The following is a 72,089-nucleotide window of genomic DNA, read 5'->3' as shown; positions in this document are numbered from 1 at the left end:
TAAATGAAGTGTAAAACTAGTGGCAATAAGTTGGTGTTAGTTGAGTACATAGTCGTGGTAGTGGGAAAAAAGTGTCAAAAGCGTAAAATAATAAAATAATGCCCCAAAAAAGTAAGAAATGTCCCAAAAAAAACCCTGTCAAAATGTTTAACACACCCGAATACCTAAACAAAAGAATAGGGCAATTGCAAATTACTCCAAAAATAGTCTATATCCACGACATTTCACTTTCGGGATTGTTCCGGTGCCGCCGGAAATTTCGCCGGATGTCCCTGTTTTTGGCCAGATGTCCGTCACCTTCCTCTTTCTTTGTGTTGGCGTTCTAACCTCCGGTGGATTTCTGAGGACTAGGGTTAACTGCTCCTCAGATCTCTGTAGGGTAAATCCAGACAGCTAGCTAGACTATCTGTCCAATCTGAGTTTTCTGTTGCAAGACTAAAACTACTTTTGAATGCACACGTTCCACCAAAACCTCCCGAGGCTATTTTGCAGCGGCACTGTGGCTCTGTCCGGCGCTTTGCACCGCCCAAGACGATTGGGATTGGTTTAAAGAAATGTCAATAAACCAGAGCACGTTTTTCTCCCATCCCGGAATGCTCTGTGGACTAGCCAGACCCTCCTCCGCAGCACTGTGGAGGAAGGTCTGGCAAAGCGAGGCTATACGGTGGCTGGCAGGGGCAAACGCCCTGCAACTTAAAGGAACACGCCGACTTATTGGGAATTTATCTTATTCACCGTAACCCCCAGAGTTAGATAAGTCGATACATACCCTTCTCATCTCCGTGCATGCTGACGGCTCCAGTGGCATCAGGCCATCACAGAACAGGCAGGTGAATGGTTCCAGCAATCCTACTGCTCCGAATAAGTGACAAAATAACGCCAAAATGTTCCTATTTACAGGTTGTGATTTGTAGAGTGACAGCGTGTACAAAAAACAACATAACATGAGACAAAGCTGTCTTCTATCCCTAAACAAACCAGGAACTATATTCTCAGGCGGAATAATATAGTACTTTGGCGGAGTGATATGCTCGCAGCAAGCCTGTCTGAGAATATAGTTCCCGGTTTGTTTACTGTTAGAAGATGGCTGTCTCATGTTAAGTTGTTTTTTGTACACGCTGTGACTCTACAAGTCACAACATGTAAATAGGAACATGTTGGCGTTATTTAGTCACTTTTGTCACAATTCGGAGCAGTAGGCTAGTTGGAACCAGTTACCTGCAGGATCTATGCTGGGCTAAGCTAATGCTGGAGCCGTCAGACAGCGTTACAGCACGCACGGAGATGAGAAGGGTATGTATCGACTTGTCTTACTCTGGGGGTTACGGTGAATGAGCTAAAGTCCCAATAAGTCGGCGTGTTCCTTTAAGAAAACACATGCAAAAAGACAAAACACAAGCAAATTAAGAAAACAACTTCATTAATTTGACAACACATGCGCAGCATTCAGCAAATGCATTTGTTTTCGGGGTTTGTCTGCTTTTCTTTTTGCATTGTTTCTATATTTGCAGCGTGTTTATGTATTTGGTTGTGTTGTGTGTATTTGCAGCATGTTTGCTGAATGCTGCGCATGTGTTTTCAAATGAATGAAGTTGTTTTCTTAATTTGCTTGTGTTTTGTCTATTTGCATGTGTTTTCTTAAGTTGCAGGGCGTTTGCCCCTGTTGGGTTAGGGTTAGGGTTAATAAGTTCTATTTAACGTTGTCAAAACGGAACTAATAAGTTTAGCCAACAAAACTACGTGGTTATGTTTAGTGAACCAAAAAAACTTGGTTATGGTAGGAAAAGATCCTGTATGGCTTAGAATGAGTCACGGACATGACTAGGTCACAGACTTACGTTTGTCACAAAGTCAGTCAATTTAAAAAGGTCATCTTTAACTTTTGGTTTCACACCAAAGCTCCTGTTTCTTTAGAGTTCAAGTACATATTGTATATTATTGGATTATGGTGATAATTTGAAATATAGTGTATATTATTGTATTATGAAGAATACGGATGCATTAAGAAGTGAAAGGCATTTTAAAGTTATAGCTGGTCAAGGTGAAACTACAGTCATTTCAATGACACTGTACAGGTAGTACAAGGCAATACAAGGCTAATGTATTTACACCAAAGTGATTCAAAATGCTTTAAATAAGACATAAAGTCATTGAGATAACATATAAAAGAAATACACACTAATGTAAAAAGACAAGAACAAAACACACAAATATGATTTGACAACTTAAAAAGATGATTGAAACGAGGTCAAACAGAACAACCCACATTAAACTGTTGTATGCAAATTAAGGTGCAGCTACAGTGCGGTGCAAGTTTAATGAATAGTTCCAAATTTAACTTGCATTGGGAAACAAAACAGTCTACACAATAAATGGTATCATTGAAGGGAGTGTACAGAAGGGTTGCCAGTTTCACAACATTTTATATGATTAAAAACAAGAAGCACATGCAAAGTCGGTGATGGGATAATAAAGTGTGAGTTAGGACATTCCTTTACTCTGTGTGTCAGACTTGTCCCTCCCTGTCAGAACAATCACAATGACACCGTCGCCCCCAATTTCCACCAAATGCGGAACGGCTGCGGATCCGCTCCGGAACGGCTCCGGAACGGCGGCGGGGTCATTAGGTTTCCAACAAAGTCAGTGTGTGTATTTCCACTGACTGCAGAACGGCTGCGTTCCGACTGCGTCCCAGCTCCAGCGGTCCGCAGCCCTCCGGAGCTGATACGCAGAGCTTCTATTTTTGCCGGACGCCGGAGACCTCCGCAGCAATTCGGCACACGGCATATAGTGCGGGACAGGAAGTCGAGTGCCGAAGCAAAATAAAACATCCGGTTAATTTTCAAAATAAAATACACTGTGCTCATGGCGGATCATATTTCCCTGCTACTACACCTTTAAAACACAGCACAGAGCTGTTTCCCCTCAACAAACTGTTGTTGGTTTTGTGGTTCTATTCTATGTGAATTCGCGAGAATTTGTGGGTCCTTGTGACTACAGCTGTCAGTCATGGCCGCAGCCGTGCCGCAACAAATCCGGACCTGGTGGGTGTTGACGGACGGCGGAGCACGCAGCCGACACGCAGCGGAGCCGGTCCGCAGCCGTTACGCATCCAGTGGAAATCCAGAGTCATTCGTTTATGCATCAAGAAAATTCTTGTGTTTCCTTTTTGGGCTCACTGATGCATGACTCAAAATAACAAACCTGTCTGACACACTGCTTTAGTAAAGGAGAACTAGAGATGTAGAAAACAATCAAAACAAATAGTTTTCAGAAAGCATTCCCCATTGGAAACAATACATTCTAAATTAAGGATGAAGTATGTACTCTTTATTATTGAAGTAAACATTGCCAACATTGAAAAAGGGTGTGGGAACATGTGTTTACATGATGTTTTTTTCAAATGACAAAAATTTGTGTCTGAATGGTCTTGTATGAAAATATGGTAGGATCAGTAAAATCAGTCAACACAATCTAAAGAAATTGGTAAAGCTACATCGCGAAGCTTCTGAGCTGTCGTTGAATGGCGTGGGCCTGTTGTTTGTTTAAAGTGCTCATTTTATGCTTTTTGGCTTTTTCAGTAACAATTACACTCGCTGCCACAGAGACAAATACAACCACTGCGACAGCAACAACTACAACAGCCACGACTCCAAAACCTTCCAGTGGAGCCTCCTGTATCCAACTGGGTATGATCCGTCTGCTGCTCGGACTCCTTATGTTTACCCTCTGTTAAAATACAGAAACAGCTGAGACTACCCACCTATGAAGCTGACCAGAAGCACCCGTTGAAGCCTGGACTTAAGTTTACTGCTCACTGCAATCTTTAGTTGGCTTTTACAGGGGAAGGGAAAATCCAAATGAACATAAAAACAATAACATGTTGCAGTAGTTTAATGTAAAGTGATGACATCTACTGTACTGTCTAATAAAGCTTTCTGATGAGACAACATGAGTTTGTGGCCAAGAACGATGAACCAATCAGTGGAGCACTACCCACCTATGAAGCCGCCAGAACCACCCGTTAAATTTACTGCTCACTGCAATCTTTAGTTGGCTTTTACAGGGGAAGGGAAAATCCAAATGTAGAAAAAAGGGGGGATGTAGTCTGTGTGAAGCTGAGGTGGGACGAGTAGGCAGCAATGTAATAGACACACATACATGTAAACATGGGAACATTACTTTTGCCAACTATAATCTGGAATACAATGTGAATAACATGTCACAATGCACATCACACAAGGAATAATCCAAAATGAGACATCTGGTAATTAAACAATGAGGATGCTTTGTCAGAGCTGTGCAGTTACCTGAAAATTAAGCACACTTTTGCAATAGATCATACATATATAAATGTTACTTGATGATGTAACTATCTAATTTAACAATTTATCTTATCACAAATTGCTCATTTACATTTATTTAAATAATTACAATCATTATTTTTCTTTGCAATCTTTTCTTTGTTTTATCACATAAAAACAATAGCATGTTGCAGTAGTTTAAAGTAAAGTGGTGACATCTACTGTACTGTCCAATAAAGCTTTCTGATGAGACAACATGAGTTTGTGGCTTATCTGTGGTGTTTTTATCCAAAAGGCCAAGAACGATGAACCAATCAGTGGAGCACAAAGAGACGTCTGGGCCCCGCCCATATTTGGCTTCAGTTCAAATAATGTTTAACCTTCCTGTTGGCCTCTGTCAAATTTGACCCATTTTCAAAACATTTCTATGTCAGAAATTTGGATTTCTTTCAACCAAATAGTAAAAGAAAGTAACGTGGATGGTTCCATACAACATTCTTCACAAGTAGATTAAATAAAAAAAGTCTAGAATAAAAATGTCAAACGTTGAGAAAAGTTTCACCCAGAAAAAGTTGCATGCTCGACGGTGCAGCTGCCAGTCCTGGAATTTTAATGGGGTTGATGGGTACTCTCTAGGTTTTGCAAAGTTGGGTTGTGAGGGTATGCTGGGCATTCATGGCCTCCGCCATCGAAGGAGCAGACATGGAGAAAGCGACACTGGGACTCTGGCTCGTTTGTGGCTGACTGAAGATGTTTGCAGTCGTAAGAGATGGATGGTTTCGCTTAAAGTCCTGAGTGGAATCCTTCTTTAATCCCCTTGATGAGGAACTGTACGAAAGCTAGATCAGGATGATTTTTTAAGTGCAGCTGCCAGTGCTGGAATGTTAATGGTATGGCAAGGTTTGGCAAAGTTCCACAGAAGAAGCAGAAATGGAGAAAGTGGCACTGGGACATGGTGCAACCAATATCATTAATGGTATTGCATATGCTACGAGTTCCTTGGGACAAGATGGGTCTTCCTCTTTTTTTTGATACCTTTTGGCAGTAGAAAGCATATTCAGGATGCTGTAACATGTTCAATCCAGATGAGAAATAAGCAGCTCTGGCCTCAGTGTGGCCGCTGCATTTGGAGTTTACATGTTCCCTCATGTTCACATAGAGTTTCCTCCCCCATTCCAAACACGTGCAGGTCAGGTGAATGTGTTTGTGTGCCACGCTAGGAGCTAGGCATTATAACGTTTGTTACAAAGTGACCCACGTTCGTCTCTGAAGTAAAGGCTGGACTACAATAGAGCTGTTTGCAGCAGTTTGTGAACTGTGTTTTCTGTTGGAGGTAAGTCCCTTTGGGGGGGGACTTTGGGCTTTTTCACTTTGTAAACCTACAGTATAACGTGCACAAAAAGATATATAAAACAATAAAGGAAAGGGAAAAGCCAAAAAGCATAATATGAACACTTTAAGACACTTTTATTCTCTGGCTTTTAATTTTAATTGTGATGAACTTATTTTCTTTCCTTTTATTTGATGTATCTATGTGTATGTGTGTATACTTGTATACAGTACATGTGTGTGTGTGTGTGTGTCTGTGTGTGTGTGTGTGTGTGTGTGTCTGTGTGTGTGTGTGTGTGTGTGTGTATATGCATGTATGTATGTACAGTATGTATAATATCCTGTTTATGTGATTTCAATGGTTTCAATTTGTGTCTCAAAACTTGTTTCTACTTGAATCGTGTTGTATTTCCACTATATCTATGTATATATGTGTGTTTTATGCCTTTATACATATGTTTTTGTCTTTGTGAAGCACTCTGGTGCAAACTTGTTTGCTTTTAAAGTGCTATAAAAATGAAGGAAACTTGGACTACTCTGCATGATAATATCAACTGGTTTTTAAATATCAATCTATGAAGACTTCTTACCTCACAATTTTTCAAAGCCGTTTGTGTCTCTCACTCAGATTAAATGTATAAATGCAGTTAGATATTGGATTATATAGGTATGGTGTGTCTGACTACTGACACCAGCATTTAGGAAAATGCAGTGACTGGCCTGAAGGGGCACTAAACTGTAGATTATGAATCATTTTAAACATGTTTTTTTCTCCGTTGTTAGATATGCAATGCTTATATTTCCTGTTTCTATGTAACATTTTATATAGTTGCTCCTGATTGGCCAACAGAGAGTGCTGCATCCCTTGTTGTCAACAGAATGTTCCAGGATCTGTTTCAATATTTACTTGTGCGCAAGTCTCACAAGCTTGCACTCATAGTTTATTAACTGGTTTCAATTTTAGGTGGTTGGATAAAGGAATGAAATATCTTGGAATTGAATTGAACCCAAATATTGATGATATTATGGCTGACAATATGGGGAAAATGCTCAACAAAATTAAGACTAACTTGGATAAATGGAGTAAGTTAAATTTAACATTATGGGGGAAAGTAAACACAGTGAAAATGGTCATAGCCCCTCTTATCAATTATTATACTAGAATGTTACCTATGTGCATACCACGGCCAATACTAATAAGTTACAATAACATGATAAAACGCTTGCTATGGAATGGTGGTAAACCTCGCATTAACATTAATCGGCTCTGCCAGCCAAAAAAAGAAGGGGGGTTGGCCCTGCCCAATGTAGAACATTACAGTATTTCTTTTGAAATGTCTAGTCTGGTCAAGCATTGGGCGGGGGGAAATCAACCTAGACTGGATTTTAATAGAACCCGAGCTTGCCTCTCCGTTTACACCAGTAGATATTTTATCACAAAAGTCAAATAAAGGGAATAAAATACAAATTTTCTAAAATGGTATGGTTGGAGGTACATAAAAAATACAAACTTGTTACATATGTGCAAAAATACGCCCCCTTGTGGCATGACCCAAAAATTTAAATTAATAAACAGACTATTTACTGGGCACAATGGCTAAGGAAAGGTATTAGAACTATAGGTGATCTATTGGAGGGAGACATATTTATGTCATATGATGATATCAAAAGGAAATTTAACTTGGAGGGTCGTGACCACTTTTGGAAGTACTTACAAATCAGAGATTGTTTGAAAGGAAGTGTTAAGTTGTTAAATGGGAAAAATCCTATAGAGACCTTTCTGCTACTACCTCCACTACTATGCAAAGCCTCAAAATGGTATAATATTTGCCCTTGGGTTAAAAACAATACAAGTAAAAGTCTGAAAGTAATATGGGAAAGAGATTTAGGATGTACAATGGATGATGATACATGGGATTCAATTCTGTCAAACAGTGGGTTGCACATTAGAGAAGCTAGGGGTAAGTTTATTCAATACAAAATTCTTAATCGATATTATTATACCCCTTCCAGGCTTTATAAAATGGGTATTGGCAGAAACGATCTTTGTTGGAAATGTCAAATAGCTAAAGGTACTTTGATGCATGCCCTTTGGGAATGTCCGGTGATCTCTGTTTTTTGGAGCAGTGTTTTAAGTTACATGCAGGGTTGGTTATCCTGTAATCTGCCCAAATCACCTAGACTGTGTTTACTTGGAGACAAAGTGCCAATGTTAAATAAACATACTTTTAGAGTGTTAAATACTGCTTTGGTAACATGTTCCCGACTCATTTTGAAATTTTGGAAGGACTCTCGTGCCCCAACACTTACAATGTGGAAAGAAAGAAAGACTGAGAATGCTGAGTGTGAAAAGATGCTGGGACGACTACATTGTACGAATGAAACCATGAAGGAACAATGGGACAATTTCTGCACCTACATGTCTACAATGTAATTTGAACATCAACTGTTTACAGAGATTTACATTTACTTTTTTGTTGTTGTTGTTGTTGTTTCTTTGTTATAAAATAAAAAACTCAAATATTTGAATTATAAAAAAAAATATATTTACTTGCGCAACTGATCGTTAAATGTTATCTTTCTATCTGGAAGCAATTTCATATTTTAGTCCATTACATTGAATTACGATTCTGTCAAATATTGTTGTTATTTTCTTTTCATTGAAAATGTCATCACGCTTTAATCAAGTGAGGAGGAACAACCTCATTCAGGATGCTGCAACATGTTTAATCCAGATGAGAAATAAGCAGATCTGGCCTCAGTGTGTTCGCTGCATTTGGAGTTGAAATGTTCCCTCATGTTCCCATGGGTTTCCTCCCACAGTCCAAACCTGTGCAGGTCTGGTGGATGTGTTTGTGTGTCGACCGTGTTAGTGTACTGTGTGTTGAATCTTTTTCAGCCTTTCGTGCAGTGCATGCTGGGTAAACTCCTGTAAACAGACATAAGCAGGTACAGGGGAGGAATGATGGATGTTTGTTCTCAGTGATGAACATAATGTAATAACTTCTGTGTGAACAATTATTGATTTGTCAATTCCTCATTATTTCTTAAGATGCATAAACAGGCGTGAATTCCTAAAACTACCTAAAAAGCAGGACGATGTACCGGTTCAGATTGTCAGGAAAAGATGAAATAAGGCTCATCTATTTATTTTGAACATTTTTCATATAATTATTTCCCACCCTAATTTATAATGCTGCTGTACCTTATGCAGGGCCGGACTGGGACTAATTTTTAGCCCTGGACTTTTCATGCCTTAGACCGGCCCTCTTTACTTAACAACTGACTATATTACAATAAAGGTTAGTTTATAAGTTTGCCATAGTGCACTGTTCTCCAAAGCCTTGTAATTCAGCACAGTTTTGTAAACAATCACTATTTCCAATTCAGTACAAACACAGTAAGTGTTGTAAACAGTTACCATCTTTAAAACAACACAATGATGTTCAACAAAACAACATCCAAATTTATTTTCTGTGCAAATAAGATATCCAAATCTTCAAATGAAACAAAAGAATAAATATAAAATAAAGACATAAAGGTTAAATAAAATGTATTGCACTTTCTAATGACACCATCATCTATGTTCATAATATAATGTCATTTGCACATGTTTATAGTCTCATCTACTGTTCTGTTACTTTTCGTAATCCTTAGATACATCCTACCTCACTCGCAGAGTTTTTCAGTAATTCTGAATCTGTAAATAATGTTGATGTTAATAATATTGTTTTGTTTTTTGTTGGAAGCCACTAACTTACATGTCGTTACATATGTTGTTTGCACATTGTGTCAATGACAATAAAATTGAATTCAATTGTTCTCTGTAAATTAAAAAAATAATTTTTCAGACATAATTTTTTAGACATTATAAACCCAGAGCTCAAACCAGGAAACACATTTTTTAATTTAAGTTTTTAAAACATTTAAGTAAAGAAACAACATCTGAGAAATTTACATCAATAATGACATTTATAAGCTGTTAGCAAAACGACGTATATAATTTGCACCAATTTTGAGTTTCCTGTACCTATAAAGCTTTACAAAAAATAATTATGAGGAGTGGAGCCTGTTTACCTGATCAATGCAAAGTATGTGATGCTGTACCTCCCTATACTTTGAAAGTCAAAGTACTGTATGTGCAGTTAGCAGTTCCTATTTGCATACAGTATTTCTTCGTTTAACCCTTGTGTTGTCGTCCCGTGTCAAAACTGAAAATGAACACTTTGACGTTTTTGTCACTTATTCTATTGCTTTTTTTGGCCCTTTTTTCAACCTCTTTTTCAACTTTTTATCACATTTTTCGACGTTTTCAGCGCTGTTATTCACTACCACCAGTATACACCACTAACAACAACCCACAGTTATTTTGTTTAAAAGTTAAGGTCAGATTTGTTGATGGATAATTGCAGATTGTCAAAGTTCAGTCAGAATAATGCTGATGAAATTGAAAAATAAACACTCGTAAAAGTACTGAACTGATCCTTCATTTTATAGAACCCTCTGTTTTATTTTGGGCAATTTGGTTGAAAGAAACCCAAATGTTCTGATATATAAACTTTGAAAACGGGTCAAATTTGACCCGAGGACAACAGGAGGATTAAGAAAGTGTAAGAGTTCCTCTATTTTTAGACATCTGCATTGGGGATAACTTTTACTACATGATACATAAACAACCTTCAATAGAGTCAATTATAAGTCTTGTTTGGAGCTGAACTTACTACTCCTGTTTAGAACTAAAATAAAATGTGGCTGTGGAAAATATCTTGTCAAAAGACACTTCATATCAAATGGTTTATGTTTAGGAAGTTTCATTTCATGTGACTGCAGTATGGAAATCAACAGGATCAATGGGAGGCCTGATAACCACACTGCCTCATTTTTGCAGTACACACTGGCTCTATTATGTCAACGTCTAAAGTATGAATTAATGCAAAACTATGAGGAACTTGGAATGACCCAATGTGGTGACCAGGAACTCACTTGATATTAAGAGCTCACACGAGTGTTTTGTCAAGAGATTTTTCATAAATTTAATACAACTTCTTGACAGCACATTCAATTGCTTCACCAAAATGTTACAATCACGGAGATGATAAATGTCTGGATGCTTTAAATATATAAATGTAGCCACTGAAACACTCCTAATTAGTTTCATAGCATCATCCTTTCAGTTTTATAGTCTGTTGTCACTGGTTTTGCCTTTTGGAAGATATTTTGTTCAGTGTTGGTACAATGTAATACAGACATTTCCTTATTTTTCTAAATATTAATCCAAAGTTGCCATTTGGCCAAAAGCTCTCACTCCCCAGCAAGAGGATTTTGACTTTGACACTAGAACATGAAAAGAAAAATATCCTTTTTTTCCACTGTACCAATCTGGGTTCGACCAAACTCTAACCGAACCGTGACTCCTAAACCAGGGAATTAATCAATCTGTGACTTTTGTGTACCATTGTTTTGAAGAGAGGTTGTGTGGGGAGGTCCGCCGTTATTTATATAATTCACCTTTAAAGAAATACAAACACAGCCAAATGACGCTAAACATTACCAAGTCTCCAGCTGTCTGCAGACACAGAACGTGGAAAGTAGCCTATGTCTGAGCCTTTAGGCCAAACTGTTTTAACTCTAAGGACGAAAGATGCATTTATTTACAATTTTAATCATATATAACCTAAGACTTTGGTAAACTCAGTTCAAGCACCAAAACAATTGGTACAACACATCATACATTAAAGTTTTAGTTCGTAACTGTTTTATATTCAAGCCATCGCCAAATGAGTTGCTACAAAGCTAATTAAGACTATCAGCTCCACACAACTCTCTCTGTATTTCTCAGTATGACTATATATGTTCACAAGACTTTGGCATCCAGTGACTTTGGGCGTGACTATACAGAAAGTTGAGTTTGTCCTGAACATTTTGATGTAAAACACATGGGCATAAGGTTATATGCAAATACCCTAAAAAGGTAAATTTAAGAAGATTTGTGAAAATGCCCTTAGACATTATCAACCCGGAGCCCAAACCAGGAAAACCAATTTTAAATTTCCTGTACGTATAAAGGTTTAGAAAAAATATGTTCTCCAAAGCCTTGTAATTCAGCACAGTTTTGTAAAAAGAAAATCACCATTTCCAATTCAGTACAAACACAGTAAGTGTTGTAAACATATAACATCTTTCAAACACATCCAAATCTATTTTCTGTGCAAATAAGATACCCAAATCTTCAAATGAAACAAAAGAATAAATATATAATAAAGACATAAAGGATAAAATAAAATGTATTGCACTTTCTAATGACACCATCATCTATGTTCATAATATAATGTCATTTGCACGTTTATAGTCTCATCTACTGTTCTGTTACTTTTCCTAATCCTTAGATACATCCTCCCTCACTCGCAGAGTTTATCAGTAATTCTGAATCTGTAAATAATGTTGATGTTAATAATATTGTTTTATTTTTTGTTGGAAGCCACTAACTTACATGTTGTTACTTATGTTCTTTGCACATTGTGTCAATGACAATACAATTTAATTCAATTGTTAAAAATAAAATTTCTTTGACTTTTGGTTTCAAACAGGTCACAAACTCCAGTCTCCTGGGTGAGAGTCTTGTTTAGTTTGAGCCATCCACCACACCGACCTTCCATCCTAATGCAAAGTTTTGTACTCTTATACTTACTGTACTTCCTTGTTTGCTCCTGGGATGATTACTGATGAAAGTAAGTAGGGTCGTTATAAGCTTCTCGCACAATCAATCTATATGGCCGTTTTCTGTGAGTGATGACGGTCTGAAATGTTCACTGTTTATGATATAAATAAATCAGAAAACAGCCAACGGTGTTTCTTGCATGACTTATTACCACTCAAAGCTCCTATGACTTTAGAGTACAAGTACATATTTTATATTATTGGATTATGGTGATAATTTGAAATATAGTGTATATTATTGTATTATTATGAATACGGACGTGAAAGGCATTTTAAAGTTATAGCTGGTCAAGGTGAAACTACAGTCATTTCAATGACTTTGTACACTGTACAGGTAGTACAAGGCAAGACAAGGCTAATGTTTTAATTTACACCAAGGTGATTCAAAATGCTTTAAATAAGACATAACGTCATTAAGACAACATATAAAAGAAATACACACTAATATGAAAAGACAAAAAAGACACAAATATGATTTGACAAATTAAAAAGATGATTGAAATTAGATCTTTAGAAAAGCTTTAGAAAAAATAATTATGAGTAGAGCATGTATGATTAATGCAAATTACGTGATGCTGTACCTCCCTATACTTTGAAAGTCAAAGTACTGTATGTGCAGTTAGCAGTTCCTGTTTGCATACAGTATTTCTTCTCCTTTTTAAACACAGGTCCACATATACAAGGTGTGGTTCCACAGTAAAACCAGTAATCTGCACATTTACTCCTCATGATGAAGCTGATTCTGTCTTTCACTCTCATCTGGATTCTCTCCAGCACAGGTAACTCTACTCACTCTTAAATCAGGGTTTATGCAGGTGTTGGGGTCTAATATAAAATGTTTAAGATATGAAATGCTACCTGGAATTTGATTAGAGGTGATTAGCCTCACTTTACTGCTCAAAGAAATGTCTCTAATCCAGATAACATGTAATTTCACAAAGGGACTAAAGATGTTAAAGTGTGAAGAGTAAACATTTTCCAGTTAACCATAGTCCTCTGCAGGGTAAATCCAGACAGCTAGCTCGACTATCTGTCCAATCTGAGTTTTGTGTTGCACGACTAAAACTTTTGAATGCACACGTTCAACCAAAACAAGTTCTTTACCAAGGCTATTTTGCAGCGGCACCGTGGCTCTGTCCGGCGCTTAGCACCGCCCAAGACGATTGTGATTAGTTTAAAGAAATGCCAATAAACCAGAGCACGTTTTTCTCCCATCCCGGAATGCTGTGTGGACTAGCCCTCCACAGCGCTGTGGAGGAAAGCGAGACTACTCCAAAACCAACAGATAAGTTCTATTTAAAGAGGTGATAGAATGATTATATAGGGTATTTCACACTGTTCTTTAAGGTCTCCTAATGGGGTATGTAACATTGGTTGGGCTGAAAATGTCCTAGGTGCTATTTTCTTTTGCCCTTATGTATCCCTGTAATGGCTCTATTTGGAACGACAGCTTTTCTTCCAAATATGGTATGTTCATGAATATTTCAATGAGCTGCGCGCTGACTGGTTGAGGAACCACTCACACATTCATTGGAGACGAGACAGCAGGTCTCATATTACACACACACACACACACACACACACACACACACAACACACACACACACACACACACACACACACACACACACACACACACACACACACACACACACACACACACACACACACACACACACACACACACACACACACACACACACACACACACACACACACACACACACACACACACACACACACACACACACACACACACACACACACACACACAAAAAAAAAAAAAAAAAAAAAAAAAAACGCGCTGAGGCAAAATGCAATGTTTCAACACTTTCATTACAACTAGTGTTGTTGTAACGTTACCCTTGGGACATAAAAAACCTCCACCAAAGAATCACAACTAACCTTGTAGCTAGTAAGCGCGGGGAGCGGAGAGTGAACCGCTGCAAGCCTGTCCTCTACAAGTGCCTCTGCGGCACTGCGTTAGATCCACAACTCCCTCTCCATTGTCCGATATACTCGTTCTAAACACTTTTCTCTGGGCCAGTAGGCTATTCCGTTGTACAGTCTGGGACACTGCATTTACGACCGTGGTTCATTTTCAATATCCCTGAAAAACTTCCAAACTTTCTTCTTTCTAAAGTAGCTACACAGCGCAGCTCGTGTGTGAGATCCTGACAGAGCTCCAGCTCAGCGGGTCTGTGAAGGGGGAGAGGCCGACAGGGAAGGCAGCAAACCCGGACAGCGGCCGCCACCTGTCTCGGCAGATTGTGGAGCTTGTGAAGTCCGACACTGTCTTACCACATTTGCAATTAGCCATCAACTCTCATAAAACGGCCCATATTTGAGCTTTACATAGTTGATTTCTCGCATAAAAAAGTCTCAGAAGTGAATTTTGTAATTGAATAGCAGAGATCTGCGCGACCTAGATTCAGAAGACTACCTGATCTCAGGTCAGTTGTGTAGCCTATGTAAATGTTGGGGCGTGACAAAGAGATTAGAGCCAAATGAAGAGGAGCAACCGAGTTGACATCAACTCGGTGGCTCGTTGGGATGTGCCCTTTTTTAGAGGCAGTTTCAAATAGTGAGATTTGCAGAGGAAAGAGGTGTCACTGGGATTTTGAGGTTCTATGTATGTCCTAGTTACCCACCCAAACTGTCATTTTTCAACTATGACAAGGTAAAATCGGTTTTGCATTCTATCACCCCTTTAATGTTGTCAAAACAGAACTAATAATGAGTCACAGATGCAACTAGGTCACAGACTTAGGTCTGTTACAAAGTCAGTAAATTTAAAAAGGTCATCTTTAACTTTTGGTTTCACACAGGGCTGCATATTCCAGTCTCCTGGGTGAGACTCCTGTTTAGTTTGAGCCATCCACCACACCTACCTTCCATCCTAATGCAAAGTTTTATACTCTTCTACTTACTGTACTTCCTTGTTTGCTCCTGGGATGATTACTTATGAAAGTAAATATGGATTGTTTTAAGCTTCTTGCACAATCAATATATATTGCCGTTTTCTGTGAGTGAGGACGGTCTGAAATGTTCACTGTTGTTTATAACATGAATAAATCGGATAACAGCCAACTGTGTTTCTCGTATGGCTTATTACCACTCAAAGCTCCTATTACTTTACAGTACAAGTACATATTTCATATTATTGGATTATGGTGATAATTTGAAATATATTATATTATGGTATTATTATGAATACAGATGCATTAAGACGTGAAAAGCATTTTAAAGTTATAGCTGGTCAATGTGAAACTACAGTCATTTCTTCTTTTTTTATATTTTATTTATAGCTTTTCTGTTTAACATACAAGAAAAAGCACAGCAGAACATAACAAAGGAACCCACCCATAGACAAGCAAAAAACAGACAATAACAATAGACTAACAATTAGGTAGCTAAATGAAAAAGAAAATATTATCTTATTATTATCATACATGTACAAACACAGGATCAAATAAAAGAAATAAAGTAAAAGAAAGAAATTATGCTCTTCTGAGAAACAGTAAAACCAGTTAACACAGTCACCAAGTGAAAATCAAGCATTTTAAGACATTCTTGATAGATAAGATAAAAACGGATGCCAGGTTTCGTCAAAGGTTACCGAGTTGAGGGAGACATTATATCGTACTTTCTCCATATGTAGCAAGTTGGACATCTCTGCAAACCAGGTCTTAAAAGAGGGGACATCCTCGCTTTTCCACAATGTCAAAATATTCCGTTTGACAATAATCATGCCATATTGAATAGTCTTGCAATGTAGGTGGTGCTACATTTTTAGATGACTGGTCCTGCCGAAAACCGCAGTGCACGGGTCTAGTACAATGTCACAGTTAGAAACAATGGAGAGGCAGGCAGAGATATCTGACCAATATCTGTTAAGCTTAGGGCAAGACCAAAAGAGGTGACCCAGGGTGCCCTCAGCAGACTTACATTTTGGACAGTATGAGGAGACAGAAGGATAGAAAGAATGAAGTTTAGTACAGGAGTAGTGAAGTCTATGGAGCACTTTAAATTGAATTAGCTGGTGTCTAGAATTTATAGAGCATTTATGGACACCAGTTTTCATCAGCAATTGTCACACCCAGGTCCCTTTCCCATGCTTCCTTCAAATTCTATGTGAGAGTCGGGTTAAATGCTGTAAACAGGTCAACACATCGAGAGACACATTTTTTGGAGTCAGGAGGCTGATTCATTAAAGTATAAAGTTCAATGGGGGCTGGCATTAATTCAAAATGTGGTAAATTTCTCCGGATGTAATTTCTAATCTGGAGGTAGCGAAAAAAGTGTGTAGGTTGGAGAGTGAACTTCTGCTGTAGCTGGATGAAGGTGGCAAAAGTGTTATTGACGTATAAGTTGATGAGAAGAGAAGAGCAGGTAGAGAGCTTTTAGAAAAATCCTGCTCAATGGCAAGCCATGGTAGGGTAGAAGCAGTAATGTTACCTGGGTATGCGTCTTGCCAGTACATTAGTGCTCTAGCATTTGCAGCCCAGTAGTGGTTCCTTAGAACAGGTAAGCTGAGGCCCCCGGCAGATTTGAGCTTAGTTATATGCTTTTTAGAAATACGGTGAGCTTTAAATCCCCAGACAAATGGTAAAATAATTGAATCTAGTTGCTTGAAGAATACTTTAGGTAAAAATATAGGCAGGTTTTGGAAGAGGTAAAGGAACCTGGGGAGTGCAACCATTTTAAGTGCATTAACGCGACCCATCATTGACAGAGTAGTCTCCAGGTCTCAATGTTGCTCTTAAGTTTTTCTAACAAGTTCAAATAATTCAATTCATAAAGAAGATTATGATTTTTGGGAATGACAACCCCTAGATATTTAATCTTGAATTCAGTGATATGAAAGGGCAGGCTGTTAAGAAAATCAGGGTCCATGTCTCCAACAAGAGGCATGAGTTCACTTTTCTCCCAGTTTATGGTGTAGCCAGAAAATCCACCAAATGTTTTAATAAGTTCTAGCAGCGGGGGTAGGGATTTTTCGGGATGGGACAGGAACAAAACCATGTCGTCCGCGTATAGTGAGATACGGTGATCTACTTTACCTAAGATTAATAGGGTGATAGAGAGATGACTTCTTATACTGATGGCAAGGGGTTCCATCGCAATTGCAAACAATAATGGGCTCAGAGGGCAGCCTTGATGACAGGAACGTTGTAGTGGGAAGATGGGGGACCTGTTATAGTTAGTGATGACAGAGGCCAGTGGAGCAGCATATAACATTTCAACGCAGGAAGCAAAGCCATCACCAAACTCCTTTATTACTGCTAGGATGTATCGCCATTCTATCTGGTCAAAGGCTTTCTGGGCATCAAGCGCTAAAATAGCAATTTTAGAATCTTTGTCGTGTCTGGAGTACTTAATATTCATGAGCCGTCTGACATTAAAAAAAGAAAATCTTCCTGGAATAAATCATGTTTGGTCATGGTGGATTATGTTTGCAATACATTTATTGAGTCTGTTTGCGAGTATTTTAGTGAACACCTTGAGATCACAGCCTAGAAAGGCAATGGGGCGATATGAGGCGGGATCAGTCTCATCTTTATCTTTTTTCAATATCAGGGAGATGTTAGCAGAATATAAAGATTCAGGTAGATGATGAGTTACAATAAAGTGATTAAACATCCTTAACATAATTGGAGCAACCTTGTCTGAGTATGCTTTATAGTACTCAATGCTAAACCCCTCTGGGCCAGGGGTTTTCCCATTGGGGAAGGACTGTATTGCTTCTTTGACTTCCTCTAAGGTTATATTAGGATTCAGCTCTTTCTGTGCAGAAGGGGTTATTTTAGGTATGTGAAGGGCTTGAAGGAAGTAGGAAATTTGAGCAGTGTCAGCTGAGGTTTTGGAGGTGTAAAGGTTCCTCATAAAATTTATGAAAGGTTTCATTTATTTCTTTTGGGCACGTGGAAATGGTTCCCGCTTTAGTTTTAATTTGTGAATCATCCTCCTAGCCTGTAGGCCTTTGAGCTAGCGGGCCAGTAGTTTATCTGGTTTGTCAGCGATCTCACAGTGTTTTTGTTTTATCTTTAAAAGCATCAAGCTTACCTGGTTGGAAAGGATAGAATTATATTTAAATTTGGTTTTGGTTTGGTTGGCGAAGGAGTGATTCTGTAATCCTGTTCAAGCTTTGAAAGTTGTGTGGTAATTTCAGATAGCATCTTCTTTTTGTCTTTATTCAGTTTGGCCTCGTAGGCTATACAATTTATGCGCATAAAAGCCTTGAAGTATTCCCATATAGTCGAGTCAGTTACTTCAGGGGTGTCGTTGTGAGAAAGATAGTCTGTGATTAAGCTGGATGTGTTTTGGAGAAATTGTGCGTCATTTAAAAGTAATGGATTGATTGTCAAGTGAATTTGGGCTTTGCATTGCCAAACGTGATTTTTAATTTGACAGGATTGTGATCAGAAATTATGATGTTGTGGTATTTAGTAAAGGTTATGTCCGGAGTCAGTCAAGCGTCTGTGAGAAAGTACTCAATTATTGTATAAGAACATAATACATAAATCTAACACAGAGATTATTCTTTTTTTCACCAGTTGGGTGTTGTAGTCTCCAGATATCAACGAGGTTCATATTTCCAATTAGATTATTTAATACGACGGAGGATTTAGAGGGGGAAACAGGACGGGTAGAGAGTCTATCAGTGAAGCAATCCAAAATGGCGTTGTAATCTCCACCTGCGATTAAGTGGGTAGTAGATAGGTCTGGGATGAGATTAAAAACTCTCCTAAAAAAAACAGGGTCGTCAAAGTTTGGTGCATACAAGTTTAAGAAAGTTACATGTTGTGATAATATATGGCCTGTTACAATGAGATAAAGTCCATTTGGGTCAGAGATGGTTCAAATGGGATGTTTTGACGAATTAATATGGCTACACCTCTGGCCTTGGATGAAAAGGTGGACTGATATATCTCTGATATCCAACTACATTTTAACCTCCATTGTTCCCCATGCTTTATATGTGTTTCTTGCATAAAAATAAAGAGAAGATCTTAAATGAGAGAAGACCTTGCCTCTTTTCAGATTGGACCTTAAACGTCTGACATTCCAGCTAATTAATGATAGGGTGCCACATAGGGTGAGAGATGAGAACTTCTAGTGGCCATAACTAAGGATAGCTAAGCAAAGCTGTTTGAATAAATTAACAGTTACACTGGCGACGGTGAAGAATGGGAAGAGCAGGAGTAGGCTAAGTAAATACGTAAATAGTAAATAGTAAAAAGGCCCTTAACCCCAACCGCTCCAGTGGAGCTGCTCAGTGGCCAGCAGATCAGACTGTGGTGGTACTGGGCAGCTTCCAGGTATGAATGTGGAACTGTGTGAATGTGATCAGGGCGTTCCTGCAAAAGAGAGGCTGCCTCTCAGTGAACCTTCCCTGAATAAATAAAGATTAAATAAAAAAATAAAAAATAAATAAAAATACAAACAGACTAAACAACAATGAAAAAAAACACTCAACAGGAAACCCCCATTTTCCCACTTCCCCAAACGAAGTGGAGTACAAATTCCCTCATGGACATTAGGTGACAGCTGGGCAATACATGCCTAAACATACTGACTGCGTAGGCTAATAAAAATAGCATACCTTATCCTATTGAACAGTCCCATCTACCCTCGTGTCCATAACAATTGCTCTTAAGATTAATTTGAGCAGCACAAAGTTCTTAACAAAAAGCCGGAGAGCCACAGACTCCTCTAGCGCGGCTGGCTCCTGTGAGGTGGTCGGGCTCAAGGGTGCTGCGAGGCAGTGGCAGCCGCAACATTGATGAACCCATAGATATAGAACAATAGATATGACATGTAATTCTGACTTGCCATTCCAGGATGGAAGCACTTGGCGGCCATCTTACCAGGGTTAAGTTTTAGAATTGCTCCCATTGGAATCAATGGGGAAAGAGGCTCATGTTGTCTTTATTATCCTTATATTTTTCTACCAATACATCAATAGTGGTTTTAATTCAAAGTAATGACTGTAAGACAACTGTGCCTTTCTAGAAAAAAACAAAAAATTACTTACTTAATATGTAAAAACTGTCTTTGGTATTCTGAATGGCTAATATACATTAAACAATATTTTTTAATGTCAATCTCAACTATAAGACCACATTTCCCATCAACCCCGCTACTTCCTGTTTAGCGTTTTGTTTTCTTACTGTCACCGGCCGGCATGGAGTTTGTTTTGACGATGAGCGGAGTAGTTGAAGAGCCTCGCTAGCTTCAATGAGTTTTGTTGATAAAGACTATTGTGACTTCACCAGAACTGCTGATGGACTTGTCGCAATTTTCATTGCGTTAACGTTATGGAAATTACATTTATGATAGTAATGCGGAGACTTGCTGCTGAAGTCTTTCTGGACGTTACTTTATCTCGTCAAGACATGGATTATTAAGTTTTAATTTGCTTTCCTGAAAGGAAAATCGTGTAAAGGCATGAGGTAAGCTGACAACAATAGATAGTTAATATAATATAATAGTTAATATAGGATGACTGACAGCAGGATGCAACATGGCTAATGTTTGGGGAGCTAACGTCAGCTGGTGAAAATGTACCGTTAAGTGCGGCTGGTCTGTTAGGCTCCGTGTTGCTGGATGTGGCTACTGTTTTGTGTAACGTAACTTTACTCTATGTGTAACGTTACAGTACTTGTCGTAAACTTTAACTTAAACTAACGTAAACTTAACACAGATTGAGTGAAATCAGCCGCAGCAGTCAATGTATGTAGCCATGTCAATATTAACGACGTGTTAAAAAAACTGTTATAACGTTAACGTTACTAAATGTCTTATTTGAGGTAAAAAATCAATCAACTAAAACGATGTTTGCTGTTCATAAATGATGTTAAGAGCTAGCTAGCAATCACGACTGACATCTCAGCCGGTCTGTTAACAGTTGCTAGGCAACGTAACTAGCTAGCTAGCTAGTTCACCAACTTTCTGTATTTATAGTTAAAAAAAGAAGAGAAAAATACTCTATCTACTCCTACTGACGTGTGGAAAGTGATGGCAGCCTCCTGGGTCTCTTTGGTCCTTCTGGTAAAGCAGTTAGGTGCTGCACAGCTGATAACCATATTGCTGCCATAGGTGACAATTGTAAACAGTACCCTAGTAAGATGGCGGACAGTTATGCCATAAGTTATGACGTCATGTCATATCTATTGTTCTATATCTATGGATGAACCTGTCTATGTACGCTTCAGTGTCTGCCAGGTCCTGGAATGTTTTCTGTTCCGATCCAAACGTGAAGATCAGGCACGCAGAGAAGATGAGACCATGTTTAATTCCAGCATTTCTAAGCTTTTTCTTGACTCCGTCAAAGGCACGGCGTTGCTCCATTATTTCAGGGGAGAAATCAGGCTAGATGCTGATGCGGGTTCTATTGAACGACAGGGGAGTTTGCAGCGGGGCAAGTTTCAAGATTTTCTCTTTTTCCGGGAAATGGTGGATTTTGGCGATCATAGTGCGCGGGCGTGCAGATGAGGGTTGTGTTCCTATACAATGCGCCCGATCCACTTTGAGTCCGCTGGGAAAGTTGTTTATCCCAAGAAGCTGCGGCAGGAAATCCGCCATGAACTGCGTCGGGTTGCCTTTCTCCGCCTTTTCTGGTAAGCCTGATATTTTAATGTTCGAGCGTCTCAATCTACTTTCTAGGTCAATTAGCTTGTGCTTTGGGGCCTTGTTGATCTCTGTCAGTTCCTCGCACTGTTTCTCCAGGACTGGGATGCGGGACTCGTGGTCAGTGGCGCAACCTTCCAGGTCAGCAATGCGAGCTGCATGGTCAGTCAGAGAAGTTTGTACTTGTTCTAGTTTCGAGTCCAGCGCGTTGAATCTAGAGTTCATGTCCTCTTCGAGCTTTTGGATGGCCGCTAAGATAACGGTCAGTGTAGGTTGTGGGCTCGGGTAGCCCTTGGAACTAATGCTGAGGGGAGGGGTTGCAGGTTAGCTCGGCAATGCTAGTTAGCTCGGAATTGCTAACACTGACATCTTCTTCCATAGTAGAGGCAGCTTTCCCGTCTTTCTTTGGGGCTGATTTTTGGATGGCGGATTTCCCCTTTGCAGCATTTTTAACAGAGATACATTTTAGAAAACAAATTAACATTTTGGAAAACAAAATAACATTTTAGAAAACAAATTTACATTTTGGAAAACAAAATAACATTTTAGAAAACAAATTTACATTTCGGAAAACAAAATTACATTTTAGAAAACAAATTTACATTTTAGAAAACAAATTTACATTTTAGAAAACAAATTTACATTTTGGAAAACAAAATAACATTTTAGAAAACAAATTTACATTTCGGAAAACAAAATTACATTTTAGAAAACAAATTTACATTTTAGAAAACAAATTTACATTTTAGAAAACAAATTTACATTTTGGAAAACAAAATAACATTTTAGAAAACAAATTTACATTTTAGAAAACAAATTAACAAGATGCAAAACACTTTTACAAGTCCCGAAACAAATTTACAAATGACAGATTCCTTCACGGAAAGGGGAATGTACCACATACCGGAAGTGATGAGGTGTTGCGGGTGTTGCTGGTGAGCGCAGTCAATTTGTGTTGTTGAGTATATGGCGTAATGAAGTTTATGGTGACTTTACGTGGTGGTCGGTGTTTTGAGTTTTTAAAGGACGCGGACCTGACAGAAACATTGGAAAAACGGGGAACGTATCGACAGCCGCGGCCGGATCGAAGCTACAGCGGGGGGGCAGCTGAGTCCGTCTGCAGCTGCAGGACCTGGAGCTCACTGCCCATTCCTGGGAGCCAAAACGACCCCACGCAGCTGGAGACCCAGGCGGCGTATTGCTGGGCGCCGCTGGAGGGAATGGAAGCCCGGGAGAATCAGATCCAGGACTGAGCGTAGCGGACTGTCACAACCTGCTGAAGTTTAAATCACAGGTTTCCTAAAGGGAGTCTGGCGGGACTCGGACTGTGGATGACGAAACATGACTTTAAGTCTCGTTAAAGAATAACTACATGCAGAAATAAATGAATCATTAGTGGGGGAGTGAGCCTGGACATTTCAGTCTGTTTAAACTTCACTTTGAAAAAGAACCTCTTAGTTCAGAAGGGTGAAGTTTCCGTTTGTACTCATATCTGTGAACTGATTATAATAAATATTCTTTGTATTAACACCTTAATTAGTCTCTTTGTCTTTTTGTTTAAAAAAACTACAACATCGCATGAGATTTTGACGATTTATAGTGATTTTATTTCCGTTAGACCTTTGCCTACATTGACGCTGATGCATTAAAGACGGCCCATAGACAGTATATAAGGGAGTGCCTCCCCTGTTCCAAGATGGCGGCTCTATTGACGCATTCGATCCATAACTGCCGTAGTCAAGGCGACATGTATACAACACCTCATCACTTCCGGTATGTGGTACATTCCCTTTCCGTGAAGAATCTGTCATTTGTAAATTTGTTTCAGGACTGGTAAAAGCTCTGTACGAACGTAGGGAGATCCCACGTGTGAAGCTACAGCGTTAGCTTGGTAATTGCGCGGCTAGCCTGTGTCGTGTGTGTGCGTGTGTGTGTGTGTGTGTGTGTGTGTTAGTAAAGGACGAAAGAGAAGGAGAGTAAAGAAAAGAGGCACTTCTGATCTTAAGATATTGATAATGACCTAGTTCCCCTCAGCCACTGTCCTACAGACTGAGACTTTTGGTTTTGCTTAGGGAAACGTCACTATAACCACTCCAGTAGCTAGCGATTCTATCGCAGACCGTAACTAAATTCCATGAAATGAATGAATTAGCAGGTAGCGATTACAGTTATACCCAGCTATATATACACAACCAGAATCAAACGATATAATGATCAGTTATATATTCACAGACAGATTAATAATCACATATGGACCATTACATGATTAAATCAGATCACATTAATGGCAACAAGTGGTAGCGAACCCTTTTGCTCATTAGTAACAAACCAAAACGCACTAGTTCTATTATCTGCCCAGAACTGTGTAAGCCTTCTTACTGTACATGCGTTGTTTGTCAGTTAAGTCTCTTGCCAGAGCTTAACGATCCGTTTCGTCTGAAGCAGAGGGGACGAACGGAATCCAGGTCGACCAAACAAGAACCAGAACGTAGTCCTTGTCTTGAATCCAGGCTGATTAAGCCCGCTGCAGATGAAGGAATACTTCGGCCAGTATTCCCTCGGATCCCTTTTGTATATCAGGCCGATATAAACTTTGTACCAGCTTAAAACTCGACCAGTGAGGGTGATGCTGGTTAGCTAGCTAGTCCGGACTAGTGCCTCCTTTCAGCAACTGGGGTTACCGTGAAAAGCGAAGTGGCGGGGTGGTGCATTCAAGGACCCGACGACCAATGGGAAAACTGCAACCTGGTCACAGGTGTGAAGCAGTTCTTTGTCTCACCACCAGTCTGCCTTGTCCCACACGTGTTAAATGCACTTTCTCCATCTTGCGAAGTGCTTCCAAGTAGCAGCCTATAGGAGTTTGGTGAAACTGGCTTTGGAATTCACATGTAGGCCAAGATCCTTTGTCCTGCCTCTTCTGTGTCTCTGCAGTCAACTCAATCTGAGCCAAATCACTGTTTAACCAGCTTCTTGGTCCCCAACACGAGCGACGCGCTCCCTTTCATAGTCTAAACAGCGGATGCAAGTAGACCCAAGCGTCACGGGTGATGCATGAAATGCAATACACTGCCCACGCAACAGGGGGTAGCAGAGTGCTCCATGGTGTTCGGTCGGCAGAGCCCGACCCTCCCGGAGAGTGGCTCTTGTCAGGGAGCAGCTGGCTGGCTGACTTTTTATCAGGTGCTGGCGTGTTTCCCCACCAGTACAGTATGCTACGATTGGGTAGCACTGACCAATACATTGATAAAAGGTTGCTTAAACATGGTTTAGCAGGTTTTAAAAATATATAAATACATTTGGGTCTCTCTCTCGCCTCTTGAGGAGGGCACACAGCATAGACTACACACGCACAACATTGATACATAGCGAAAAATTTGACTCAGTAGTCCTATGTTTGATGAATTTGCTCAGCTAAGTTGATTCAATATTTTTGAGTAATGTACAATACGTGCAGTGTCACCGACAACGCATAATATTGTGCGCATCGGCGCATCGCGTATCAAAAACTGGGACGACAAATTTGGCTATGCATCGACGCATTATGGCGGCCGAAGCGTAGCAATGCGTAGCCTTGCGGACGCGTATGCGTACCGATGCGTTGACTCTGTAACGGCCCTAATGTATTTACACCAAGGCGATTTAATGTGCTTTAAATAAGACATAAAGTCATTGAGACAACATATAAAAAAATACACACTAATATAAAAAGACAAAAAAGACAAAAATATGATTTGACAAATTAAAAAGATGATTGAAACGTGATCAAATATAACAAACCACATTAAACTGTTGAATACAAATTAAGGTGCAGCTGCAAGTTCAATGAATAGTTCCAAATGTTACTTGCATTGGGAAACAATACAGTCTACACAATAAATGGCATCCAGAAGGGTTGCCAGTTTCACAACATTTTATATGATAAAAAAACAAGAAACACATGTAAAGTCAGTGATGGGATAATAAAGTGTGAGTTAGGACATTCCTTTACTCTGTGTGTCAGACTTGTCCCTCCTGTTCAGAACAATCACAATGACACCATCAATAATTTATGCATTAAGAAAATTCTTGTTTTTCGTTCTTGGGCTCACTGATGCATGACTCAAAACAACGTACCTGTCTGACACACTGCATTAGTAAAGCAGAACTAGAGATGTAGAAAATAATCAAACAAATAGTTTACAGAAAGCATTCCCTATCGGAAACAATAAAGTCTAAATTAAGGATGAAGTATGTACTCTTTATTATTGAAGTAAACATTGCCAACACTGAAAAAGGATGTGGGAAAGTGTGTTTACATGATGTTTTTTTCAAATGACAAAAATCTGTGTCTGAATGGTCTTCTTGTATGAAAACATAGTAGGATCAGTACAATCAGTCAACACAATACAAAGACATTGGCAAAGCTACATCGCAAAGCTTCTGCGCTGTCGTTGAATGGCGTGGGCCTGTTGCTTGTTTAAAGTGCTCATATTATGCTTTTTGGCTTTTTCAATAACAACTACAACCGTTGCCCCAACAGAAACTACAACCACTGTTCCAATAACTACAACTGCTGCCCCAACAACAACTACAACCGCTGCCCCAACAACTACAACCGCTGTTCCAACAACTACAACAGCTGCCCCAACAACAACTACAACCGCTGCTCCAACAACTACAACCGCTGCCACAACAACTACAACTACTGCCACTGACGCTACAACCGCTGCTCCAACAACAAATACAACCACTGTTCTAAAACCTTCCAGTGGAGCCTCCTCTATCCAACTGGGTATGATCCACCTGCTGCTCGGACTCCTTATGTTTACCCTCTGTTAAAATACAGAAACAGCTGAGACTACCCACCTATGAAGCCGCCAGAGGCCCGTTCCAGAAAGGAGGTTTAACAAACTCTGAGTCTAACCCTGATGTCTGAGTTGATTTACCCTGAGATGGGAAACTCAGAGTTTTCGGTTCCAGAACAGCTGATTTGAGTTGGTTCAATCAACTTGGAGTATGTTCACTCAGGGTTACGCGCGTGCACATAAGGCAGTATGAATGGAGCCATGATTCTACGATTCACCATGGTAACAACCACAAACAATCGGGTCGACGGAAATACTCATGCGCACAAACAGCGAGTTTGAACATTTGAACATGCATTTCGTTCAAAAAAGCAAGACAGCGGCTACTGCTGCAAAAGAGAGAGAATTGGTGTGGGAGAAAATTGCTGCTCAAGTCAATGCGTACGCATTCACAGTGTATTCATTTCATATTTAATCACAGTTAACTTATAATATTAGGCGGTAACACTTTACAATAAGGTACACAAAGAAATAGGTAGTTAATGATTAGTTACTGTTTTTGAAAGGGTAGTTACCCTTTTTCAGAAGGGTAGTTACCCTTTTTGAAAAGGGTAGTTACCCTTTTTGAGAAGGGTAGTTACCCTTTTTGAAAAGGGTAGTTACCCTTTTTCAGAAGGGTAGTTACCCTTTTTGAAAAGAGTAGTTACCCTTTTTGAAAAGGGTAGTTACCCTTTTTCAGAAGGGTAGTTACCCTTTTTCAAAAGAGTAGTTACCCTTTTTGAAAAGGGTAGTTACCCTTTTTCAGAAGGGTAGTTAACCTTTTTGAAAAGAGTAGTTACCCTTTTCAGAAGGGTAACGAATGGTTAGTTACCCTTTTTCAGAAGGGTAGTTACCCTTTTGAAAAGGGTAACTAACCATTCGTTACCCTTCTGAAAAAGGGTAACTACCCTTTTGAAAAAGGGTAACTACCCTTCTTAAAAAGGGTAACTACCCTTCTTAAAAAGGGTAACTACCCTTCTGAAAAAGGGTAACTACCCTTTTCAAAAAGGGAAACTACCCTTTTGTTTGGCATCTTTAGTGCTAATCCTGCGCCACTGAACTCTACCTATCGATCTGCGCTCGATTGCTCTTCCTTCATCCTCCAAGTACCCGGATGTCTGTCTCAGTAACTTGAAATTGAATATGCTGATCTGAATCTGAATAGTGAGAACTGAATGTGAGGATATATAGAGAGTTGAATTTTCAGTGAAGATCAAATTTTATTAGACTTCAGTTACAAACGAATAAATTCAATTTCAAATTATACTATTCAGATTCAGTTTTTCAATGGAATGATTCAAATTTAACAATACAATTTCAAATTATGTGATTCAAATTCAGTTTTTCAATGCAATTATTCAAGTTTAGCAATTCAAAATAAAAAAAAAAAAAAAATTTTTGGCGCACCATAATTTCAGCCCATACCCTTCTGAAAAGGTGGTAACTCCTTTTGAAAAAGGTAACTACTCTTTTCAAAAAGGGTAACTACCCTTCTGAAAAAGGGTAACTACCCTTCTGAAAAGGGTAACTACCCTTTTCAAAAAGGGTAACTACCCTTCTGAAAAAGGGTAACTACCCTTTTCAAAAAGGGTAACTACCCTTCTGAAAAAGGGTAACTACCCTTCTGAAAAAGGGTAACTACCCTTTTCAAAAAGGGTAACTACCCTTCTGAAAAAGGGTAACTACTCTTTTCAAAAAGGGTAACTACCCTTCTGAAAAAAGGTAACTACCCTTTCAAAAACAGTAACTAATCATTAACTACCTATTTCTTTGTGTACCTTATTGTAAAGTGTTACCATTTATTTTTAATGGCTCTCACTGGTTGTGTCCAGGTAACACGTTAAAAACGTGTCAGAGCGATCACACTTTTCTGACGGCTCTGCACTATTACAGTATGATCCGCTGCTGTTATAAAGAAAACTGCCGTTTGCAAAAAACGTAATGCGACACAAAGAATCTGCTGGGATGTTAAAGCCTGTCCACGATGTTGAACTAGTGGAAGGATAAGGTATCTACATATCTAATAGACTGTGATAAAAAATACCACTCAAATCGGTTATGTGGAAATGAAAAAACTAAATGCCTATCATCTCCCGACGTAAACTCTCTGAATTAATACAGCTTTTTCATCAACGGAATCGTCGACTAAAAGGACATGACATGTTTCTGAAAAAAAACATTTTATAGTCTGCCTAACATAAACCAATGCGTTTTTTTATTCATGCAGATAACAAACTGCATTGAAATGCACCTGATACAGACCATTCACCTGAATGAATTCACCTGAATGAATGAGGAAATTAGTTTCCCCTCCCTCTCAGAGAAACGGGGAAAAAAACTTGAGGTTTCTTGAAGAAAACCTGCTCCCGACCAGGTTAGGTTCACAGACTCAGTTACCATAGTAACTGACTCCGGGGTTAAGTTACCTCTCTTTCTGGAACGGAAAACCCAGAGTTTCCCTCATCTCAGGGTTAACCAACTCAGAGTTTTCACAAAACCTTCTTTCTGGAACGGGCCTCAGAACCACCCGTTGAAGCCTGGACTTAAATTTACTGCTCACTGCAATCTTTAGTTGCTAAGTTCTATTTAACGTTGTCAAAACGGAACTAATAAGTTTAGCCAACAAAACTACGTGGTTATGTTTAGTGAACCAACAAAAACTTGGTTATGGTAGGAAAAGATCCTGCATGGCTTAGAATGAGTCACGGACGTGACTAGGTCACAGACTTACGTTTGTCACAAAGTCAGTCAATTTAAAAAGGTCATCGTTATTTTAGGATTCACACCAAAGCTCCTGTTACTTTAGAGTTCAAGTACATTATTGGATTATGGTGAAATATAGTGTATATTATTGTATTATGAAGAATACGGATGCATTAAGATGTGAAAGGCATTTTAAAGTTATAGCTGGTCAAGGTGAAACTACAGTCATTTCAATGACACTGTACAGCAGAGATGGGAAGTAGCGAAGTACAAATACTTCGTTACTGTACTTAAGTAGATTTTTCGGATATTTCTACTTTACTTTACTATTTTTTTTTGTGGCGACTTTTTACTTTTACTCCTTACATTTTAACACAAATATCGGTACTTTCTACTCCTTACATTTTAAAAATTGGCTCGTTACTTTAGTTTTGTACAAGAGGTCGTAATGTATAGCGCGGACACGCGACTCACACCGCAATGGCGGGCGCGTACACAGAAAAAGTGAGAAAAAGAAAGAGAGACTGCTGTCCGGAGGATAATCAGTTAGATGGTGTGTGCGTCCTTGAGAACTGTAAGTCGTATAACTTATGTTGTCAGTTCATTTAAGCCTGTTGTTGTATTGGTCTATAGTTCCGGCACAGTTAAAGTAGGTTAGCTAGTGATTTAGTTGTTTGTGTTCTTCACCTGTTAGCTAGGTTTCACGTTGCTTGTAAAGCATCAAAAGAGAGAAGTTGTCTCTGTCCGTGTTTTACAGACACACCTGGGGGGAAGGGGTGGGGGCGAAGTTGGAAACCAGCATCAGCTTTAAATACGGTCCTAATCTAGTCCTCACTAACAAGTTTCAAATAATTTCGCTGGAGTTACCGTTATTATTTTTCACGTGATCAATGGGAATATATTGGGATATTGGGGATATACTGTAGGCTACGTTGCATGTAACGCACCACTACAAGACGACTCGACAGATTCGGCTGCATTCATTTGCGGTAAATAATTGCAGCTTGATGGTGGTAACGTTAGCACTAGTAGTATGGACGGCGACATGATTGAAAATGAAGAAAACAGAGATCCCAGAGATTAGGCAGACAAGCAGCAAGACATTCCCAATCATCCCTGGCCTTATCTGAGAGAGATGTTTGAGATAGGCTAGGAGGCATCAAAGATGGCTCCTGGCCAATGTGCTGTTGTAACTCTAAAAGTATGGGGAACTTCTTAATTAATCTATGTTTAGTAATTCATATTGTATCCTTTATTTTCTTTCTATATTTGAGCACACACACATACATGTAGATACCTTTAAATGTTAAGGGGACGATTAAAAAAGAGAAACTGGATCTGTGAATTCTCACAGAATCACAATTGAATTCATATCTTGCTACTCAGTCAGAATCTTATTAAGCTGGAGTCCCAGTCTCTGTCACAATAATCATATATGTGATGTTTGGCAGACATCCATTTAAAATGTAGACAATGGCATATAAAGAGCCTGGTTTTTATGTCCACTGAAGTTTCTCATCATGCACTCTAGTAACGTGTGTGGTCCAGGTAGCTTTGCATAAAAGTGGTTGTCATTCGGCAGGCTCCTTTTACTTTTATACTTTAAGTACATTTCAAAGCCTGTACTTTGTTACTTTTACTTAAGTAAAGAAGTAAAATCAGTACTTCTACTTTTACCAGAGTATTTTTTAACACAAGTATCTGTACTTCTACTTAAGTACGGGGAAGTGAGTACTTTTGCCATCTCTGCTGTACAGGTAGTACAAGGCAAGACAAGGCTAATGTATTTACACCAAGGTGATTCAAAGTGCTTTAAATAAGACATAAAGTCATTTAGACAACATATAAAAGAAATACACACTATATAAAAAGACTAAAAAGACACAAATGCCAGAAGCACCCGTTGAAGTCTGGACTTAAGTTTACTGCTCACTGCAATCTTTAGTTGGCTTTTACAGGGGAAGGGAAAATCCAAATGTAGAAAAAAGGGGGATGGAGTCTGTGTGAAGCTGAGGTGGGACGAGTAGGGAGGCAATGTAATAGACACACATACATGTAAACATGGGAACACTACTTTTGCCCACTATAATCTGGAATACAATGTGAAGTAACATGTCACAATGCACATCACACAAGGAATAATCCAAAACGAGACATCTGGTAATTGAACAATGAGGATGCTTTGTCAGAGCTGTGCAGTTACCTGAAAATTAAGCACACTTTTGCAATAGATCATACATATATACACATATATATCACAAATTGCTCATTTATTTAAATAATTACAATCATTATTTTTCTTTGCAATCTTTTCTTTGTTTTATCACATAAAAACAATAACATGCTTGCAGTAGTTTAATGTAAAGTGGTGACATCTACTGTACTGTCTAATAAAGCTTTCTGATGAGACAACATGAGTTTGTGGCTTATCTGTGGTGTTTTTATCCAAAAGGCCAAGAACGATGAACCAATCAGTGGAGCACAAACAGACGTCTGGGCCCCGCCCATATTTGGCTTTAATTCAAATAATGTTTAACCTTCCTGTTGGCCTCTGTCAAATTTGACCCATTTTCAAAACATTTCTATGTCAGAAATTTGGGTTTCTTTCAACCAAATAGTAAAAGAAAGTAACGTGGATGGTTCCATACAACGTTCTTCACAAGTAGATTAAATCAAAAAAGTCGGGGAACCACACGCAACAAACGTTGAGAAAGTTTCACCCAGAAAAAGTTGCATGCTTTCGGACAAGTGCTGCCAGTTCCTGGAAATTTAATGGGGTTGAAAGGTTACTTACTAGGTTTTGCAAAGTTGGGTTGTGAGGGTATGCTGGGCATTCATGGCCTCCGCCATCGGAAGGAGCAGACATGGAGACAAGCAACACTGGGACTCTGGCTCGTTTGTGGCTGACTGAAGATGTTTGCGAGTGTAAGAGATGGATGGTTTACGCTTAAAGTCCGGTGGAATCCTTCTTTAATCCCCCTTGATGAGGAACTGTACGAAGCTAGATCAGGATGATTTTTTTAAGTGCAGCTGCCAGTGCTGGGATGTTAATGGTACTTACCCAGGTTTGGCAAAGTTCCACAGAAGAAGCAGAAATGGAGAAAGTGGCACTGGGACATGGTGCAACCAATATCATTAATGGTATTGCATATGCTACGAGCTCCTTGGGACAAGATGGGTCTTCCTCTTTTTTTTGATACTTTTTGGCAGTAGAAAGCATATTCAGGATGCTGTAACATGTTCAATCCAGATGAGAAATAAGCAGATCTGGCCTCAGTGTGTCCGCTGCATTTGGAGTTTACATGTTCCCTCATGTTCACATAGAGTTTCCTCCCCCATTCCAAACACGTGCAGGTCAGGTGAATGTGTTTGTGTGCCACACTAGCAGCTAGGCGAGCATTATAACCTGTGTTACAAAGTGACCCACGTTCGTCTCTGAAGTAAAGGCTGGACTACAATAAAGCTGTTTGGAGGAGGTTGTGAACAGTGTTTTTTCTGTTGGAGATGGTAAGTCCCTTTGGGGGGACTTTGGGCTTTTTGCTTTGTAAACCTAGAGTATAACGTGCACAAAAAGATATATAACACAATAAAGGAAGGGAAAAGCCAAAAAGCATGAAATGAACACTTTAAGACACTTTTATTCTCTGGCTTTTTAATTTTGTGATGAACTTATTTTCTTTCCCTTTTATTTGATGTATCTATGTGTATGTGTGTATCGTGTATACAATGCGTGTGTGTGTGTGTGTGTGTGTGTGTGTGTGTGTGTGTGTGTGTGTGTGTGGTGTGTGTGTGTGTGTGTGTGTGTGTGTGTGTGTGGTGTGTGTGTGTGTGTGTGAGGTGTGTGTGTGTGTGTGTGTGTGTGTGTGTGTGTGTGTATATGCATGTATGTATGTATGTATAATTTCCTGTTTATGTGATTTCAAGGGTTTCAATTTGTGTCTCAAAACTTGTTTCTACTTGAATCGTGTTGTATTTCCACTATATCTATGTATATATGTGTGTTTTATGCCTTTATACATATGTTTTTGTCTTTGTGAAGCACTCTGGTGCAAACTTGTTTGCTTTTAAAGTGCTATAAAATGAAGGAAACTTAGACTACTCTGCATGATAATATCAACTGGTTTTTAAATATCAATCTATGAAGACTTCTTACTTCACAATTTTTCAAAGCTGTCTGTGTCTCTCAGATTAAATGTATAAATGCAGTTAGATATTGGATTATATAGGTATGGTGTGTCTGACTACTGACACCAGCATTTAGGAAAATGCAGTGACTGGCCTGAAGGGGCACTAAACTGTTGATTATGAATCATTTTAAACATGTTTTTTTCTCCGTTGTTAGATATGCAATGCTTATATTTCCTGTTTCTATGTAACATTTTATATAGTTGCTCCTGATTGGCCAACAGAGAGTGCTGCATCACTTGTTCTCAACAGAATGTTCCAGGATCTGTTTCAATATTTACTTGTGCGCCAGTCTCACAAGCTTGCACTCATAGTTTATTAACTGGTTTCAATTTTAGGTGGTTGGATAAAGGAATGAAATATCTTGGAATTGAATTGAACCCAAATATTGATGATATTATGGCTGACAATATGGGGAAAATGCTCAACAAAATTAAGACTAACTTGGATAAATGGAGTAAGTTAAATTTAACATTATGGGGGAAAGTAAACACAGTGAAAATGGTCATAGCCCCTCTTATCAATTATTATACTAGAATGTTACCTATGTGCATACACACGGCCAATACTAATAAGTTACAATAACATGATAAAACACTTTCTATGGAATGGTGGTAAACCTCGCATTAACATTAATCGCTTTTGCTCTTCCAGCCAAAAGGGGGTTGGCCCTGCCCAATGTAGAACATTACAGTATTTCTTTTGAAATGTCTAGTCTGGTCAAGCATTGCGGGAAGATCAACCTAGACGGATTTTAATAGAACCCGGAGCTTGCGCTCTCCGTTTACACCAGTAGATATTTTATCACAAAAGTCAAATAAAGGGAATAAAATACAAATTTTCTAAAATGGTATGGTTGGAGGTACTAAAAAATACAAACTTGTTACATATGTGCAAAAAATTTACGCCCCTGTGGCATAACCCAAAAATTTAAATTAATAAACAGACTATTTACTGGGCACAATGGCTAAGGGAAGGTATTAGAACTATAGGTGATCTATTGGTGGAGACATATTTATGTCATATGATGATATCAAAAGGAAATTTAACTTGGAGGGTCGTGACCACTTTTGGAAATGTACTTAAAAATCCAGAGATTGTTTGAAAGGAAGTGTTAAGTTGTTAAATGGGAAAAATCCTATAGAGACCTTTCTGCTACTACCTCCACTACTATGCAAAGCCTCAAAATGGTATAATATTTGCCCTTGGGTTAAAAACAATACAAGTAAAAGTCTGAAAGTAATATGGGAAAGAGATTTAGGATGTACAATGGATGATGATACATGGGATTCAATTCTGTCAAACAGTGGGTTGCACATTAGAGAAGCTAGGGGTAAGTTTATTCAATACAAAATTCTTAATAGATATTATTATACCCCTTCCAGGCTTTATAAAATGGGTATTGGCAGAAATGATCTTTGTTGGAAATGTCAAATAGCTAAAGGTACTTTGATGCATGCCCTTTGGGAATGTCTGGTGATCTCTGTTTTTTGGAGCAGTGTTTTAAGTTACATGCAGGGTTGGTTATCCTGTAATCTGCCCAAATCACCTAGACTGTGTTTACTTGGAGACAAAAGAGAAGTGCCAATGTTAAATAAACATACTTTTAGAGTGTTAAATACTGCTTTGGTAACATGTTCCCGACTCATTTTGAAATTTTGGAAGGACTCTCATGCCCCAACACTTACAATGTGGAAAGAAAGAAAGACTGAGAATGCTGAGTGTGAAAAGATGCTGGGACGACTACATTGTACGAATGAAACCATGAAGGAACAATGGGACAATTTCTGCACCTACATGTCTACAATGTAATTTGAACATCAGCTGTTTACAGAGATTTACAATTACTTTTTTATTTTTTATTTTGTTGTTTTTTCTTCTGAAAAAAAATTTACTTGTGCAACTGATCGTTAAATGTTATCTTTCTATCTGGAAGCAATTTCATATTTTAGTCCATTACATTGAATTACGATTCTGTCAAATATTGTTGTTATTTTCTTTTTATTGAAAATGTCATCACGCTTTAATCAAGTGAGGAGGAACAACCTCATTCAGGATGCTGCAACATGTTTAATCCAGATGAGAAATAAGCAGATCTGGCCTCAGTGTGTTCGCTGCATTTGGAGTTGAAATGTTCCCTCATGTTCCCATGGGTTTCCTCCCACAGTCCAAACCTGTGCAGGTCAGGTGGATGTGTTTGTGTGTCGACCGTGTTAGTGTACTGTGTGTTGAATCTTTTTCAGCCTTTCGTGCAGTGCATGCTGGGTAAACTCCTATAAACAGACATAAGCAGGTACAGGGGAGGAATGATGGATGTTTGTTCTCAGTGATGAACATAATGTAATAACTTCTGTGTGAACAATTATTGATTTGTCAATTCATCATTATTTCTTAAGATGCATAAACAGGTGTGATTTCCTAAAACTACCTAAAAAGCAGGACGATGTACCGGTTCAGATTGTCCGGAGAAGATGAAATAAGGCTCATCTATTTATTTTGAACATTTTTCATATAATTATTTATTTCCCACCCTAATTTATAATGCTGCTGTACCTTGTACGGGGCCGGACTGGGACTAATTTTTAGCCCTGGACTTTTCATGCCTTAGACCGGCCCTCTTTACTTGACAACTGACTATATTACAATAAAAGCTTAGTTTATAAGTTTGCCATAGTGCACTGTTCTCCAAAGCCTTGTAATTCAGCACAGTTTTGTAAAAAATCACTATTTCCAATTCAGTACAAACACAGTAAGTGTTGTAAACAGTTAACATCTTTAAAACACATCCAAATCTATTTTCTGTGCAAATAAGATATCCAAATCTTCAAATGAAACAAAAGAATAAATATAAAATAAAGACATAAAGGATAAAATAAAATGTATTGCACTTTCTAATATCACCATCATCTATGTTCATAATATAATGTCATTTGCACGTTTATAGTCTCATCTACTGTTCTGTTACTTTTCCTAATCCTTAGATACATCCTACCTCACGCGCAGAGTTTTTCAGTAATTCTGAATCTGTAAATAATGTTGATGTTAATAATATTGTTTTGTTTTTTGTTGAAGGCCACTAACTTACATGTCGTTACATATGTTGTTTGTACATTGTGTCAATGACAATAAAATTGAATTCAATTGTTCTCTGTAAATTAAAAAAATATTTTTTCTTTGACTTTTGGTTTCAAACGGTTCACAAACTCCAGTCTTACTGTTACTTACTGTACTTCCTTGTTTGCTCCTGGGATGATTACTGATGAAAGTAAATATGGGTCGTTGTAAGCTTCTTGCACAATCAATCTATATGGCCGTTTTTTTCTGAGTGATATGAGGACAATCTGAAATGTTCACTGTTGTTTATGATATAAATAAATCAGAAAACAGCCAACTGTGTTTCTTGCATGACTTATTACCACTCAAAGCTCCTATGACTTTAGAGTACAAGTACATATTTTATATTATTGGATTATGGTGATAATTTGAAATATAGTATATTATTGTATTATTAGGAATACGGATGAATTAAGACGTGAAAGGCATTTTAAAGTTATAGCTGGTCAAGGTGAAACTACAGTCATTTCAATGACTTTGTACACTGTACAGGTAGTACAAGGCAAGACAAGGCTAATGTATTTATACCAAGGTGATTCAAAGTGCTTTAAATAAGACATAAAGTCAGTGAGACAACACATAAAAGAAATACACCCTAATATGAAAAGACAAAAAAGACACAAATATGATTTGACAAATTAAAAAGATGATTGAAATTAGATCAAAAATAACAAACTACATTTAACTGTTGAATACAAATTAAAAGAGATGGGAAGTAACGAAGTACAAATACTTCGTTACTGTACTTAAGTAGATTTTTCGGATATTTCTACTTTACTTTACTATTTTTTTTGTGGCGACTTTTTACTTTTACTCCTTACATTTTAACACGAATATCGGTACTTTCTACTCCTTACATTTTAAAAATTGGCCCCGTTACTTTAGTTTTGTACAAGAGGTCGTAATGTCGGAGAATAGTGCGGACACGCGCCTCACACCGCGAGCGGGCGCGTGCGCCACACAGAAAAAAGTGAGAAAAAAGAAAGAGAGACTGCTGTCCGGAGGATAATCAGTTAGATGGTGTGTGTGCGTCCTTGAGAACTGTAAGTCGTATAACTTATGTTGTCAGTTCATTTAAGCCTGTTGTTGTATTGGTCTATAGTTCCGGCACAGTTAAAGTAGGTTAGCTAGTGATTTAGTTGTTTGTGTTCTTCACCTGTTAGCTAGGTTTCACGTTGCTTGTAAAGCATCAAAAGAGAGAAGTTGTCTCTGTCCGTGTTTTACAGACACACCTGGGGGGGAGGGGGGGGGGTGAAGTTGGAAACCAGCATCAGCTTTAAATACGGTCCTAATCTAGTCCTCACTAACAAGTTTCAAATAATTTCGCTGGAGTTACCGTTATTATTTTTCACGTGATCAATGGGAATATATTGGCAGTGTTCGAACTATACCGTGGCCTTCGGGGGAGCCCACTTTTTTTCCACGCGGGGCGTGCGCTTGCAACTTACAATGACTTACAAAGATACATAACAGCTACAAGTGTATGCACTACAGGATTTACCCTATTATACTTTATCGACAGGAATAGATAGGGCAAACAGCCAGCCACAAATATATAAACAAAGCATCAGGCTGTTTTTGAGATTTCACATGAACAACGGTGAAAGTTACTCAGGCTACCGAAGAATACCAGAATTCCTCCGTTCAATTAGACCTTAGCGATGCACCCCAAGCTTCCATCCTTTACAAACAGCCATGTATATATCGGCTCTTCCAGGCTCTCCACTGCCGGCTGTTCCAATTTAACGGGAGAGAGGAGCGAGAGGGGTTAGGATCATCTTCAGCCAGAGACGACATTATTTCTTCAGCTTCTTCTTGCGTTGTCACCCGTTGGGAGGTGTGCTAACAGGGCTTGCAGCAGGTGAATTAGTCGTGCTATTAACGTCATCGCTACACAGTTTCTTAGTAAAACCAAAATTAATTATACTGCCTTGTTTTCTTTTGCCATGGCTATATGATGCTTACTGCCGAATGGATTTCAAGGACTTTGAGCACCGATTAATGGCCTCCAATGTTTATATTTTTCTACGAATCTTTGAGTTAACATGTAGCCTACTAAACATGAGTTGGATTTGCACCGCAGCCGCCCCCGCCTTTGATGCTCATAACAAGAATAGCATGTATAGTTTTCTTTATTGAAGTGAATTGGGTTTAAATCACCATCACGCATGGATTATATTTTTGAAGTTTTACACATTATAATCCACGATGATCACATTACACAAAACTGAAATTGCACGTCAAAATGACACATTGTCAATATTTTTAGAGACACCCCCAAAATTTCACAAATCACGTTTTCAGGGGAGCCCATGTCTTATTAAGGGGAGCCGAGCTCCCCCTAGCTCCCCCGTAGTTCGCACCCTGTATATTGGGATATTGGGGATATACTGTAGGCTACGTTGCATGTAACGCTACACTACAAGACGACTCGACAGATTCGGCTGCATTCATTTGCGGTAAATAATTGCAGCTTGATGGTGGTAACGTTAGCACTAGTAGTATGGACGGCGACATGATTGAAAATGAAGAAAACAGAGATCAGAGATTAGGCAGACAAGCAGCAAGACATTCCCAATCATCCCTGGCCTTATCTGAGAGAGATGTTTGAGATAGGCTAGGAGGCATCAAGTATGACTCCTGGCCAATGTGCTGTGTAACTCTAAAAGTATGGGGAACTTCTTAATTAATCTATGTTTAGTAATTCATATTGTATCCTTTATTTTCTTTCTATATTTGAGCACACACACATACATGTAGATTCCTTTAAATGTTAAGGGGACGATTAAAAAAGAGAAACTGGATCTGTGAATTCTCACAGAATCACAATTGAATTCATATCTTGCTACTCAGTCAGAATCTTATTAAGCTGGAGTCCCAGTCTCTGTCACAATAATCATATATGTGATGTTTGGCAGACATCCATTTAAAATGTAGACAATGGCATATAAAGAGCCTGGTTTTTATGTCCACTGAAGTTTCTCATCTTGCACTCTAATAACTTGTGTGGTCCAGGTAGCTTTGCATAAAAAGTGGTTGTCATTCGCAAGGCTACTTTTACTTTTATACTTTAAGTACATTTCAAAGCCTGTACTTTGTTACTTTTACTTAAGTAAAGAAGTTAAATCAGTACTTCTACTTTTACCAGAGTATTTTTTAACACAAGTATCTGTACTTCTACTTAAGTACGGGAAGTGAGTACTTTTGCCATCTCTGCTGTACAGGTAGTACAAGGCAAGACAAGGCTAATGTATTTACACCAAGGTGATTCAAAGTGCTTTAAATAAGACATAAAGTCATTTAGACAACATATAAAAGAAATACACACTATATAAAAAGACTAAAACGACACAAATATGATTTGACAAATTAAAAAGATGATTGAAACGAGATTAAATAGAACAAACCACATTAAACTGTTGAATACAAATAAGGGTTCAGCTACAGTGCAAGTTTAATGAATAATTCCAAATTTAACTTGCATTAGGAAACAATACAGTCTACACAATAAATGGCAACACTGAAGGGAGTGTACAGAAGGGTTGGCAGTTTCACAACATTTTATATGATTAAAAACAAGAAGCACATGCAAAGTCAGTGATGGGATAATAAAGTGTGAGTTAGGATATTCCTTTACTCTGTGTGTCAGACTTGTCCCTCCCTGTCAGAACAATCACAATGACACCGTCACCCCCAATTTCTACCAACTGCGGAACGGCTGCGTAACGGCTCCGGAACAGCGGCGGGGTCATTAGGTTTCCATCAAAGTCAGTGTGTGTATTTCCACTGACTGTAGAACGGCTGCGTTCCGACTGCGTCCCAGCTCCAGCGGTCCACAGTCCTCCGGAGCAGATACCCAGAGCTTCTATTTTTGCCGGACGCTGGAGAGCTCCGCATCAAGTCAGCACACGGCAGATAGTGCGGGACAGGAAGTCGAGCGCAGAAACAAAATAAAACATCCGGTTAATTTTCAAAATAAAATACACCGTGCTCATGGCGGATCATATCTCCCTGCACTACACCTTGAAAACACAGCACAGAGCTGTTTCCCCTCTACTCCTCTGGATGGAAACAAACTGTTGTTGGTTTTGTGTTTCTATTCTACGTGAATTCGCAAGAACTTGTGGATCCTCGTGACTACAACTGTCAGTCATGGCCGCAGCCGTGCCACAACAAATCCGGACCTGGTGGGTATTGACGGACGGTGGAGCACGCAGCCGACACGCAGCCGTTACGCATCCAGTGGAAATCCAGAGTCATTCGTTTATGCATCAAGAAAATTCTTGTTTTTCGTTCTTGGGCTCTGATGCATGACTTAAAACAACAAACCTGTCTGACACACTGCATTAGTAAAGCAGAACTAGAGATGTAGAAAACAATCAAAACAAATAGTTTACAGAAAGCATTCCCCATCGAAAAACAATAAAGTCTAAATTATGGATAAAGTATGTACTCTTTATTATTGAAGTAAACATTTCCAACATTGAAAAAGGGTGTAGGAATGTGTGTTTACATGATGTTTTTTTCAAGTGACAAAAATTAGTGTCTGGTCTTCTTGTATGAAAATATGGTAGGATCAGTAAAATCAGTCAACACAATCTAAAGACATTGGCAAAGCTACAAGGCGAAGCTTTTGAGCTGTCGTTGAATGGCGTGGGCCTGTTGCTTGTTTAAAGTGCTCATGTTATGCTTTTTGGCTTTTTCAATAATAACTACAACCATTGCCCCAACAGCAACTACAGCCACTGACGCTACAACCGCTGCTCCAACAACAAATACAAACACTGTTCCAAAACCTTCCAGTGGAGCCTCCTGTATCCAACTGGGTATGATCCGTCTGCTGCTCGGACTCCTTATGTTTACCCTCTGTTAAAATACAGAAACAGCTGAGACTACCCACCTATGAAGCCGCCAGAAGCACACGTTGAAGTCTGGACTTAAGTTTACTGCTCACTGCAATCTTTAGTTGGCTTTTACAGGGGAAGGGAAAATCCAAATGTAGAAAAAAGGGGGATGGAGTCTGTGTGAAGCTGAGGTGGGACGAGTAGGAGGCAATGTAATAGACACACATACATGTAAACATGGGAACACTACTTTTGCCCACTATAATCTGGAATACAATGTGAAGTAACATGTCACAATGCACATCACACAAGGAATAATCCAAAACGAGACATCTGGTAATTGAACAATGAGGATGCTTTGTCAGAGCTGTGCAGTTACCTGAAAATTAAGCACACTTTTGCAATAGATCATACATATATACACATATATATCACAAATTGCTCATTAATTTAAATAATTACAAACATTATTTTTCTTTGCAATCTTTTCTTTGTTTTACCACATAAAAACAATAACATGCTTGCAGTAGTTTAATGTAAAGTGGTGACATCTACTGTACTGTCTAATAAAGCTTTCTGATGAGACAACATGAGTTTGTGGCTTATCTGTGGTGTTTTTATCCAAAAGGCCAAGAATGATGAACCAATCAGTGGAGCACAAACAGACGTCTGGGCCCCGCCCATATTTGGCTTTAATTCAAATAATGTTTAACCTTCCTGTTGGCCTCTGTCAAATTTGACCCATTTTCAAAACATTTCTATGTCAGAAATTTGGGTTTCTTTCAACCAAATAGTAAAAGAAAGTAACGTGGATGGTTCCATACAACGTTCTTCACAAGTATATTAAATCAAAAAAGTCGGGAATCATAACGTCAAACGTTGAGAAAGTTTCACCCAGAAAAAGTTGCATGCTCGACGGTGCAGCTGCCAGTCCTGGAATTTTAATGGGGTTGATGGGTACTTACTAGGTTTTGCAAAGTTGGGTTGTGAGGGTATGCTGGGCATTCATGGCCTCCGCCATCGAAGGAGCAGACATGGAGAAAGCAACACTGGGACTCTGGCTCGTTTGTGGCTGACTGAAGATGTTTGCAGTCGTAAGAGATGGATGGTTTCGCTTAAAGTCCTGAGTGGAATCCTTCTTTAATCCCCTTGATGAGGAACTGTACGAAAGCTAGATCAAGATGATTTTTTAAGTGCAGCTGCCAGTGCTGGGATGTTAATGGTACTTACCCAGGTTTGGCAAAGTTCCACAGAAGAAGCAGAAATGGAGAAAGTGGCACTGGGACATGGTGCAACCAATATCATTAATGGTATTGCATATGCTACAAGCTCCTTGGGACAAGATGGGTCTTCCTCTTTTTTTTGATACTTTTTGGCAGTAGAAAGCCTATTCAGGATGCTGTAACATGTTCAATCTAGATGAGAAATAAGCAGATCTGGCCTCAGTGTGTCCGCTGCATTTGGAGTTTACATGTTCCCTCATGTTCACATAGAGTTTCCTCCCCCATTCCAAACACGTGCAGGTCAGGTGAATGTGTTTGTGTGCCACGCTAGGAGCTAGGTGAGCATTATAACCTGTGTTACAAAGTGACCCACGTTCGTCTCTGAAGTAAAGGCTGGACTACAATAGAGCTGTTTGGAGCAGTTTGTGAACAGTGTTTTCTGTTGGAGATGGTAAGTCCCTTTGGGGGGGACTTTGGGCTTTTTCACTTTGTAAACCTAGAGTATAACGTGCACAAAAAAGATATATAACACAATAAAGGAAAGGGAAAAGCCAAAAAGCATAAAATGAACACTTTAAGACACTTTTATTCTCTGGCTTTTAATTTTAATTGTGATGAACTTATTTTCTTTCCTTTTATTTGATGTATCTATGTGTATGTGTGTATACGTGTATACAGTACGTGTGTGTGTGTGTGTGTGTGTGTGTGTGTGTGTGTGTGTGTGTGTGTGTGTGTGTGTGTGTGTGTGTGTGTGTGAGAGTGTGTGTGTGTGTGTGTGTGTGTGTGTGTATATGCATGTATGTATAATTTCCTGTTTATGTGATTTCAAGGGTTTCAATTTGTGTCTCAAAACTTGTTTCTACTTGAATCGTGTTGTATTTCCACTATATGTATATATGTGTGTTTTATGCCTTTATACATATGTTTTTGTCTTTGTGAAGCACTCTGGTGCAAACTTGTTTGCTTTTAAAGTGCTATAAAAATGAAGGAAACTTAGACTACTCTGCATGATAATATCAACTGGTTTTTAAATGTCAATCTATGAAGACTTCTTACTTCACAATTTTTCAAAGCTGTCTGTGTCTCTCAGATTAAATGTATAAATGCAGTTAGATATTGGATTATATAGGTATGGTGTGTCTGACTACTGACACCAGCATTTAGGAAAATGCAGTGACTGGCCTGAAGGGGCACTAAACTGTTGATTATGAATCATTTTAAACATGTTTTTTTCTCCGTTGTTAGATATGCAATGCTTATATTTCTTGTTTCTATGTAACATTTTATATAGTTGCTCCTGATTGGCCAACAGAGAGTGCTGCATCACTTGTTCTCAACAGAATGTTCCAGGATCTGTTTCAATATTTACTTGTGCGCCAGTCTCACAAGCTTGCACTCATAGTTTATTAACTGGTTTCAATTTTAGGTGGTTGGATAAAGGAATGAAATATCTTGGAATTGAATTGAACCCAAATATTGATGATATTATGGCTGACAATATGGGGAAAATGCTCAACAAAATTAAGACTAACTTGGATAAATGGAGTAAGTTAAATTTAACATTATGGGGGAAAGTAAACACAGTGAAAATGGTCATAGCCCCTCTTATCAATTATTATACTAGAATGTTACCTATGTGCATACCACGGCCAATACTAATAAGTTACAATAACATGATAAAACACTTTCTATGGAATGGTGGTAAACCTCGCATTAACATTAATCGGCTCTGCCAGCCAAAAAAAGAAGGGTTGGCCCTGCCCAATGTAGAACATTACAGTATTTCTTTTGAAATGTCTAGTCTGGTAATCCAGATGAGAAATAAGCAGATCTGGCCTCAGTGTGTTCGCTGCATTTGGAGTTGAAATGTTCCCTCATGTTCCCATGGGTTTCCTCCCACAGTCCAAACCTGTGCAGGTCTGGTGGATGTGTTTGTGTGTCGACCGTGTTAGTGTACTGTGTGTTGAATCTTTTTCAGCCTTTCGTGCAGTGCATGCTGGGTAAACTCCTATAAACAGACATAAGCAGGTACAGGGGAGGAATGATGGATGTTTGTTCTCAGTGATGAACATAATGTAATAACTTCTGTGTGAACAATTATTGATTTGTCAATTCATCATTATTTCTTAAGATGCATAAACAGGTGTGATTTCCTAAAACTACCTAAAAAGCAGGACGATGTACCGGTTCAGATTGTCCGGAGAAGATGAAATAAGGCTCATCTATTTATTTTGAACATTTTTCATATAATTATTTATTTCCCACCCTAATTTATAATGCTGCTGTACCTTATGCAGGGCCGGACTGGGACTAATTTTTAGCCCTGGACTTTTCATGCCTTAGACCGGCCCTCTTTACTTGACAACTGACTATATTACAATAAAAGCTTAGTTTATAAGTTTGCCATAGTGCACTGTTCTCCAAAGCCTTGTAATTCAGCACAGTTTTGTAAAAAATCACTATTTCCAATTCAGTACAAACACAGTAAGTGTTGTAAACAGTTAACATCTTTAAAACAACACAATGATGTTCAACAAAACAACATCCAAATCTATTTTCTGTGCAAATAAGATATCCAAATCTTCAAATGAAACAAAAGAATAAATATAAAATAAAGACATAAAGGATAAAATAAAATGTATTGCACTTTCTAATGACACCATCATCTATGTTCATAATATAATGTCATTTGCACGTTTATAGTCTCATCTACTGTTCTGTTACTTTTCCTAATCCTTAGATACATCCTACCTCACTCGCAGAGTTTTTCAGTAATTCTGAATCTGTAAATAATGTTGATGTTAATATTGTTTTGTTTTTTGTTGAAGGCCACTAACTTACATGTCGTTACATATGTTGTTTGTACATTGTGTCAATGACAATAAAATTGAATTCAATTGTTCTCTGTAAATTAAAAAAATATTTTTTCTTTGACTTTTGGTTTCAAACGGCTCACAAACTCCAGTCTTACTGTTACTTACTGTACTTCCTTGTTTGCTCCTGGGATGATTACTGATGAAAGTAAATATGGGTCGTTGTAAGCTTCTTGCACAATCAATCTATATGGCCGTTTTTTTGTGAGTGATATGAGGACAATCTGAAATGTTCACTGTTGTTTGCGATATAAATAAATCAGAAAACAGCCAACTGTGTTTCTTGCATGACTTATTACCACTCAAAGCTCCTATGACTTTAGAGTACAAGTACATATTTTATATTATTGGATTATGGTGATAATTTGAAATATAGTATATTATTGTATTATTAGGAATACGGATGAATTAAGACGTGAAAGGCATTTTAAAGTTATAGCTGGTCAAGGTGAAACTACAGTCATTTCAATGACTTTGTACACTGTACAGGTAGTACAAGGCAAGACAAGGCTAATGTATTTATACCAAGGTGATTCAAAGTGCTTTAAATAAGACATAAAGTCAGTGAGACAACACATAAAAGAAATACACCCTAATATGAAAAGACAAAAAAGACACAAATATGATTTGACAAATTAAAAAGATGATTGAAATTAGATCAAAAATAACAAACTACATTTAACTGTTGAATACAAATTAAAAGAGATGGGAAGTAACGAAGTACAAATACTTCGTTACTGTACTTAAGTAGATTTTTCGGATATTTCTACTTTACTTTACTATTTTTTTTTTTGTGGCGACTTTTTACTTTTACTCCTTACATTTTAACACGAATATCGGTACTTTCTACTCCTTACATTTTAAAAATTGACTCGTTACTTTAGTTTTGTACAAGAGGTCGTAATGTCAGAGAATAGTGCGGACACGCGCCTCACACACCGCGAGCGGGCGCGTGCACACACAAAAAAGTGAGAAAAAAGAAAGAAGACTGCTGTCCGGAGGATAATCAGTTAGATGGTGTTAGTGCGTCCTTGAGAACTGTAAGTCTATAACTTATGTTGTCAGTTCATTTAAGCCTGTTGTTGTATTGGTCTATAGTTCCGGCACAGTTAAAGTAGGTTAGCTAGTGATTTAGTTGTTTGTGTTCTTCACCTGTTAGCTAGGTTTCACGTTGCTTGTAAAGCATCAAAAAAGAGAAGTTGTCTCTGTCCGTGTTTTACGAACACACCTGGGGGAGGGTGAAGTTGGAAACCAGCATCAGCTTTAAATACGGTCCTAATCTAGTCCTCACTAACAAGTTTCAAATAATTTCGCTGGAGTTACAGTTATTATTTTTCACGTGATCAATGGGAATATATTGGCAGTGTTCGAACTATACGCCGTGGGGCCGCGGACCTTTCTTACGCAGGGGGTCGTGCGCTTGCAACTTACAATGACTTACAAAGATACATAACAGCTACAAGTGTATGCACTACAGGATTTACCCTATTATACTTTATCGACAGGAATAGATAGGTCAAACAGCCAGCCACAAATATATAAACAAAGCATCAGGCTGTTTTTGAGATTTCACATGAACAACGGTGAAAGTTACTCAGGCTACCGAAGAATACCAGAATTCCTCCGTTCAATTAGACCTTAGCGATGCACCCCAAGCTTCCATCCTTTACAAACAGCCATGTATATATCGGCTCTTCCAGGCTCTCCACTGCTGGCTGTTCCAATTTAACGGGAGAGAGGAGCGAGAGGGGTTAGGATCATCTTCAGCCAGAGACGACATTATTTCTTCAGCTTCTTCTTGCGTTGTCACCCCGGTGGGAGGTGTGCTAACAGGGCTTGCAGCAGGTGAATTAGTCGTGCTATTAACGTCATCGCTACACAGTTTCTTAGTAAAACCAAAATTAATTATACTGCCTTGTTTTCTTTTTGCCATGGCTATATGATGCTTACTGCCGAATGGATTTCAAGGACTTTGCGCACCGATTAATGGCCTCCAATGTTTATATTTTTTCTACGAATCTTTGAGTTAACATGTAGCCTACTAAACATGAGTTGGATTTGCACCCGCCGCCACACCTTGATGCTCATAACAAGAATAGCATGTATAGTTTTCTTTATTGAAGTGAATTGGGTTTAAATCACCATCGCATGGATTATATTTTTGAAGTTTTACACATTATAATCCACGATGATCACATTACACAAAACTGAAATTGCACGTCAAAATGACACATTGTCAATATTTTTAGAGACCCCCCAAAATTTCACAAATCACGTTTTCAGGGGAGCCCATGTCTTATTAAGGGGAGCCGAGCTCCCCCTAGCTCCCCCGTAGTTCGCACCCTGTATATTGGGATATTGGGGATATACTGTAGGCTACGTTGCATGTAACGCTACACTACAAGACAACTCGACAGATTCGTCTGCATTCATTTGCGGTAAATAATTGCAGCTTGATGGTGGTAACGTTAGCACTAGTAGTATGGACGGCGACATGATTGAAAATGAAGAAAGCAGAGATCCCAGAGATTAGGCAGACAAGCAGCAAGACATTCCCAATCATCCCTGGCCTTATCTGAGAGAGATGTTTGAGATAGGCTAGGAGGCATCAAGTATGACTCCTGGCCAATGTGCTGTGTAACTCTAAAAGTATGGGGAACTTCTTAATTAATCTATGTTTAGTAATTCATATTGTATCCTTTATTTTCTTTCTATATTTGAGCACACACACATACATGTAGATTCCTTTAAATGTTAAGGGGACGATTAAAAAAGAGAAACTGGATCTGTGAATTCTCACAGAATCACAATTGAATTCATATCTTGCTACTCAGTCAGAATCTTATTAAGCTGGAGTCCCAGTCTCTGTCACAATAATCATATATGTGATGTTTGGCAGACATCCATTTAAAATGTAGACAATGGCATATAAAGAGCCTGGTCCACTGAAGTTTCTCATCTTGCACTCTAGTAACGTGTGTTGTCCAGGTAGCTTTGCATAAAAAGTGGTTGTCATTCGCAAGGCTACTTTTACTTTTATACTTTAAGTACATTTCAAAGCCTGTACTTTGTTACTTTTACTTAAGTAAAGAAGTTAAATCAGTACTTCTACTTTTACCAGAGTATTTTTTAACACAAGTATCTGTACTTCTACTTAAGTACGGGAAGTGAGTACTTTTGCCATCTCTGCAAATTAAGGTGCAGCTACAGTGCGGTGCTAGTTTAATGAATAGTTCCAAATTTAACTTGCCTTTAGACCAATGACTGACAGTCACACATGAGAGGAGATGCCATGAGAGCATGTTACAGTTTTTCTGTGTAACCACAGAGGCCAAACTGTTATAACTCTGAGGACGAAAAGATGCACCAACTTCAATTTAAAAAGGGATATTACAAAATTTTATTTCAGACATTTATTTACTATTTTAATCATATATAACCTAAGACTCTGGTAAACTCATTTCAAGCACCAAAACAATTGGTACAACACATCATACGTTAAAGTTTTAGTTTGTAACTTTTTGATATTAATGAACGTCCGTTACATTGACACCATTGCCAAATGAGTTGATACAAAGCCAATTAAGACTATCAGCTCCACACAACTCTCTCTGGATTTCTCAGTAGGACTATTCATAAGATTGTGTCGTCCAATGACTTTGGGCGTCACTATACGGAAAGCTGAGTTTGTCCTCATGGGCGTAAATCTGATCTAACAGTGGGGGGGGGACAATAAACATATCATTTCTGAAGAGCAATTTGTACACTTGTTAAATTAGCTGATCATAATGTAAATTAGTGAGCCACTAGTAAAGCTCATCTGCTAACCCCCGTATTTCCATAAGCACCCATTCTTATAAAGATGTTACCAAATTGTCTTGATATGAGGATCTTATGTCTGTTTTTCTTTTCTCTGTCGTTTTATCTGGGCAACAACAACACAAATCTTTAAGATTGTCTAAATATGAGTTTCTTTCATAGGTTCACCACGTGGTCATATTATAATTATGAAATGATCTTGCGTCCTCCACGTAGATATTAGGTTTCGTCTGGGACAGAGGATATATATTTAACTGATGCGCCACTTAACTTCATATTGAGCAAAACACAACTGTAGATCTTCAATATTAACCTGATTAAATATGAGTTCACACACATAACGTTCAGCTTATCGCCATGGTAACGTTAGTTGTAGTGGGTGCATTTCCATCCAACAAGTTATTAAACAAGCTAGGTAACGTTACATTATATTACAATAACATAGCACTCTTTTGTCATGACTAATTAATTAAAGGTCCAATATGTAATATTTGTACTGTAATAAATCCAAAAATTACACCAATGCCTCATCAGATATTAAGGAAACATGTTAAACTGAAATACTATCTTTTCTGACAACAATGCTAATTTCAGTATTTTTTCTTTTTGAAATTTACATTCCGTGACGGAATTTATGTTTATGTTTTGATCTGTGTGTTGTTATCAACGGCCCAGTTTGACAGCCAGGCCGGGTTGCCAGATATACCTGTAAAACGTAAACCCAGCGCTACAGCTGTAACGGTAGTACAGCCATGAAAGCAGCAAACAAACAAACAGGATCAATGGAGATAGATTCTACCCGACCTGCAAAAGAAAACAGCATGTTTCTAACAGTTGCGTGACCAGAGACATAACAACCCCTGGTAAATATTGGAGATGTATTTGAAAGATGGAGACAGCTTAGAGCCCAAAAGGTCCAGAGTTGGCTTATTTTCTCCTGACCGGTAAGCATTAGCTTCAGGCTAATTTATCACAGCTACTAGGACGGGCATTTTTTGTCATTTCAACATTTGTGTTCTCACATTGAATTATATAGCTAGAGTACCCGCGGTTGGTTACTCGCAAAACAATTGAGACACAGCCAGTAAAGTGATCCCGACTGGTTACGGCGCTAGCGCCATGCTAACCCTGCTACCTGTTAACGTTACCGGAGAACCAGGCAAGCAGCCCACGGCTGTTTACAGCGTATAGCCTGTCAGCGGCTGGAGCCGCAACGGTGAGTTATTTTAAGCCACGAGAGGGGGCTGTAAATCGGAAAGAGAGGACTGTGAGTTTGCAGTGTGTTTAGCGATTTTTGCCATAATTCTAAGTCAATGAAGTGTGTTCCGTCCGGTAAGGTAGTGGTATTTTTAGCGTTTCGTATTGTAATTCTAAGCCGAGGAAGTGTGCCTGACTGGCGTGTGGAGAGGACAGTGAGGTTGTTGTGTTTTTAGCGGTTCATACTGTAATTTTAAGCCGAAAAAGTGTGTCTGTCAGTTGGTTACAGAGCTCCGCGTGAACCGCGGGCTTTATGACTGTCAATATAGCCAGCATCTACCGTTAGCTACTCCGCTGTGCTGTGGAGTAATGTCTGGCTATGTGAGAAAAGTGTCTAGCAACGTTGTTGTGAATGCTGCGGTCTCAGCCTGGCAACCCCCGTGAACTTCGAGTCTGGGCAGGAGGGGGCGGGGGAAACGACTCTCCATTATTTTGAATTGGTAGTGCAGTAACTATTTTAACCGCTAGCTGCCAGTATTACACACAATATTACATATTGCACCTTTAATTACTCAGCATCATTTCTAGTTGAGAAAAGAAAAACTTCATCCAATGTTTAATGTGAATAAAATAGCCTTGAACCGTCTACTTACTACATTCCTGTCACTACCGATGTGACTATGAGTCTAGTGCAGATCCTAACGTACAGCATGCAGTGGACCAAACCACTGTGAGGCAAGGGAGGGGGGACTCAAAATGTTTCTAAACTTAAAAAGCATTTTTTGGGGGTTTGTATTGTTTTACTACTTACACAGATATTTTAAGTATACATCATTATGTTATTTACAATACGCAGCATTGTTTTATTGATATCTCTAGGGGGGGGACAACCTTGAGGGTCCTGATTCCCCCCACCCCCCTGACATTTATGCCCTTGTTTGTCCTTAACATTTTGATGTAAAACACATGGGCATCAGGTTATATGCAAATACCCTAAAAACGTAAATTGAAGATTTGTGAAAATGCCTTTAGACATTATAAACCCAGAGCCCAAACCAGGAAATAAATATAACATTTAAGTAAAGAAACATCATTTGCATCAATAATGACATTAATAAGCTGTTAGCAAAACGACATATATAATTTGCACCAATTTTGAGTTACATGTACCTATAAAGCGTTATAAAAAATAATTATGAGGAGTGGAGCATGTTTACCAGATCAATGCAAATTATGATGTGATGCTGTACCTCCCTATACTTTGAAAGTCAAAGTACTGTATGTGCAGTTAGCAGTTCCTATTTGCATACAGTATTTCTTCGTTTAACCCTTGTGTTGTCGTCCAGGGTCAAAATTGAAAATGAACACTTTTGACGTTTTTGTCGCTCATTTTATTGCTTTTTTTGGCCCTTTTTTTGGCCCTTTTTTTCCTACTTTTTATCACATTTTTCGACGTTTTCAGCGCTGTTATTCACTACCACCAGTATACACCACTAACACTAACCCACTTTTTGTATTGACAAATCATAAGTTATTTTGTTTAAAAGTTAAGGTCAGAGGAACATTTGTTGATGGATAATTGCAGATTGTCAAAGTTCAGTCAGAATAATACTGATGAAATTTAAAAAAAAACACTCAGAATTCAATAAAAGTACTGAACTGATCCTTCATTTTATGGAACCATCTGTATTATTTTGGGCAGTTGGGTTGAAAGAAACCCAAATGTTCTCATATATAAACTTATATAAACAGGAGGACAACAGGAGGATTAAGAAAGTGTAAGAGTTCCTCTATGTTTAGTCATCTGCATTGGGGATAACAGCTGCCATCATTTTACTACATGATACATAAATAACCTTCAATAGAGTCAATTATAAGTCTTGTTTGGAGCTGAACTTACTACTCCTGTTTAGAACTAAAATAAAATGTGTCTGTGGAGAATATCTTGTCAACAGACACTTCACATCACATATGGCCATCATCAAATCCTCTACCAACATACTGTAGTTCCACATTACAGAGGATTTCTGAGGCAAGGATGATCTCTCTCCCAATTCAGTGATTCGAAAAGTGCAAAGAATTATGGGGATCCACACATCCGGCAGAAATCACAGGATCAGGTTCAACATGTCTTATATACAAATTGTACACTCATCATTAGAGGAAACCATTTCTAAAGTAGACCCAAAAGTCCTAGATAGATTTAGTTCCACAGATCAACAGATAGGTTTATGTTCAGGAAGTTTCATTTCATGTGACTGCAGTATGAAAATCAACAGGATCAATGGGAGGCCTGATAACCACACTGCCTTGTTAATGCAGTCCACACTGGCTCTATTATGTCAACGTCAAAAGTCTTAATTAATGCAAAACTATGAGGAACTTGGAATGAGCCAATGTGGTGACCAGGGACTCACTTTATATGAAGAGCTCTCACAAGCGTTTTGTCAAGAGATTTTTCATGAATTTAATAACATTTCTTGACAGCACATTTGATTGCTTCACCAAAATGTTACAATCAAGAGGATGATACATGTCTGGATGCTTTAAATGTATAAATTTAGCCACTGAAATAATGCTCCTAATGCCCACGTTTATTTTGTATTATTCTATGTATTTTTAGTTTTTAGTTTCATAGCATCAGGCCTTTCAGTTTTATAGTCTGTTGTCACTGGTTTTGCCTTTTGGAAGATGTTTTGTTCAGTGTTGGTTCAATGTAATACAGATGTTTCCTTCTTTTTCTAAATAGTAATCCAAAGTTGCCATTTGGCCAAAAGCTCTCACTCCCCTGCAAGAGGATTTTGACTTTGACACTAGAAAATTAAAAGAAACATATCCTTTTTTTTCTGTAACTGTAATCGAACCGTGACTCCTAAACCATGGGATTAATCAAACTGTGTACCGTTGTTTTGAAGAGAAGTTGTGCGAGGAGGTCTGCCGTTACCAACATTTATATAATTCACCTTTAAAGAAATACAAACACAGCCAAATGGCGCTGAACATTACCAAGTCTCCAGCTGTCTTCAGACACAGAATGTGGAAAGTAGCCTATGTCTGAGCCTTTAAGACCAATGACTGCCAGTCAACCAGGGCAACCCAAATGAGTTGATACAAAGCTAATTAAGACTATCATCAGTGTTGTGCCTGAACGCGTTCATTGAACGGCAGTTCATGAGCTCGCAGCATCATATGGAAAAAAATAACTATGAACTAGTTCATTTTTGGAACTGTGAACTCCGTTCAACATTTTTAAGTATGAACTATGAACTGAACTAGTTCATTTTAAAATTTGTGAACTGAACTTTGAACTAGTTCATGTAGAAAGTAAACTTTCGCAACACTGACTCTCACCTCCACACAACTCTCTCTGTATTTCTCAGTATGGCTATATATGTTCACAAGATTGTGTCGTTCAGTGACTTTGGGCATCATTATACGGAAAGCTGAGTTTGTTTTGAACATTTTGATGTAAAACACATGGGCATCAGGTTATATACAAATACCCTAAAAAGGTAAATTGAAGAAGATTTGTGAAAATGCCTTTAGACATTATAAACCCAGAGCCCAAACCAGGAAATAAGTATAACATTTAAGTAAAGAAACAACATATGAGAAATTTGCATCCATAATTACATTTATAAGCTGTTAGCAAAACAACATATATAATTTGCATAAATGTTTAGTTTTATGTACCTATAAAGCGTTATAAAAAATAATTATGAGGAGTGGAGCATGTTTAACTGATCAATGCAAATTATGATGTGATGCTGTACCTCCCTATACTGTGAAAGTCAAAGTACTGTATGTGCAGTTAGCAGTTCCTATTTGCATACAGTATTTCTTCTCCTTTTAAACGCAGGTCCACATATATAAGGTGTGGTTCCACAGTAAAACCAGTAATCTGCACATTTACTCCTCACGATGAAGCTGATTCTGTCTTTCACTCTCATCTGGATTCTCTCCAGCACAGGTAACTCTACTCACTCTTAAATCAGGGCTTATGCAGATGTTGGGGTCTAATATAAAACGTTTAAGATATGAAATGCTAAATGGAATGTGATTTCAAATTGAATTCAAGTTTTAGTGTAAGACTTTTATTTGAAATAAACATGAACGTTAGCCTCATTTTACTGCTCACAGAAATGTCTCTAATCCAGATAACATGTAATTTCACAAAAGGACTAAAGATGTTAAAGTGTGAAGAGTAAACATTTTCCATGCAGAGTTGAGAGGTGGAGGTGAAGGGAGACGGTGCAGGTGTCACTGTAGACTTAGTACTTAGTAAATGCTGCAGCCATTGCAATAGATGAGTTACTTTTAAAATACCAATAATTAATTAATTTCACTTATTAATTTATTATCTGTTGTTTCATGGTCAAATTATTTATGCTCATACAGTTCATCATCACCATTTAAGGTAAATATTATCCTTGGTGCAGATGAAGCTCTTCAGTGTTTCAATACTTTAACAAGCTCCAGCTGTTTACCCAATTAAAGGAATATTTCACCGCTGGAAAGCTGAATATATCTTTAAATTGGGTCACTTATGTAGTAGAAATGTGAAAAAAAAATTGAAATTGGTGCCTTCTAGGCCGAGAAAAGCCAGAAAATGTGTTTTGGTCTTATATGGATGAAAAACACCAAATCCCAGAATGCACCTGCTTCGTTGCTTTGAGTCCACTCCCAAGCCACGCCTACCGCTTGACAGACCGACAGAGGCATTCAACTCAACTCAAGCGTGTTTTATTGTTATTATTTCAACCATATACACGAAACAACGTTTCATCGTGACTCAAGTGGTGTTACACATTTAACATATATAAAAACGACATTATATAAAAACGACATACGAAACAGGCTACATTTAGTACACACACTTTATAGGCTCCGTAAAGTTCAGCTAACGCATACTAGCATTAGCGCTTGGTGGGCTGTAAACACCGAGCATAAACACAGCTGTGAATTAGTGTGTAATGTAGAATGGCATTTAACAGTCACAAACTCCACCAGCAGTTAGCAGTTAAATGGATACAAATCACCACATTTCTGCGCCACTCGGTGTTAACACAGCCCACCTCTTTTACCTGGCGACAGAGCATCTCTAGCTCAGAGGGCTAGCAGGCCTGGTAGCTGGACAATCCGGTACACTATTCAGGCAGGTTTCCACAACAACAAAAACACAAAGTCTCTGAACTCACGTTGGGAGTGTCGTTGAAGTTGGATGTAGTCCAGTTTGTGGTCTAAATGAGCGGACACTTGCAAGCAGGATCCGTAAAGTTCAGCTAACGCATACTAGATTTGTGTAGCTAAACACGGAGTATAAACACAGGCGTGAATTAGCGTGGAATGTCGAATTGTCGGCATTTAACAGTCACAAGCTCCATCGGCAGTTAGCAGTAGCTAGTTGGATTTTATTTCTACACCAGTCCACCTCCACGGGCCGGCGAGAGCAGCCTGGTAGCTGGATAGTCCCGGTTCCGGTACACTGTTGTTCAGGCATGTTTCCACAACAACAAAAACACAGCAGTCACTGAACTCACGTTGGGAGTTTCGTTGAAGGAGGATGTAGTCCAGCTTGTTGTTTAATGAGCAGACACTTGCAAGCAGGATGGCTGGGACAGGTGGACAGCTAGCGTTAGCTTTCCACCTAGCCGATGAGGATGTCCCCTAGCCGGCTAGCGGCATTGAGCGACACCGCTGGTCTCCGTGCAGGCGAAGCTCACGTAGTGTGCCGAGTATTGCGTCTGTAATAACGTTTCCTCCATATTCTTCGATCTGTACCGATGTATCCCGGTGGTACACACGTCCAGTAGTTTGAATGCAGATAATTGTTGTAAATGTTTTCTGCTGAAAACCGAAAGCCTGTTTAGCGAAGATTCAAGATGGCTGACAGTCGTTTTCATTCGGAATACCTCGGCCAGACTCGGCAGTCCAACCCCCTGTGGGCGTGTTGAAAACATACGGAAGTAGATCCTACTACTGGCTGTAGTCCTTTGCCTCTGGCCCAAAAATCTTCCAATGACGCAAAAATCGTCATTTTACGTCATCGGAAGATTTTTTCCAGGCCCCAAATGCAGAAATCTCTCGTCTCAGGGGGACATGAGGGAGGGAGGCACGGTCATTCAGAAATACTATCGGGTTTCTACTGATACAAAGCTGAATGCTAAATCGGTGAACTATCCCTTTAATAATGCAGCACTTGTATTCTGGTGTCATGTACAACTTCAGTTTCTTTTGTTTAACCTTAATGTTGTCCTCAGGTCAAATTTGACCCGTTTCTATATCAGAAATATGGGTTTCTTACAACCAAATAACACAACAATAACAAGGATGGTTCCATATGTTCTTCTCAAGTAAAATGAAGGAACAGATCACTACTTAGATTGAATTTTGGATGTTTTATTCAATTATTTTTATTTTTGTTTTCATTCTTGAGCTCACTGATGCATGACTCAAAATAACAAACCTGTCTGACACACTGCATTAGTAAAGGAGAACTAGAGATGCAGAAAACAATCAAAACAAATAGTTTTCAGAAAGCATTCCCCATCGGAAACAATAAAGTCTAAATTAAGGATGAAGTATGTACTCTTTATTATTGAAGTAAACATTGCCAACATTGAAAAAGGGTGTGGGAAGGTGTGTTTACATGATGTCTTTTCAAATGACAAAAGGGATTAGTGTCTGAATGGTCTTCTTGAATGAAAATATGGTAGGATCAGTAAAATCAGTCAACACAATCTAAAGACATTGGCAAATCTACATCGCGTTTAATGGCCTGGCAAGGCTTCAAATTTCCATTTTACGCCACGAAACAGGAAGTGGTTTGTAAGTAGACTGTAGAATTGTCCAATCCGCCCCAGAGATTACAGGCTTGATAAGCACGCTGGCCTGACATCTACATGACAATTATGAGTTATAGTCTTTTATAACTTGCAAATATGGGATCACACCCAATGCCTGAGGTCTTTACACATGCATGTGTGATAGCCGTGCTGTTAAGGTAGAAGTGTAGTATCACCATCCAGGAAAACTAATCTTCAGTACTTACCTGTTCATCATGATGAAGTTGATCCTTTCTTTACTCTAATCTGGGCACTCTCCAGCACTGGTAACTCAACTTATTCTTACAATATTGTTTCTGCAGGTACAACAGAGCCTGATTTAGAACTTTTAAGATGTTTATTAATTATATCATCTTTTTTATAATCTTACTGTTTATGTCACCAGATTATTTAGTTAATTGATCAAGACAAAATTCATATCCTTGAATAATTATAGATACGATAAAACTTAATCCCAAGCAGGTAAATTTACATGTTACTGTACAGAAGTTAAAAAAAGCAGTCTGAAGAGGTAGGAAACAGATAAAGACTAGAATAAGAAATACAACGAAATATGAAAATGAAGTAAATTACATTCAATATATATACATTAAATACATTATATTTGCAATAAACATGACAAGACTTGGCTGTTCAAATGTGCAAATGTAAAGAGCATTTTGGTGCATATTAGACATTTAAACCATTTCTAACCATAACAACATTGTGTCATTTAAAATCAGAAATTTGATTTGACATTTGAGATGTGATCATCATTGACTGTTTTTCTCCCCATTGCAGCTGGAGCACTTCAGTGTCAAAGTTGCACAGATCAGCAGTGTTCATCCACAGTAAACGTAACGGTTCCTCAGAGACAATGTGTATAATTTCCATTCAAGGTAGTCATTTCTTTGTCATCTAGTACTTCCCATTGAAAGATATGTACTGTGAGATGTATGCTCTCCGTCAACATTAACAAAATGCACTTTTGAATCTGTAGCCATTTCATCCGGAACTCCACCACTGCAAATCTCCAAGGCGTGTGCATCGTCCTCCCTTTGTCCAGACACAGGCTCTCAGACATTTTCAGTCAACTTGGGTGCTGCGAGTGCAGTTGTATCTGCTCAGTGCTGCAACACAGACAGCTGCAACACAGACACTCTACTTTGTAAGTACAGAGGGATAAGTTGCTTGTTTAAAGTGCTCATATTATGCTTTTTGGCTTTTTCAATATTAACTCCAACTGTTGTCCCAACAACAACTACAACCGCTGCCCCAACAACTACAACTGCTGCCACTGTAACCCAATCAGCCACGACTACAAAACCTTCCAGTGGAGCCTCCTGTATCCAACTGGGTATGATCCACCTGTTGCTTGGACTCCTTATGTTTACCCTCTGTTAAAATACAGAAACAGCTGAGACTACCCACCTATGAAGCCGAACAGAAGCACCCGTTGAAGCCTGGATTTAAGTTTACTGCTCACTGCAATCTTTAGTTGGCTTTCACAGGGGAAGGGAAAATCCAAATGTAGAAAAAAAGGGGGATTGAGTCTGTGTGAAGTTGAGGTGGAATGAGTAGGCAGCAATGTAATAGACACACATACAGTACATGTAACACATGGGAACACTACTTTTGCCCACTATAATCTGGATTTACATTAATTTAAATAATTAATTTAAATAATTACGATAATTTTTCTTTGCAATCTCTTCTTTGTTTTATCACATAAAATCAATAACATGTTGCAGTAGTTTAATGTAAAGTGGTGACATCTACTGTACTGTCTAATAAAGCTTTCTGATGAGACAACTTGAGTTTGTGGCTTATCTGTGGTGTTTTTATCCAAAAGGCAAAGAACGATGAACCAATCCGTGGAGCACAAAGAGACGTCTGGGCCCCGCACATATTTGGCTTCAGTTCAAATAATGTTTAACCTTCCTGTTGGCCTCTGTCAAACTTGACCCATTTTCAAAACATTTCTATGTCAGAAATTTGGGTTTCTTTCAACCAAATAGTAAAAAAAAAAGTAACGTGTTCTTCACAAGTAGATTAAATGATCAGTTCACTACCTTCATTGAATTTGGGTGTTTTATTCACAAAAACGTCAGAAATAAAGTATGAAAACGTTGAGAAAAGTTTCACCCACAAAAAGTTGCATGCTCGACGGTGCAGCTGCCAGTCCTGGAATTTTAATTGGGTTGAAAGGTACTTACTCAGGTTTTGCAAAGTTGGGTTGTGAGGGTATGGTAGGCATTCATGGCCTACACCATCGAAGGAGCAGACATGGAGGAAGCGGCACTGGGACTCTGGCTCGTTTGTGGCTGACTGAAGATGTTTGCAGTTGTAAGAGATGGATGGATGGTTTCGCTCAGTGCTTAATTTGTAAAGTGGGAGGTCCCGGAGCGCAGAGGGGGGGTGGATCCGGCGACTCAAAACGGGGGTTGGAGGTAACGGAACAAAAAAATAAAAATGACACTGCCTAGCTTCTCTGACTAAAAATACCTGAACAACGCTGTTCATCAGGGCAATGTTTATTTTTATTTCAGAACATGCACTGCATCGGTGTGAAATGTAAAAACAAAAAAAAATCGTTTTCACAAGCGGCAATTATCCATCTTACTATTGAATTAAAAAACCAACCGTGGTCTCCACATTCTTGATCGGCAGAAACGGTTTTTGCTTGTTTGGGATCCGACTGGCCAGCGTATTTGAACAAGTTAAGCAAACTTTGTTGTCTTTTTGACATTTTTCCCTGAGTTAAATGAGGCTATAACAGCAATCTCAACCAGCACTAGCGCTTGTGTCAGTAGAAGTGCAGCGGCAGTGTCTCCCCTCCCTCCGTCCCTCTCCGCATGGGCATCAGTTTGGTTTGAAATGTGCTGGGGACAGAGACTCATCAGGAATTACATTTACAGAAGTGCTGGGTACAATGACGCGTTCATTTTTTTTCTCTTTCGCGCAGGTCATGTTTTGAAAGACACTATCCTGTAGCTTACTAATGAATAAAAATGTGGTTTAATGGACGTAAACAATGATCAATGATTGCTAAATTTATCTTTAATATTGCTCCTCATAACCACTGAAAACTGTCAAAAAAATCGAACCCAAAGTCCAATTATTATGGACGTTATCTGACATTTAGCGTTTCTGCTTCACATTTTCAGCAGGGCAGCGGAGCAGCTGTTGGTTGACTCCCCACGGTTCTCATGGGCTTAATAAGTCCTATAACATGAAAGCTTAACGTGGTTTAATGTACCTAAACAACGATCAATCATCACCACATTTCTGGTTAGATTTTTTGACAGTTTTCAGTGGTTATGAGGAGCAATATGAGAGAGAAATTTGGTAATCATTGATCATTGTTTAGGTAGTCTACAAGCTTTTTCCTCGCCATAGGCGCCAATGAAGAAGAAAACGCTTTGTGAGATAACTTATATAATCGTTGGATTTCGGTTTAGTTCTTTTGACAGGCTTAAGTGTTCATTACAAGATATGGCCATGAGAAATTTGGTGATCATTGACCGTTGTTGAGGTACATTAAACCACGTTAAGCTTTTTCACGTTAAGCAACATGTCCCGACAGGCAGTGTTGTGAACAGAGAAGCGTGCAGCAGCCAGCGCAGCAGCAGAGCGGCTGTGTGTGTGTCTGCCCTGTGGGGATAGAAATTGTTGTGGATTTTTTGGCATCTGTCGCTCAAGAATTTTTTTTTTAACTAAACTGAGCTCGAGGTTTTCAAAAAAAGTGGTGGGTAGGCTACAAAATGACTCATGACGAAATCGGTAGGTACGCGTACCCACCGTCCCCACCGAAATCGACGCCTATATGCCTCTCCTCCCTCCGTCTACCCTGAAAATTCACCTCAAAACGCATTGAAAATGCAAACACAAGATTTGTGTGGAACTTCAATGGGGAATAAAGATTAACAAAACAGATAACTACATTAAACACTACACAAACAGTAGTTGTTTTTTTTCCTGGTGACACAGGAGGTGCCGGATCCAATAAAAAAGGTTACGGATCCAACGTCGGAGGTGCCAGAACATCTTCCGGCATGTTCCAGCTCAAATTAAGCCCTGGTTGTTTAAAGTCCTGAGTGGAATCCTTCTTTAAACCCCTTGATGAGGAACTGTACGAAAGCTAGTGTTAAAGGGAAATTTCCCCGCTGGAAAGCTGAATATATTGTAACGGACTGTGTAAATCCTTCAGATTAATGTTAAATGTTAATGTCAAATGTTAAAGAGTATCACTGTTCAGATACAGATTAGAGATGTTGAGTTAAACACTGAGATTTCCGCCTGTCAGTGAAGTAAATGTGAGTTTAGATGTTGTGAACCTTCTACAGGTCATTTACCTATGAGAGTGAGCCACGGGAGATCGTACACCTGTAGTTGGCTGAGAGCTAAGGGGGGTGTGGCTGTTGTTGTGTCCTGGAGGAAGAGAAAGGAAGTAGTGTGTGAGCTAGGGGAAGGTCTGGTAACGTGAGTTTGCTTAACTGTTCTTGTTTTTTTGGCGTTGGCTACGGCCCACAGTAGCCTGTATTCAGGTCAATAATAAAACTGACAGTAAATTGGCTATACGTCTCACCGGCTGCTTATTGAGGGACGTTACAATATCTTTAAATTGGGTCACTAATGTAGTAGAAATGTGAAAAGAAAATTGAAATTGGTGCCTTCTAGGCCGAGATAAGCCAGAAAATGTGTTTTTGGCTCATATGGATGAAAGACACAAAATTCCAGAATGCACTTGCTTTGCTGCTGTATGAGGCCACTCCCAAGCCACGCCTACCCTTTACAGACAGACAGACAGTGAGACGATCAACTCAACAAGTGTGTTTTATTGCCATTTCAACCATATACACGAAAAAACATTTCACCGTGGCTCAAGTGGTGTTACACATTTAAAACAAGCTTTTTTTTGCCACAGCTGATACATTATCCGGACTTCTTTCAGCGGATTGATTGATAGCTCCAGAGTGAACAGAACTGTGTCCATGGCAACGCTCTGTTATGCATGGCAACGGTGTGTTATCCTTAGCAGCGGTGTCACTACCCAAAGTGAGCGGTCTGTTATGTAAGGGTTAATGCCCGACGAGGTGTCCATTGTCAGGTATTAATGGACGACGGCGAGGCGTGAACCGTCCGACGCGCAGCGCCGAAGTCCATTAATACCTGACAATGGACACCTCGAAGGGCATTAACCCGCTTATACCATGGTCACTTGCCAAATAACATATTTTTAAAACATTAGTTCATATTTTAATTAGTTTTACAATCGAAATCTAAAGTTGATCCAAACAATAACTCCGTTTCCCTGGTTACGCCTGACGGTTTGACTAATACCTGGAACAATCATTCCCATCCATCAGATTCTTATGCAATGCAAACATTGTTCTCTCCACCAGGAATTAGGAAGAACCTTAGATACGACTTGCCTCCCTTAGCAACCGGAGATATTTATATAGTCCGCTCAGCTGATAGAACCCTTCAGTTTAGCTACGAGCCAGAAAGCTAACGCTATGCTAGCAAGATCCAAAGTCAATAACATTGTGTACAGTTGGCAATCAGTAAAAATAATTTGACAGTATGTTGAACAACAAGACAAGCTAGCTATCCAGCCATGTCATTGTCCCCAAAACAATATAACGACTTTTACGAAGAATTTGATCCGCGATGTGTAACGTTGCTGTAGGCTGCAGCGGCGCAGCCTGAAGCAGCGAGCTGAGATATGTGAGATAACGTTATTCTCTATGAAACTGAGTCAGTCCTGAGGGCCAGTATAACTTACTTTTTGCAGCCTGTGTGTTTTAGCGCCATCCTGTGGTGTTCAGAGGACCAGTTGGAAATAATAAATCCACATTTCCTTTTTGATTTAATGTAGCGCATTCATTTAGAACAGTAAACAGTCAGTTTCACCGAACTCCTTTACTAGGTGTCCTACATCACTTTTTAATGGACACCCTGCAGCCAATCAGAATCGAGTATTCACCCAGACCATGGTATAACAAGAATTAACAGACCGCATTCTACATTAGAATTCAACCAAGCCATGAAATAAAAGAAGGCTAACACATAGCTACTAGCTTTAGCTCTTGGTGGGCTGTGGTATAAACATCGAGTATAAACACAGCCGTACATTTGCGTGGGATGTAGCTACAATTGTCGGCATTTTACATTCACAAACTCCACCAGCAGTCATGACCGAAAGAACGAGATCCAGGGTGCAAGCGGCCGAAATGGGTTTCCTCAGGAGGGTGGCTGGCGTCTCCCTTAGAGATAGGGTGAGAAGCTCAGTCATCCGTGAGGAGCTCGGAGTAGAGCCGCTGCTCCTTTGCGTCGAAAGGAGCCAGTTGAGGTGGTTCGGGCATCTGGTGAGGATGCCCCCTGGGCGCCTCCCTAGGGAGGTGTTCCGGGCACGTCCAGCTGGGAGGAGGCCTCGGGGAAGACCCAGGACTAGGTGGAGGGATTATATCTCCAACCTGGCCTGGGAACGCCTCGGGATCCCCCAGTCGGAGCTGGTTAATGTTGCTCGGGAAAGGGAAGTTTGGGGTCCCCTGCTGGAGCTGCTCCCCCCGCGACCCGACACCGGATAAGCGGACGAAGATGGATGGATGGATGGAAACTCCACCAGCAGTTAGCAGTTAGTTGGATACAAATCACCCCATTTCTGCAACAGGCAGTCTGGGGTAACACAGCCCACCTCCAGTACCTGGTGACCGAGCAGCAGGCTGGATTGTCCACAGCAATATTTCCACAACAACAAAAACACAATAGTCTCTGCACTCGCTTAGGGAGTTTCGTTGAAGTTGGATGAAGTCCAGTTTGTTTAATGAGCGGACACTTGCAAGCAGGATTGGTGGAACAGGTGGCCGGCTAGCATTAGCTTTCCACCGGCACACTCGTTCAACACTCCCCGCTGATGAGGTCCGTTTACCGGCCAGAGGCATCGAGCACCACCGCTGGTCTCCATGCAGGCGAAGCTCGCGTAGTGTGTCGAGTACTGCGTCTGTAATAAAGTGTCCTGCATATTCTCTGATCTGTACCAATGTATCCCGGTGGTACACGTGTGCGGTAGTTTGAATGCACATAATTTTTGTTCTAAAATTTCCGTCGGGATGAACAGTTTCTGCTCCTGCTGAGAAGCTAAGCGAGGATTCAAGATGGCTGACACTCGTTTTTTCCTCGGCAATCTCCGGAAAAAGCCGACAGTCCAACCCCCTATGGGCTATGCGGAAGTGGCTCCTAGTACTGGCTGTAGTCTTTTGCCTCTGGGCAAAAAAGCCTCAGATGATGCAAAAATCGTCATTTTGCGTCATCTGAGGCTTTTTTCCAGACCCACAATACAGAGATCTCCCCTCTCAGGGGGACATGAGGGAGGGAAGCACGGTCATTCAAAAATACTACCGGGTTTCTACTGATACAAAGCTTAATGCTAATCGGTGAAGTTTCCCTTTAAGAAATCATAAAAGACGTGTTCGTTTGATTTCTGAGGAGGAAGGAGAGGCTGGGGTCGAATTGAAAGATTAATCAAAAGGTTTAATGAACAACACGATGAAAACATGAAAAAAACAAATGTTACACTGCAGCTGACAGCGGACTGAATTCATGCTTCTCCTTGTGGAGTCACATAAAAACAGTCATGTGACATGACAAACAAATACACTGTAAAACAGTGGTCTGCGAACATGCTTACCCTTGCGGGGTCACAGTTGCAGCCATGCGACATGACAAAACAATACACTGTAAACAGCGGACTGCAGACATGCTTCCCCTTGAGGGGGCACAGTTGCAGCCCTGAATTCACCTCTGTTTCCGAATTATATTCCTTTAGGATTGTGGGTGTTTCCCTAGAATGAAAAGTCTCTCAGGTTAAGGACACACCTCTGATTTCAGGTTTGCTCCACTTCACAGACAAAGGTCATTTATCTTGGTAGTGCTGATTCTATTAAAGTTTTCAGAGATACGCATTTCCTTTTTTCTAAACAAGTCTGGCCTAGCAGGGGATGGCTCTCAAAGTTGTTTAAACAATAAGTCCTCTAGAGCATCTACTTTCATGCTAAATAATAGACATGACCTAATTAATTCTTTAGAAGCTTGAGTTTGGGGTTTTGGGGTCACTCAGTCTCATAACAGTTTACATTTTTAAGTAACATTTTTTAACTAAAAGTATATTGTACTAAAACATAAGCATGGTTTTAACTTTTTTATCTTCAACACTAGATCAAGATGATTTTTTAAGTGCAGCTGCCAGTGCTGGGATGTTAATGGTACTTACCCAGGTTTGGCAAAGTTCCACAGAAGAAGCAGACATGAAGAAAGTGGCACTGGGACATGGTGCAACCAATATCATTAATGGTATTGCATATGCTACGAGTTCCTTGGGACAAGATGGGTCTTCCTCTTTTTTTTGATACCTTTTGGCAGTAGAAAGCATATTCAGGATGCTGTAACATGTTCAATCCAGATGAGAAATAAGCAGATCTGGCCTCAGTGTGTTCGCTGCATTTGGAGTTGACATGTTCCCTCATGTTCTCATAGGTTTCCTCCCCCATTCCAAACACGTGCAGGTCAGGTGGATGTGTTTGTGTGCCACACTAGCAGCTAGGCGAGCATTATAACAAGTGACCCACGTTTGTCACTGAAGTAAAGGCTGGACTACAATAGAGCTGTTTGGAGCAGTTTATGAACAATGTTTTCTGTTGAAGATGGTAAGTCCCTTTGGGGTGGACTTTGGGCTTTTTCACTTTGTAAACCTATAACGTGCACAAAAAAGATATATAACACAATAAAGGAAAGGGAAAATGCCAAAAAGCAAAGTTTCCTCCCACAGTCCAAACCTGTGCAGGTCAGGTGGATGGGTTTGTGTGTCGACCGTGTTAGTGTACTGTGTGTTGAATCTTTTTCAGCCTTTCGTGCAGTGCATGCTGGGTAAACTCCTATAAACAGACATAAGCAGGTACAGGGGAGGAATGATGGATGTTTGTTCTCAGTGATGAACATAATGTAATAACTTCTGTGTGAACAATTATGGATTTGTCAATTCATCATCATTTCCTAAAATGAATTCCTAAAACTACCTAAAAAGCAGGACGATGTACCGGTTCAGATTGTCAGGAGAAGATGAAATAAGGCTCATCTATTTATTTTGAAAATTTTTCATATAATTATTTCCCACCCTAATTTATAATGCTGCTGTAACTTCACTCGCAGAGTTTATCAGTAATTCTGAATCTGTAAATAATGTTGATGTTAATAATATTGTTTTGTTTTTTGTTGGAAGCCACTAACTTACATGTCGTTACATATGTTGTTTGCACATTGTGTCAATGACAATAAAATTTAATTCAATTGTTTTCTGTAAATTAAAAAAAAAAAAATCTTTGACTTTTGGTTTCAAACAGGTCACAAACTCCAGTCTCCTGGGTGAGTCCTGTTTAGTTTGAGCCATCCACTAGACCTAACTTCCATCCTAATGCAAAGTTTTGTACTCTTATACTTACTGTACTTCCTTGTTTGCTCCTGGGATGATTATTGATGAAAGTAAATATGGGTCGTTGTAAGCTTGTGTTTCTTGCATGACTTATTACCACTCAAAGCTCCTATGACTTTAGAATACAAGTACATATTTTATATTATTGGATTATGGTGATAATTTGAAATATACAGTAGTATATTATTGTATTATTAGGAATACGGATGAATTAAGACGTGAAAGGCATTTTAAAGTTATAGCTGGTCAAGGTGAAACTACAGTCATTTCAATGACTTTGTACACTGTACAGGTAGTACAAGGCAAGACAAGGCTAATGTATTTATACCAAGGTGATTCAAAGTGCTTTAAATAAGACATAAAGTCAGTGAGACAACACATAAAAGAAATACACCCTAATATGAAAAGACAAAAAAAACACAAATATGATTTGACAAATTAAAAAGATGATTGGAATTAAATCAAATAGAACAAACCACATTAAACTGTTGAATACAAATTAAGGTGCAGCTACAGTGCGGTGCTAGTTTAATGAATAGTTCCAAATTTAACTTGCCTTTAGACCAATGACTGACAGTCACACATGAGAGGAGATGCCATGAGAGCATGTTACAGTTTTTCTGTGTAACCACAGAGGCCAAACTGTTATAACTCTTGAGGACGAAAGATGCACCGGCGCGTCCTAACAGTGTTTGACAAAACGTCTATTTAAAAAGGGATATTACAAAATTTAATTTCAGACATTTATTTACTATTTTACTCATATATAACCTAAGACTCTGGTAAACTCATTTCAAGCACCAAAACAATTGGTACAACACATCATACGTTAAAGTTTTAGTTTGTAACTTTTTGATATTAATGAACGTCCGTCACATTCAAGCCATTGCCAAATGAGCTGCTACAAAGCTAATTAAGACTATCAGCTCCACACAACTCTCTGTGGATTTCTCAGTAGGGCCTGGATGAAGTGGGAGCAGGCGATGGAGCGAAGTGTCACCTGGAAGGACATCTGGAAGTGGAACCCCCAGAGGATCACATTTTTGATTCAGGGGGTCTATGATGTCCTTCCAAGTCCATCCAACCTGTGCACATGGGGCAAAATAGAAACACCTGCATGGCCCCTTTGTTCCAAAATAGGAACATTAGACATCCTGAGTAACTGCTCCAAGGCGCTGGGTGAGGGCCGGTATCGATGGAGGCACAACCAGGTCCTCAAATCCATCGCTGAGGCAGTCAGCAAGGGGATACACCCAAGCTACAGCCAATGCCATTCACTTCATCAGGGAAGGAGAAAAGCCAGAGAAGACATCGAAAAACTGCTCTGTAGGTTTGCTCTCCACGGCCCGAGACTGGGCGATGACAGTCGACCTGGAAAGGCAGCTGAAAATCCTAACACACATCACCCAGTCCAAATTGAGACCTGACATCATCTTGGTCTCTTAGGCCACAAAACAACTAATCCTGTTAGAGCTGACAGTGCCCTGGGAGGAAAGGATGGAGGAGGCGCAAGAGAGAAAGAAGGAGAAATATCAAGAACTGGTGGAGGATTGTCGGAGGAACGGATGGAGGACCAGGTGTATGCCACTTGGACACAGGCCAGGGTCTGATCAGCCTTGGTCGGGTCGCCAGGACGAGGGTGTCTGTTGCAAGACCCGAAACACCCAGTGACTCCTGGAAACAACACTGATGATGTGTCCAAGGTTGTGTATCAGAAGATGTTTTTGTAACTATATGTTCAGAAGATTGTGTCATCCAGTGACTTTGGGCATCACTATACGGAAAGCTGAGCTTGTCCTCATGGGCGTAAATCTGATTTAACAGTAGTGGGCAGGGGGGACAATAAACATAACATTTCTGAAGAGCAATTTTTGAAGGGGACACAAATAATACAGCCACAATTATACTCGTAGAGGACATGTGCACACAGAGAAACCTTAATACTATCATTAGTGTAGCATGGGGACTGTACCATTATCCTTCTTTTCAGTGTTTCTCTTGATTCAATGAAAAAGCTGACTAAATTGACCAAAATATTCTTCTTTAAAGTGCCCATATTATGAAAAAATCACTTTTTCTGGGATTTGGGGTGTTCTTTTGTGTCTCTGGTGCTTCCAATCACATACAAACTTTGAAAAAAATCCATCCATGCTGTTTTGAGTGAGATACAGGTTTCTGAATGTGTCCTGCCTTCAGTCTCCTAGTGAGCTGTTCAAAATCGGCTCGGACTGTGACATCACAGTCCGAAATGAGCTGGCTAACCACAACCGTTAGCTCGTTAGCATGCTAACCGTTAGCGTTAGCATGCTAACGCTAACGCTAATGCTAACATGCTACGTCGTTCTCAATAGCAAAGCACTGCTACAACACACACAAGTTCACCATAATCTACAAAAAAACTACTTACATGTGCGCCCTCATTTAGAAGTCTCCCAGCTAATCCTGCCTTGTAACTGACCAAAGTTGGAGAAACAGGCTTTCTTTTACTGTCTCTAGAGTTAGCTAGCTGACATGATCTACATCTGAGCTACTGAGCATGTGCGAGTGCAATCAAAGATAGTACAGAAGAAGAAGATGAAAAGAGGTCTCACTCTGTAGCTAAAACAGAAACCAGGTGAAAAGAGGATCTGCAGCAGTGAGAGAGAGCTGTGCAGTACAACACAAATATGGTGTTTTTTGAAAATTAAACCATGTAAACCTATTCTGGTACAACCTTAAAATACAGTTATGAACCTGAAAATGAGCATAATATGGGCGCTTTAAAACCATGTATTTATTTTTAAGTTGTTTACAATCAAGCCACAAAAATACCTTAAAACATGACTTATTTTGAAAAGGTGTCCCCATATAAAAGAAGTACAATGATTTGTACACTTGTTAAATTAGCTGATCATAATGTAAATTAGTGAGCCACTAGTAAAGCTCATCTGCTAACCCTGACAGCCACACACCTCCAAAAATATGAACTAAGCTCAACACACTTACCTGAGACTCTCCACCTGACTGTCCCTGGTCTCCCTGTTCCTCAGTTCTTTCTGTCTCCTTTGCATGTGACATAGTGACCTTAGTATTTCCATAAGCACCCATACTTATAAAGATGTTACCAAATTGTCTTGATATGAGGATCTTATGTCTGTTTTTCTTTTCTCTGTCGTTTTATCTGGGCAACAACAACACAAATCTTTAAGATTGTCTAAATATGAGTTTGTTTCATAGGTTCACCACGTGGATCATATTATAATTATAAAATGATCTTGCGTCCTCCACATAGATATTAGGTTTCGTCTGGGACAGAGGATACATATTTAACAGATCAACCACTTAACTTCACTTTGAGCAAAACACAACTGTAGATCTTCAATATTAACCCTAATATTGTTCACACACATAACGTTAAGCTTATTGCCATGGTAACGTTAGTTGTAGTGGGTGCATTTCTATTCAACAAGCTATTAAACACGCTAGGTAATGTTACATTATATTACTCTAGCAAAGCAAACTTTTTTGTCATGACTAATTAATTAATTACTCAGCATCATTTCTATTTGAGAAAAGAAAACTTTATGCAATTTTTAATGTGAATAAAATAGCCTTGAACCGCCTACTTACTACATTCCTGTCACTACCGATGTGACTATGAGTCTAGTGCAGATCCTAACGTACAGCATGCAGTGGACCAAATCACTTTGAGGCAAGGGAGGAGGCCCTAAAAAAGTTTCTAAACTTAAAAAGCATTTTTTGGGGGGTTTGTATTGTTTTACTACTTACACAGATATTTTAAGTATACATCATTATATTATTTACAAGACGCAGCATTGTTTTAATGATATTTCTAGGGGGGGGACGCCCTGAGTTCGCGCCCCACCCTGACATTTATGCCCTTGTTTGTCCTTAACATTTTGATGCATCAGGTTATATGCAAATACCCTTAAAAGGTAAATTTAAGAATATTTGTGAAAATGCCTTTAGACATTATAAACCCAGAGCCCAAACCAGGAAATAAATATAACATTTAAGTAAAGAAACAACATATGAGAATTTTGCATCAATATTGACATTAATAAGCTGTTAGCAAACAACATATATAATTTGCACCAATATACCTATAAAGCTTTACAAAAAATAATTATGAGGAGTGGAGCATGTTTACCTGATCAATGCAAATTATGATGTGATGCTGTACCTCCCTATTCTTTGAAAGTCAAAGTACTGTATGTGCAGTTAGCAGTTCCTATTTGCATACAGTATTTCTTTGTTTAGCCCTTGTGTTGTTGTCCCGGGTCAAAATTGAAAATGAAAAAGACCTTTTTTCCAACCTTTTTTTTCCAACTTTTTGTTGCATTTTTCGACATTTTCAGCGCTGTTATTCACTACCACCAGTGTACTAACACTAACACTAACCCACTTTTTGTATTGACAAATCATTCAAGTTATTTTGTTTAAAAGTTAAGGTCAGAGGAACATTTTTTGATGGATAATTGCAGATTGTCAAAGTTCAGTCAGAATAATACTGATGAAATTGAAAAAAAAACACTCAGAATTCAATAAAAGTACTGAACTGATCCTTCATTTTATGGAACCATCCGTTTTATTTTGGGCAATTTGGTTGAAAGAAACCCAAATGTTCTGATATATAAACTTTGAAAACGGGTCAAATTTGACCCGAGGACAACAGGAGGATTAAGAAAGTGTAAGAGTTCCTCTATTTTTAGACATCTGCATTGGGGATAACAGCTGCCATCATTTTACTACATGATACATAAACAACCTTCAATAGAGTCAATTATAAGTCTTGTTTGGAGCTAAACTTACTACTCCTGTTTAGAACTAAAATAAAATGTGGCTGTGGAGAATATCTTGTCAAAAGACACTTCACATCACATATGGCCATCATCAAATCCTCTACCAACATACTGTAGTTCCACATTACAGAGGATTTCTGAGGCAAGGATGATCTCTCTCCCAATTCAGTGATCCGAAAAATGCTAAAAATTATGGGGGTTCAACATGT

General features: G+C 39.0%; 2 long non-coding RNA genes across 3 annotated transcripts in view; both read left to right on the top strand.

Moving 5' to 3' along the window:
- LOC120566132 overlaps positions 1-4,564 on the top strand; it is a 5,478-nt gene extending 914 nt beyond the window's left edge. Inside the window, exon 2 of the long non-coding RNA XR_005640340.1 lies at positions 3,582-4,564. This is a non-coding gene — a long non-coding RNA (uncharacterized LOC120566132). The remainder of the gene's footprint in view (positions 1-3,581) is intronic.
- Positions 4,565-37,811: 33,247 nt separating this feature from the next.
- LOC120565006 lies at positions 37,812-59,386 on the top strand. Of its 2 annotated transcripts, none has more exons than XR_005640179.1 (5): positions 37,812-37,851; positions 54,624-54,734; positions 58,390-58,487; positions 58,589-58,756; positions 58,901-59,386. It is a non-coding gene; the product is annotated as an uncharacterized LOC120565006 (long non-coding RNA). The 2 variants fall into 2 exon arrangements; XR_005640180.1 differs by lacking the exon at positions 37,812-37,851 and adding an exon at positions 46,773-46,788.
- Positions 59,387-72,089: the final 12,703 nt, after the last annotated feature.

This window comes from Perca fluviatilis, chromosome 9 (assembly GCF_010015445.1).
Source record: "Perca fluviatilis chromosome 9, GENO_Pfluv_1.0, whole genome shotgun sequence".
NCBI classification, from domain to species: Eukaryota; Metazoa; Chordata; class Actinopteri; order Perciformes; family Percidae; genus Perca; species Perca fluviatilis.
The sequence above is the reverse complement of the archived record's forward strand: the minus strand, read 5'-3'. Positions and strand labels throughout refer to the sequence as shown.